This window comes from Haliotis rubra, unplaced genomic scaffold (assembly GCF_003918875.1).
Source record: "Haliotis rubra isolate DU_JTF1 unplaced genomic scaffold, ASM391887v1 Scf218, whole genome shotgun sequence".
Lineage (NCBI taxonomy): Eukaryota > Metazoa > Mollusca > Gastropoda > Lepetellida > Haliotidae > Haliotis > Haliotis rubra.
The window spans coordinates 1,353,981-1,414,928 of NW_025766203.1; the positions used below are offsets into that span (position 1 = coordinate 1,353,981).

The 60,948-nt window shown below is 40.3% G+C and overlaps 4 protein-coding genes and 1 long non-coding RNA gene across 5 annotated transcripts in view; 2 read left to right on the forward strand and 3 right to left on the reverse strand.

The window, feature by feature from the left end:
• The window catches only part of LOC124277116 (acyl-coenzyme A thioesterase 1-like), a 15,003-nt gene extending 11,329 nt beyond the window's left edge, over positions 1-3,674 (reverse strand). Inside the window, exon 1 of the mRNA XM_046712775.1 lies at positions 3,464-3,674. Within this exon, the coding sequence (XP_046568731.1) occupies positions 3,464-3,674 (211 nt within the window). The remainder of the gene's footprint in view (positions 1-3,463) is intronic.
• Positions 3,675-6,546: 2,872 nt separating this feature from the next.
• Positions 6,547-12,953, forward strand: LOC124277117 (acyl-coenzyme A thioesterase 1-like). The gene is given in 9 exon segments (XM_046712776.1): positions 6,547-6,667; positions 7,774-7,971; positions 7,974-8,036; positions 9,344-9,492; positions 9,494-9,511; positions 9,812-9,925; positions 11,376-11,507; positions 11,509-11,584; positions 12,784-12,953. Coding segments are annotated over 9 exon segments (1,041 nt in total).
• A 15,788-nt stretch (positions 12,954-28,741) lies between these two features.
• On the reverse strand, positions 28,742-29,299 carry LOC124277119 (protein unc-93 homolog A-like). Its single transcript, XM_046712777.1, has one exon. The coding sequence runs from the start codon at positions 29,297-29,299 to the stop codon at positions 28,742-28,744; it is 558 nt and encodes a 185-aa protein (XP_046568733.1).
• An 8,073-nt stretch (positions 29,300-37,372) lies between these two features.
• LOC124277104 (protein unc-93 homolog A-like) lies at positions 37,373-39,287 on the forward strand. The gene has a single exon (XM_046712762.1). The coding sequence runs from the start codon at positions 37,587-37,589 to the stop codon at positions 39,126-39,128; it is 1,542 nt and encodes a 513-aa protein (XP_046568718.1). The 5' UTR covers positions 37,373-37,586; the 3' UTR covers positions 39,129-39,287.
• Positions 39,288-45,812: 6,525 nt separating this feature from the next.
• Positions 45,813-60,693, reverse strand: LOC124277080. Its single transcript, XR_006898742.1, has 3 exons — positions 60,470-60,693; positions 52,805-52,877; positions 45,813-46,123 (listed from the first exon to the last, which is right to left on the reverse strand). It is a non-coding gene; the product is annotated as an uncharacterized LOC124277080 (long non-coding RNA).
• Positions 60,694-60,948: the final 255 nt, after the last annotated feature.

The following is a 60,948-nucleotide window of genomic DNA, read 5'->3' on the forward strand; positions in this document are numbered from 1 at the left end:
GAGAGTTTAGAGTACACATTTGTCCCACCGGCACAGAATCCTGGGAAAAACATTGATTGGGTCATAGAAGACGTCGGTTTTTAAGGGTTTCAATATTCCACGTGTACATCCAATGCCAAACATGGCCACCAGTCACAAAATTTCTACTATGTCTACACAAACGCAAGGAAACTAACCTTCCAAGGAAATTGCTGCAGTTACTAGAGTCCGAGAAGGTATAAAAATTGACGGCGAAGAGCTGAGAAGGCACTACAAAAGGAAATACAAATCCGGGAAGAACGAGCAGAACTACGGAAAAAAGAGTTCAAACCTCTGCATGACAGTTTCGCATAAGCCTCAGCATATATATAAAAAAAAACGAGGGCAATCCAAACTGCTTGTGGAAATAAACTCTCTGCAATACGGATACAAACAAAGTAGGGGCAATATCCGGCTGATACGGCATTCTCATGATGGGTGAGCTGGCTAAGACACCATGCAAGTAATCCAGCAGGCATGAGGTGTGGGGATCGAGCCCACCTGTAGACCGGGTGTAAAACCTTGGAGAAGGCTAGAATCGTACAAATAGAAACTCCACCGCTAGAAGTACAAGTCCACAGACTGTTTCCATAGCCAACAGGAAACATTCTAGTCTTCTCCCAATTGTATAGTATTCTAGATAGATCCCTCGACAATTTGCCTAGTGCACGGATGCACGATCGTGGGCTTGGTTTTGCAAAGGGCGAATGGCATCCTATACCAGTCTAGAACCATGTAACATGTTATTTTGGGATTACACTTTCTCAGTAAAGTACAGATTCTAGTACTTTATTTGGGTTGAGCCCCATCCGGGATTCGAACCCACACCCTCAGAGTCAGGCACCTAATCGCCAGCACTCAAAGTCAGACGCCTAAACCGCTCAGCCACCACGGCTACACAAGGTCCGCAGTCAAGACTACCAGTTTTCCGACTTCTATTTTGTCCTACATTTGACCACTTTCTAAAATGGCATTGTATTTTTCACAGTCTAGAACCATTTTCGTATTGCAATTGCTTTTTGTGGAATTTATGGTACAGAAAGTATGGTGCATGCGCGCCTGAATACACCAAATGCATGGCACTACTATAATTATGTCTAAAGAAACGTAGCTGCACTTCTCCCAATTTTTCTGCCCGGGGTATTTTTCTCTACTACTCCATGTCGAAGGGGTGCCTAGGTTAAGGCGTTTCTGTCTTCTCTTCAACCAGTGTGCTGGTTGATGTGTGGGATTTTGCTAGAAGTTTGCTTGGATTTGCTTGAAGTTTGCTTGGATTTTTCCAGTTCTGTACAGAATTTTTCCTGGGTTTCCTGGAAGATGATGTGGAAACATGTGGGAAAAAATAGGTTTCCTTGTATAGACATGTCAGAAAATGGGATTTCATATAGACATGTGGAAGTATGGTGTATATATACCATGCCACCAAAAGGAGATCAGACCAGATCCAAAAATCTGCACCCTTCGTAGAGTGTTCCTGGCAACTGAGGTAAGAAAGTGCTTTTGCATCGGGTCCAAAAGGCTCTATGAACAAAGGCGAGACACAAGCCCAAATTCTGACGCATTGGTTGTTGCTACAGAACCCCGTTGGACACACTGTTGCCTGCCTGGGAAGTAGCTCCAAAGTCGCCCTCCAGCACAACTGCCGCAGAACCATCGACACTCTTGCCTAATCCAATTTCGACCAATCATGACTTCTACGACCGCATGCGTATTTGTGTGAGGAAATAGAAAGCACAGAGGCAATTGCGCAAGAGGTGCAGGAGGAACAAGAAGAGACCCGTCTGGACATCCAGAAGGTGGGCCAGATCCTAGAATCGGCCCAAAAGTGGACCAACCTTTCGCTAGCCACCGAGTTTGTCTGGAATTTCGTGTGGACGACCAGGAAACACTGCACACCGGCCAACACGCAGGCAGACGAGAATACACAAACGGCCAACCAGTTTGCACGGCCAAACCCCAGAGCCCTTCTACATGGAGTAGAAAAACAAATATATGTGTTTTCGTATGTATGTTTGCATGTATGTTTTTCCCCTGGAGGATATGGCTCCAGCTTAGGTGGGTGCTCTCCACCAGTGGCATGTGTGTACTTGTGTTTGGACTACTTTCTTCGTGGATTGGACTATTTTCTGTACAAAATAAGGTAGTACCAATCCTGGTAGTCTTGTGCCATTTTTTTTTTGTATACCTGTCTTGGTGTCGGGTCTAAAAATGGGTTTGTGGTTGCTGAAAATGGGTTGCCCTAGCGAAAATGAGATTCTTACAACTACTTAAGCATACGGGCACAGATGTATTGAAGGAAAGTGAGTGAGTGAGTTTAGTTTTATGCCGCACTTAGCAATATTCCAGCTATATGTCGGCAGTCTGTAAATAATCGAGGCTGGACCAGACAATCCAGTGATCAACAGCATGAGAATCGATCTGCGCAATTTGGAACCAATGACACGTGTCAACCAAGCCAGCGAGCCTGACCACCCGTTCCCGTTAGTCGCCTGTTACGACAAGCATGGATTACTGAAGGTTCATTCTAACATGGACCTTCACGGGTATTATAAAAGGAGAAATATGAATAAAACAATATAATGGATAAGATTTACTACCGCCCGCGGGGGTAATTGCTGGGGAAGGTGCTGGTGCTATCCGCAAGCTTGCCGAAGCCATGAAGGCCTCCGAAGAGACCGCTAAGGCTTGGTTGATGAAACAAGCTCTGTGGCAAATGTAAAAGTCATAGCTGCAATCAACCATGAAATCACTCGATTGATTGACAAAAACGGCTGATGCCATTAAATTGAAATCGGTGACTACCGAATCGTCTGCACCACTAAGTATTAAAAAAGAGAAGAAACTGTATGACCGAGTCGTCGTGAGGTACGCACAACCAAACCGTGTGCTCCAACAAAACGTATAGTATCGATCGGGTGGATATGAAAGATAATAAATCAAATTTGTATTACCTGAAGGATGGACCAGGTCGAGGATTCGTGATTACTTATCAGACCCGCGACACAGTGTTACCGCAAGCAAACTCCAAGTGAATCCGATAAAATCCAAGATACAAGGTTCTTTACCGAAATTGTGAACGATTCATGGGGACATTGAACGATGGTTCTCGTCCGATAGCATTATATTTTACCACCGCTTAGTCCTTAATTAACGAAAATAGCGCCGTCGTAGTAATGTAATGTAGAACCGTTATGATGTATACTACTTCAGTTCATCAATATTGTCATCACCTGGAACTATTTTTACATAGCTGTTGAGCAGAAGTAGCATCCCTGATTTGAAACAAAGAGTTATCAGTAGAGGTCATCGTGAAAGTTTGTGCAATGTCTATCGGAGGTCGATCGTGTAGATGTAAATTAATATACCTGTTCATTCGTGTCTAAAACTTTCTATCATAACGTCTATGAGGGTGCTTTGTGTTAATGACCGAGCCATATTTGCATACCTCTGTACGTTCCACCTAGAGAAGCATGTTGAGAAACGTTGACCTGTCCCTGTTGGTCTGTCAGAAAATGGGCACATGAGTTGAACACTACCTTTCCTTCTTCCACCCGTAACAGTATCGTCACTCGCTGTTGTGGACGAAGACTGTTGACAGTGATGGAGACCTTTTCGTCAACAAGTGCCACACGAGGGTTGACATTAAGACACACCATGCTGGAATATCTCTGGCTTTGACTGGCGATGAGCCCTGATATTGCTTTTAATGTTACACTTTCCCCGCAAAGCAAACATCACACCTGCATAAGGAGCAACGTGACAACACATTGGTTAATAGCATATTAATATTATAGAATATAGTTGAAAGTATGAGAAAATCATGCATATGTACCATGGCAGGCTAAAACAGGAATAATATGTAGTTATAAATTTTATTATTTTACAAAACTTACCTAGGTTTAAACACGTCAAATGTAGTCCCATGTACTTAAATACAAAATCAAACTAGTAAAACTGAAATCACAAAACGTTTATGGGCATTATCATTAATCATTAGAATGCCATATAACTATTTTGCATCTACTCAAACTGTTGTGACGTCGGTGACGTTATCGTTTGATGCATTTAAGACGGAATACGCTTTGCACGTCAACATTTTTCTCTACTCTCTGGTTGAAAATTTACGTTACTTTATAACGTTCCTATAAGGACCTTTCTTTGCTATAGCTGCCGTTTTGACATAACGAGGTAAGACCATTTAAGCATGTAACGTCAAAGCAAGAGAGGAGTAAATCGCGACTCCACTCAAAAAGGAGCTTAACTCAACACATGGACCATTGGAAAACAGAGATGACACCAGTTTGCTGGTCTGCAGAGAGTAACCCTCACTCACACGTTCTGTGCAAGTACCAAACCGTGGTCTATGAAATGTGTCTTGTATACGTGCTGTTGGGAACGATCGTAACGAACCATTTTAACACAATTCTCAACTTACACTTTTTCAAGACACCTAATTAATACACTAACGGTTGCCGCAAATATATCCACGATCGTTTTCTTTGATATTATCAAAGTAAACTAATCAGAACAGAGACTGATTTAAAGCACTGTGAACAGAAACCACAACGGAACTTTCAGGTTGTCTACCTTCTGCCTGCTATTTATCTGTAAAGGTTGGCAGCCAAAGGTGTAATTCTACTTCAGGTAAATAAATATTCAGAAGGCAAAAAACTGACAGTAAAATGGATTTTGTGGAATTAAATGAAGCAGATGTCCTGTCACATATGACACATCATCCAGTTTTAAAATTGCTTCTGCTTTCTAATATGTGCTGATTGTATTGTTTTGGTAGCAGTCATTTGTATAGTGTTTGCTGGACATATCCTTGATGGTAATGATCGCAACCAATTTGCAGCATTGGTCATGTCTGGACGTAAACCTCACTTCCTGAAACAATAATCCCACGAATTTCTCAAGTGTAAACTCACAGTACAAAAGGTTTATACATGCTTCTGAGCACCATAAATTTTCGATGTTATTTCTGCAGATAACAGCTGAACCTCGCCATGCTGTTATAATTCTTGGTCACATTTTATCCTTAGTCAATCGCAATGCCTCATATAGATAGTGAGTGAGTGAGTTAAAATGTCATTATGGCAACATTTCATCCATATTGCGACTGTAACAACAGTAAAGATTAGGAAAACAAAAATCAGAGTATATAAAATCTGTCACCAGAGGATATGAAGTAACATGCAATACTGGTTCCTGACGCATATCGAGCTCCCATTGACCTGGCATGTGCCCCTGAGTTGCTTGAGGTAATGAATGTCCTGCTTGCTGAAGGAAACCGACGAGCTATTGCTGGTTTGCTTGGCGGAGGGCGGTTGTGACCTCCAAAATTGCCGCCACACACCTTTATCCATTATCTAACCTATGGTATAGATGTGCAAATGGAAGCCCCCTCAAGAACAAAAATAACAAGAATAGCACCTGTTGGTAAAATATGAGCCACCTTGATTTACCTCAACACATGTTCCTGTTCACTGGTGCCACTGACGCTTGTCGGGGCAAAATGATATATGTTCTATGTTTGGTCGTTACACGAAGTGTGGTGGTGACAAAAATTCTTGTGAGTCATTTTGGAACATTAATTAAACCGCCATGACTTATTATCACGCAACAGTTGTTAGTGTTGGAAATGGAATTGGCTTAACCTCATCAGATAGCAAGAGGAGACCATAGGTTTCACGTTCCACAAAAAGAGCTACGGTAATGAACACGTTACATGCCCTCTTTTAAGTTCTGTATACTCTAGCAGAGGAATGTCATGTCTACCAGCTGTAACTCTTTTGCATTAGTCACATTCCTTTCAAAATCATCTAGAACCAGCTTTCTATTCCCTCCTGTTGTCAAATTTGCCATGTCAACAAAGGACACCAGGAGATAACTTTGATGTAGTAAGGTTCATTCTTACGCCTACAAGAATTGTCTCCCATATTGAGTACCTTACTACATAACGTAACACCTATTTTGAAATTCTATTATCAGTATTAGGAAGCAAAGATTTTCTAAATAATTTATGGGGATACTATATTATCATGCAACAATTGTTAGTATTGGTAATGGAATTCTCTTTAGCCTCGTCTGATAACACGAGGACACCATAGGTTCAACAAAAGAGCTATGGTAATGAACATGTTACATGCCCACTTTTCCATAAAGCACCACAATACTCTTATCACCATGCTGCAATACAGGTTATTTTCAAGCGCAACATGTAGCTGCCTTGAAAAACGTTTTCCTGACATAGGAAAAGCATACTTGACATTGTCAGCCGTGAGATATACAATATTACTTTAGTCTAGCATCAGGCTTTGTCATCATCCATCTTGCCACATGTATGCAAACTGTGAGATATACAATTTTACCATTTAGTCTAGCACTAGGCTTTGTCATCAGCCATTTTGCCATAATATATGCTAACTGTGTGATATACAATAGTCTTTTATATTTTCAGAATAGATTTAAACAAACATTTGTACAAGTACGTTTAGGTCGTCAGCAACGGTCAAAACCAATTCCAGCATGGCTTGTCTCAACATCAGACCAGTTGAGGCACTGATCGACGAGAGAATTTCTATCACAGTGAATGGTCTTCGTCCACTACAGCGTGTGACAGTGCAAGCACTTGTTGCAGAAGGAAGCAGTGTTTAGCTCCTGTGCACATTTCCAAGCAGACAAAGACGGACAAGTCGATATTACCCAACAAGCTTCTTTGGGAGGAACATACAAAGGTAAATCAGTGTGAACAACATTCTCGATAAAGACTCAAATAACACATCAACAGATTGGTATGATACTTGAACAAACAAAACAAATCACGGCGTATCTTGTGGCATCAAGCAAATCACTATCCGTCAATGAAAGCTTCAGGTATTTGTATACGTATACATGTATATGTCACACCTAATCTGTGCACTGCAAACTGCGTGCGCTGGGAAGGCCGACTGCCCAATATGAGCAACGTGCAATACAGCTTGGGCAAACAATTGTCTGCTCGTTACATGAAATGAACAACAGTTGTGAATGAAAATAATTCTCCGAATGTTTCAAAATGTGAGCAACCAGCTCTGGGTAGGTAATTGTTCTGCCCAGTGTACACAATTGGAATTGGTTCACAAGCGACTTCAGCTGCTGACTTGGTCTTCAAAGGTCGAATAACGTGAACGACCTGCCCAACGCACAGATTGGGTGTATTTTTTTCGTTTAACTTTGCGTGAACACTAATTGTGACAAAATACTGTACAATTAATCCTGAAGTCCATCCAACCAAACATCTTTAATATTTCTTTCCATGAATATGTTTGTCTGAACGGACGTTCCATTTGCATAATCATTTGTTCAGAAGCCACCTGAACCTGTAAAATGGTGAATAATTCTGCTTCATATGTACGACTGATGTTTTCGAAGATGATATGTGCTCACAGATACCAGTGGTAAATCATACACTGACATAGTGGAAACGTATTATGTTGTTCGTTTGGCAAGTCGATGCTTCTGTGTCGGTTCATGGCGTATACAGATCAGTGAAGAGAAAAACAACCGTTATTTGTCACAAAGTATACCTTTTGATTATACTTGAATATTCCGACTTTTATTGTGACATGCTTAAATGTCCTTTCGATGTGCTAAGACCCTGCAGTTGGTCATACTCTCGTTTGTCTGATTCAGACACAGCTACTGTGTAGTACAGTATTGAGTAGCTCCTTCACATTCATTTCTTTCTGAGCTTTATGTATTTACCTTTGTCAGGTGTTGACAACATGGGCCTGTTCTGGAGTATGAAGTCTGTTCCAGGGGTGTCAATGAGCCCTCTTCTTAGACAGGTGGATGTGACAACACCTCTTCTCTTCAAAATCACTGTCATAGATGACCACATCCCATTATCCAACCTCACGCTTCCAAAGACAATTGTGCTGACGACAGGCGAGTTAAAACGCTGGTACAAACACTCGAGGTGAGTAGGATCGTCGTACGTGAAGCTTCCCTAAGAGGAAGTCTCTTCTTGCCCGAAGGTACGCCCTGATATTTCTATAGCTATTTTAAGAAGTCACAAGGTGATGATCTCACTAGAATGTGCAGATGCTAATACAATTACAGACACTGGGACACATAAGTGATAAAGAGACCGCATTCTCACTATGTTTTATCACATCACTTCACATGGTGATTATAATCTGTTCAGGCGTACCCCAGCTTCGTAATATTTGGCTATTACCAGAATATACACGTTCCTTTTCCGTACATTAATCCAATAGTAACGAAACTAGCTTCATCACATAAGCGCGGCTAGTAGTACACGCACCCACACCATTGAAAACGTCTTTAAGAACACTCGCACACTCAAAAGATATCATGTTTCGTATGTTGCTGATGTATTGACACAAACGAGGGAAATTCCACTGCACAATATTGCCACTTAACAAAATGTCCTTTTTTACCTTACTCGGTCTTCATAAAACCCTAACACCGACTATAGTGGAGCTTCTAAGGTCAAGTGTTTATAAGAATGGTGCATTTGCTGATAAAAGCACCAAAATGGGTCATCATATAAAAGAATATGATGGAAATGAAATTATTTTGAGTGCCTCCATATCCTAAAATGTTCTCTATGCATCAGTTTATAAATGTGCAAAGTTTCATGCTTTTATCATTAAATGCACATTTATCTGCTTAGCCGCTCCACTACTAAGCTTTGAGTCGGATTAACTAATCCTGCACATAACGTACTCGATAATACCTCACAAGCTGTGATCTGCAGACACCACTCATGGAGCTGATGACGTTTCACCGGTCTCATTTTTCTCTAATTCAGATGGGAGGGGAGGTAGACTCTTCACGTTTGCTAACCGATTCTCAATCCACAATGAACTCCTCATAATAATCTCCTTTGCTATTTCCAGCCCAATCCGAAATTCCGTATTATATTCACGAAACTCAAGAAAGGTCTGCGAGAAAAGTAGCAGCTTTAGTGCCCATGAGGTAGTGAACCTCTTGCCATGTGTCCTGTCCTTAAATTTCAAAATGGATGATATACACCAGGATGATAATCATTTCATATATTTCTTTCTCAGAAGTCCTCAGATAACATTCACTGATGGATCAGATTAACTTTATGCATGGCAACCACGTTTACCAATTGCCCCATGGATCAAAGAATACTGATTTCCCCTGAAGTTTGTCGTTAGGGCAGTAGTGTACTACTGAAACTTCAGTACTAAGTAACATTACTATTGGACATATCAGTCATACAATTTGACCCTGCCATGTATGAATGTCATACAAAACGATGTAAAATATTTTCATCAATGATTATTCAAAGGTGACGGGCCTTTTCCTGGAGTGATCGACATGTTTGGTGTTGGAGGACTGGTTGAGTTTCGTGCTGCACTGTTGGCTTCTAGAGGTTTTGCTGTCTTTGCGCTAGCCTACTGTGGATACGATGATCTCCCAAACTCATTGTCCGACCTTTGAGATTGATTACTTTGTTGTAAGTTGTTTCACTTTGAGTATGTTTGAGTTTCCTTGGGGGAATGGAGAGATACAGTTCCAAGGTTGTCCAAGCATGAATATGTTTTATATTGAGATATGTTTACTTCCGAATCTAGTATCTGTATTAAATATTGATGACGAATAAGCAGTCGAATGTATACTGCAATGAACAAAACAAAGTGTTCTAGTGTGAGATGTGCTTTACAAATTTGTGTCACAAATGAGTCATTTAAGATATATACCAAATATGTCATCCTTACACTGCAGAAATCTAAATAACTATGCTTGTTTTGGTTAGAATGCTGTTGACTGGATGGCTTCCCATCCCTTTGTACTGGGTCCAGGTATTGGAGTGGTCGGAGTCTCTAAGGGAGCTCAACTAGCCTTCTTGCTTGGCATGACCACTGATAAGGTAAACATGGTTAAACAATCAGTAAACTCTTTTACTGTTGTATATTTTTCTGGGTTGGTTGAAACGGGAACATCATTTTGTTTTATTTATAAACAAACAATAAAGTGTTATTCCAATAGGTTATGTGTCACAATATATCCGTGGGGATGTGCTAGCAATGTGAGTGATTAGTTCATTGCGCCTAACAGGCAGCATGTCTGTATGATCCCCAGGGAGTTGAAAAAGTATAGGATAGTACGATAGTGTCCTATGACAGGGGATAGCAATGTACGTAGCGCCATGAGCAGGCAATGTGCCTGGATATGAGCGCCATATAAGCGGACTATTACTATTACTATTACAATCTGTCAAGTTAAATACGGGTTACGGGCACAGCTACACAAACACATGCAAAGGGAAAAGGAACTTGCTATTGTTACAATAGTAATCATCCATCAATTAACAGTATTTTACATAGCTTGACTAATTGGTTTAAGGGGTTCGTATTCTTCCCACACAACCCATTTATGTGTTGATAATATGAATCATGTAATCAAATTGCCTTTAACTCCTTCAAAAGGTTAAAGGCTCTGGTGAGCATCAACGGCCTTCCATTTATACTACACTACGATGTCAAGAAGTCTGGACAGGTGTATTGGAAAGCAGTGAAGTAAGTTCTGTCACGTAGCAATGTCGTATTCTTGGTCAGAAAAGCTTTTTTCAGCAGAACCTCTTTATGTCCTCACGGAAGACCACAATAACATTCTGCCACACATTTGTTACCTACATGTAACATAGGTGCCCCAGTTTGTATGTGGAATGTCCATTGCATCACATGATGTGGCTTTCCACGTTTGGCACTTTATTACAATTTGCCTAATAAAGAAACTCGTTTTAATATTGGTCAACAGTTGCAATTCATTTGCCGAGTACTATAAAACAAAGGAAAGTGGACCTGAAATAGAAATTGCACGCCTTCAAAACTACCATTCAATTTTGATTTTGTCCTTTTTCATACCCTTGGATAATTCCATTTATATCTTTTTCAAGGGTTGACATCAACAAATTAAAACATACTGATGAAGGTGTTCATCTTAAAGATGGCCTGGTCTGTGACACAAAGTCATTCCGGTTAGTCGGTTTGTTTGTTTCTGGCTTGGCTATGGCAGTATGTTGCACGTTTCTGGAAGTATAATGCTGTGGAAATCAGAGTTGAGTAGAGAACCAAATCCTAAATTTTACGTTGTCAATGATTAACAAATGGTAGCCTTTGATACTAATGAAACTGGAGGAATCAGTGTTTACCAAGAAAACATTTCCTTGGTAAAGTTGCCATTTTTGTTGAAATCACAGACTATTTAACGAACCATGAAACATAACAAAAAACATCAACAAAGTTATCTGTAATTCAAACGCACCGCCGAATTTCAAAAATACGAATGGAAGGTAATTTTACATTTTATGCGTGCAGGCGTGGACGAATAATGCCCAAATATTGTACTTGTGTGGTGACGATGATGAGACATGGTCGACTGACTATGCAAGAAAATTCGTAAAGATGAGTCCTGAAGAAAAGAGGAAAAACATTGAACTTGTCATCTATCCAGGGAGCAGGTCACCTCATCGAACCACCATTCATGCCAGTGTGTAGAGCAATAACTACCACAAATATGCCGGTAAGCAAGTCAATGAAAATATTTTGCAGCGTCACAAAAGCGCGCGTTACCTTCTACGAATCTTTGAAGAAATTCAGGCAAACCACAACAACCTTCAATTTTAGATCCAACACCTTGTTTTCTGAGAAAACGCATCTTTGTATACATAATATTTTAATAGAAAAAAAAAGTTGACACATTAAAAATGGTTGAGTTAATATGTAAGGTCGCATCGGCATTGTATATGCCATACAGCGGCGAGAATGGTTTACTTATATACACAGATGAATCACGAATAACATCTCAGTCATACGCCTATTCTCATGACCCGTGAAGGTCCGGGTTAGAATATTGATCTTCAGTAACCCATGCTCGTCGTAAGAGGCGACTAACGGGATCGGTGGTCAGGATCGCTGGACTTGGTTCACACACGTCATCGGTTCCCAATTGCGAAGATCGATGCTTATGCTGTTGATCACTGATTGTCTGGTCCAGACTCGATTATTTACAGACCGCCACCATATAGCTGGCATATTGGTGAGTGCGGCGTAAAGTTAAACTCACTCACTCACTCATTACAATATTAAGTCCGGGTGTTTAAACCAGTAGCTATACGCCATCAGCAACCAACGCTGGGTGTGCAGTGCGTACGCTTTCAACAATGGTTGATGACAGTTGCATCGGTTATGGTAGGAAATATGTGTCAGAAAGGAGGACAGACACTGTATGGTTGAAAATACCATGACACCTTCCAATTTTATTAAATCTCTAATAAAAGTAGAGTCAATCGTACGATTCCGACAAAGTATGTTTTCATAAATCAATATCAAATAGTATTCACAGAAAGACTATCGTACCCTGCTTCACCATCAGAAATACACACACGGGCGAGTCAGTTGGCATCATATTAGTATTACCAGATGTAAAAGCACACGCGAATCTTCTTTCTTTTTTTGTATTTTGTATTTGTTTTGTTGTGTTTTTTGTTTTTGGGGGTTGTTGTTTTTTCGTTGTTGTTTTTTGTGTTTTGTTGTTTGTGTTTTTGGGGGTGTTGTTGTTTTGTTTGTTTTGTTTGTTTGTGTGTGTTTGTTGTTTTGTTTTTATTTGTTGTTGTTGTTGTTTTTTTGGGGGTGTTTCAAATTAGAAGATTTCCATGAAACAGGAATCGACATCATAGATACATTCCTTCTTTTCAAGTTCTCTTTGAAATGTTTTCGTCATCAGGCCTAACGCTGGTGATGGGTGGACAAGTTGAAGCTCATGCTGCAGCCCAAGAGGATGCCTGGAAAAGACTTCTCGACTTTCTTCACAAGCATCTGTCACAGGAGCATCACCCTCTGTCGATTGTAACTGACACAACACTGGATTGTTCCCTGAAAAGACTTTGTTCTTAGCATAAATCCCATATTCAGCACATCCTAAAGACTCTGTTCGAGTAGAGTACGCATGGATTTTCTTAGAAGTAGATCAAGATAGCAGAAACATACGATAAGACATTCAATGTTTGTATTTAAGAAAAAAGAAAAGACTTGTCAAGCATTAATAACAAATATCCGTACTAAACAATTTAATAAAACAATATTTAAACATATTGAACATAAAAATGTGACATTTCCAGTGTCCTGAAAGAGCCCGTCCTGAGGCAGAGACATATTCGAGCCATACCACCACCTGTAAACATGTTACAGGGAATGTGTGTGAAACCAGGGATTTCACTTTTTCCTGTAATAAACTTAAATGCAGTGGCACCCTTAAGCTTCAATATTTGCACTATATAAAAATATCAAACATGATGAAATAACACTGATCAAGCAGTAAGAGATTCCTTAACAATTGTATAAATCGGAATATTGTGTCATGCTGTGTGTCCTTTACTACTTTGGTTGTCAAATCTGATATAAAAATTAGTGACATGCTATTGTTGCTTCTTCATTCTTTCTTTGATACTTCGAAATTAGAATATGTTGACCTATATCGCTCACGGAGTCATTGTTTAATCAGTGAAATGCACAAAACAACAAAAGCAAAATTACGTTAAATGAGTTAATTCCTACTTAATGTTAAATATCAGTCATATCGTGACCAGAAGAAATACGACATCGATAAGGATTACATGTATATTAAGAGCAAAGCAGAACAGCATTACATTGTCTAGCTGATGGCAATGCTGCATCCAGGCGACGTAGCTGCATCCTGGCGATGTCTTAGTTAGTAATATATTTCTCTCAGAATTAAAATACCGAGGACCTTTCTGGTGACTTGTGTGAAATAGAACACAAATTATTAATAAAGTGTTTTAAATACATTTTAAAGAGCAAAGTATGTTTACATTAACTAACGACTTCTAACAAAGAGATACTCATTGGACTAAATCATCTTTCCAACAAGTAAATATATATCGCTGAAGTATCAATCGATTTTAGTACACGTTCAATATGTTAATACATGTACATAAGCTTTCTCGTGGCGCGCTGAACGTATTACCAAGCTGCAAGTCACGTCCTGAGCACCTTATTGGCGATATCAACTGTATCTATGATAAATCGATTCTGACAAGCACTGTCATCAGATCTTCACATATTCACTAAAAGCAAAATTAATATCGTCTTTCCCACGTCTTACATTAACCACAGCTGTATGAATAGTGACAATAATTAGAAATCGTCTAAATCATATGGATGGTAGTTCAAATATACATTGAACGAGACAAGGTGAAGGTCACTTTAGCCATTGCCTGAAAAGAAAATGAAGTTTAACTATTCTTGTTAAACTACTAATGTTGCGGGCTGGGATTTATATGGAATACTGTAAGGACATTCTCGCGATCTCGCATACTCGTGATCTCGTCCTTTGGAAACAAGCTAAAATGCCAAAAGTGCGAGAATGCGAGATCGCGAGAATGTCCTTACAGTATTTCATAGATTTACCCTCTATGTCTAATGAGAATAAAGGCGGGTGTGAGGTCAACTCGTTTATTCCGATAGTAGGAATCTGTAGATTGAAGTAGATATCGGCAGATATCAGTAGACACTCTGTAACACAATTGTATAACCATAAGTACAATTTCATTCAGGGGCTAAGATATAAACATATCATATCATATCACATTACATCACTACGTTACATAACATCCATGGTATGGTGATCTACCTTCAGTTGCTAGCAATCTATAGCCTTTTTTATACGGTATTTGGTTCAGGTGACACGTTTGTATAATCACCTTTAATTGGCAATTCATTCCCCATTGTCTGAAAACGTATTTTATGGAAGTGTAGTCACGTAGCTGGTTAATTTTGAAAGCACCCACTGGTCATAATGTTTGGAGTGCAGAAATCCTGCGGAATTGTGTGAGCACCATTCAGTTTTCAGAGTTCAAGACACCATCGTCATCACCGGGCGACCAAGGCGATGAGATATGCAAAGTGTCCAAACGTGTTGGTTCATTCCCCTAGTGAGCCAAGCTGGATTCTTTCGAACGCGTACAGTGTGTGAAACTAATTCACGCTCTCCTATTCTGTCATAAGGCTGGAATATTGCCAAAAACAGAGATGTTTAACCATTCCTTCTCATTTACCAGTCCGATTGTAATTGATTGAATCATACTTCGATATGTTTGGTGTCTGTGTGTGTCTGTGTGTCTGTTTCAGTAAAAGTCAAAGGGAAGGAAAACAGTTATATGACAATTTTTCTCTCCAAAGTGTTTGCGGGGTTGTATCAATATTTATATATTCATCTGCTAAAACTTCATACGTTCCTCCAAACAAATACAGAGACCAAACTGTTTCTCTACTACATTAAAGATAAAAAGTATTCCCAGAAATTATTGAGTAGGTTGTTTCGGCAAATATCTAAGACATGTATGTAAACTATAGAAGTTTCATTTAAAATGAATATGTTGCGATTTAATTCACTTTACAGTCTAAGTGTCTTTTTCAGTACTTTGTGAGACTTCCTTGGCCAGCAATACACGACTGAATGTGTTTAGGTACACTACCCATCAAAATTGTAGGAAATCGTGTGACCACCGTTACAACAGGCATCGGTGGCTGGGTATAATTTCTAACTCGTACCATCGGGGTTTTACCTGATGCCCTTAATCAATGACAAAGTGTGGAGGATGTGTAGCCGTACTAATTGCAAATAGCATATGTCGAAATAACCCACATGAGCCTAACTGGTCGTTCAGTGGGATGCGTAATAGGATATCCAAAAAGCATGTTTACTCGTAAAATCGGGCAGAACTTAGAAAATAGCAATAACTGCTGAAAACAATAGATCAGATTATAGATGACCCATAGGTCGCTCAGCAAGGTATGACAACAGATCGTTGACTCACCTGGCATGAAATGCACGTGCTGCCTGTAGGTACAAGGTGTCATCTCAAAGATATTCTATGCAATTTCTTGTGTGTTGAATATGTCTCATATTTTGATTAACATCTAACAAGTCTTTCTTCAACAAAGTTTATGTTGAGATATGTGAGTGAGTTTAGTTTTACACCGCACTCAGCAATATTCCAGCTATATGGTGGCGGTCTGTAAATAATCGAGTATGGACCAGACAATCCAGTGATCAACAGCATGAGCATCGATCTGCGCAATTGGGAACCGATGACATGTGTCAACCCAGTCAGTCGCCTCTTACAACAAGCATGGGTTACTGAAGGTTCATTCTAACCCTGACCTTCACGGGTAATGTTGAGATATGTAAAAGAGTATGATACCCATAGAAAGCTTTTAAATCAGCCATCGTATTAAATGTCTCAAAATGTATAGGGGGCATGACCACCCGAAGATCGACAGGACTGGATATTATTTGTAAATTATTATGACATGCCGTTTACTTCCCATAAAGGGTGATCTTATCGTAGCTGATATTTCTATTCCCAGCCCGACCCTCCTACCTGTTTGTTTTTAGTGGTAGTGAGACTCCATGGTAGCTACATCCTTAATAGTTTTAGAATGAAAACATATTATTTTTTACGTCAGCTATCGTTTTTAATGCAGCTAAGTCTAATTTCAAAATCAGCATTTCAAAAGTGTTCTTTGTAATCGCACACTAATTTGCATAAACCCCCTTGTACTGTTCCAAATAAGTCGCTTTGGACTTACAGAAAAACCGCATTGTTCATTTCTCCACTAATCTCTCCTCAGTAAAGTCCTTGTTTTACGTTCCCTATCTCCTACCACTCAGACTGTAGTTAGGCCGAACTTAGTTCAACAGATATTTCACACTTGCACATATCAACTACATAAATTGTAGATACAAATGTGAAAAAAAGAAAGTTTTTATCTATTTCCGACAGTACTTTAGCTTCCAATACTGTGGATTCTTGAAATATACCTATATTTATCAGTTGTTGGAGACAAGAGGAATACCAGTATCAGACTCCACATAAGGTATGTGGCTCATTTCGGGTGCCTCCAACCGTTATATTGCTCCCAAAATGCTGAGAACGCCATAAAACCATTCTCACTCTCTCGCCCATAGATAATGTTATTCTACCACGTCGATCTCAAACAACGTCGCAACACTAAAATAGCAGATCTACCACGGCACCCAAAAACAGACGATATCCTCCCACGCCATCCTAATAACAGACGATATCCTGCCACACCATCCTAATAACAGACGAAACCCGTGAAGGTCCGGGTTAGGATGAACCTTCAGTAAACCATGCTTGTCGTAGAGGCGACTAACGGGATTGGGTGGTCAGGCTCGCTGACTTTGATTGACACATGTCATCGGTTCCAATTGCGCAGATCGTTGCTCATGCTGTTGATCACTGGATTGTCTGATCCATACTCGATTATTTACAAACCGCCGCCATATAGGTGGAATATTTAGTAAAAGTAAACTCACTCACTAATAACAGACGATCTCCTACCACGTCACCCTAATAACAGACGATCTCCTACCACGTCACCCTAATAACAGACGATTTCCTATACCACGTCACCCTAATAACAGACGATATCCTACCACGTCACCCTAATAACAGACGATATGACATCCTACAACGTCACTACAACAACAAACACAAAATACGGCCCACCCTACAGTAAACGATAATGTAATGAAGAGTGGTAAAATCATCGCTAGAGTTGAAGAGAGACAAGACTAGTGCAGTAGTTCAATATACATACACAGAACGGTGTCAATCAAGGCATGGGCACACACCCTACTCGTACAGAAGGAACATTAAGCAGTCACTATCTTTCCTACAGTACTTTTAAAAGTACTGCCTCAACATCTACGAAATCCACGTATCACCCCTGCCGTAAACTTCCCACGCATAAACAAAGAGCAATAAGGTATCAAGAGTTATCTACCTTGTTGTTCTTTACGACGGAACTGCCTTCGTTCGTAAGTTCTGTTTCAGGTAAATCATCACGTGGACAACAGCTTATGGACTGACTGCATTCGAGTGAAACCAACAACACATGTGTGAGGAAAAGCAAAGTATCAAAATAAAAGTAACAGTGTGATGTTGGTGTTTTGAAAAATCAACTTGAGACTGCAATGTCATTCTACAGTTTAGGTTTCTGTTTTATACAATTTTAGTCATTTTTTTGTTACGTATGTAATATCAGAGATGGTCTCGATCTCTGGTAATATCTTTCTATCGCTTATGAACAAAAGTCTATACTGTTTCTACCGAGGCTATGTTTCGTGAATGCATAAACTTCGTTATACAACAGGTTAAGGTTACATCATATTCACTTGGGATTATTAAATGTCGCTAAATAAACTCAGTGACATAAATGGGGCAGTGGGGGTAGCCTAGTCCCAACATGGGTACAATGCGTGAAGACCATTTCTGGTGTCCCCGCCGTGATATTGCTGGAATATTGCTAAAAGCGGCGTAAAACTAAACTCATTCACTCACAATTACACCTAAAGAGAGAATTTGGGTTAAAACCGCCTTAAATATATTTTTTATGTTCACATATATAGTGAAGAATATATATGAGGTCAGTTGTTGGCACGGGTGTCCTGGGTATCTAAGGCGACACAGTTGCTTCCCTTGGCTAAAGCAGAAACCTGTGATTGTTGAGCCGTGCCATTGCTGGAATATTGCTAAAAGCGGCGTAAAACCATACTCACTCACTCACTTTGGTGTGAGTGAGTATACTCCATTCGTTTCACCTGTTGAAAATATATGTAATAATGAACATTTTCCAAGGATGAATTATGTCTGCCAGGGGATGAGCGACCCTTCAAAAACGTTAACCACACCTTCCACGGCGACGCCATGTCTGACACCTATTCCTAAGCCGTCGACATCCACGTCAATTGTAATTGACGGGGACCCTATTCTGTAGTGCAAACAACTTTGTGAGTACTCCATTTCATGGCTTCAATCTTGTGCAGCCTACAGTTGTAGTGGAAACGTACGTTCCAAACTTAACGACATAAAACACTTCAACACATACCCAGCGACACAGATGCTAACATCAACGTCATAACGTCATCCACCCGTGAAGATCCGGGTTAGAATTGATCTTCAGTAACCTATGCTTGTCGTAAGAGGCGACTAACGGGATCGGGTGGTCAGGCTCGCTGACTTGGTTGACACGCGTCATCGTATCCCCCAAATGCGTAGATCGATGCTCATGATCACTGGATTGTCTGGTCCAGACTCGATTTTATACGATTATATACAGACCGCCGCCATACAGCTGGAATATTGCTGAGTGCGGCGTAAAACTAAACTCACTCACTCACCAACTACACTTGTTGAACGTTTAGTGTCGCTGATTAAAGTGAACCAAAGTTATGAAAACATAATTTTATAAATTTTATTTCACCATGGCTCTTTGGCCATACAACATAATTCAATAGGGGCGGTGGGGGTAGTCTAGTGGTTAAAGAGTTCGCTAGTCACGCCAAAGACCCGGGGATTCGATTCCCCACATGGACAAAATGTGTGAATCCCATTTCTGGTACCCCTCGAGGTGATATTGTTTGAATATTGGAATAAAAGCGGCGTAAAATAAACTTACTCACTCACTCACTCCGGGTTTGTCGCAGCATATCCGTGCTCACCGGTTTCAACGAAGTGGTCTCACTTCGGGGTGTCCTTCGATTCCAGGCTGACACGCCGTGACGACAATTAAATACTGTCCAAGGAATCCGTGTAGGTCCGTGTTAGAATGAACCTTCAGTAACCCATGCTTGTCGTAAGAGGCGACTAACGGGATCGGGTGGTCAGGCTCGCTGACGTGGTTGACACATGTCATCGGTTCCCAATTGCGCAGATGGATGCACCTGCTGTTGATCACTGGTTTGTCTGGTCCAGACTCGATTATTTACAGGCCGCTGCCATATAGCTGGAATATTGCAGAGTGCGGCGTAAAACTAAACTCACTCACTTTCCAAAGATTTGCTAAACCCAGCCCAATCAAGGTCATACAGACACGTGTATAGCAATATTGCGTCATGTCAAATTAGCTGTTTGTGAAGTTCTATTAGGGAACCCATGTAGGACAGGACGTCTCCTATTGTCACCAAATGCTCCAAACTGCATGTGGTGTGGCTACTGAGCGCTGGTGTTTAAATCTAGGGAAACAACTATTGCGATAGATATAGCCTATTGCGACTAACTATTGCAATACTGTAGCAATATTTGCCTTTTTTCTCCTTCATGTGTCTCATTTGAAGTCATTTCCCAAATGAATGTATAGTTTATATGAAACAAAAACAAGCTGAAGTAGTTTCAGTTTCTTTTAAAAACTGACAAGAAACTTGAAACCCAGATAAAGTTTGTAACAGGGAGAATAACTCTAAATCAAAGTGAACGAATCTGGTACTTCCTGTATTTTGCTGTGCATTATCAACGGAAGTCAATTATTAAACTATCTATAGTCACACATACTATCAATGCATCAACAGTTTTTCGTTTCTACCATCGATTAATTGCTATCAGAGACTCAACAATTGCAATCCATCGATAGTTCGATGCATCGTTACAACCCTATTTAAATCTCAGTATCAGTTTCAGTTTGTCCTATTGTTTAAATCACAGGATAGCAGTGAGCTGGTTCGTCCCACCACGGGAATAAGAACGGTTGTTTTATGCAAACAGATATGACAAATCTATGCAACAGTGCCTGTAGAAGATCTTTACTGTGTAGACCTTTCTTTGAGTAACTGTATTTTTGAGTGAGCTATATGTTGCCCGCGTCAGTGTCCACTTGAGCCCACGATCCAGGGCCTCCTTTTACAAAGCACTAAGGTGGTCGTAAGTCACTAAGGTAACCTTAGTGCAATGTTAAAGAATGGGAGTTAAGGCTAACCTTAGTAAAGGCAAGGATAATCTACAACGTTATATAGTCTACCTGGTAAAGGTTGCTTCGTGAAAGGAGCCCCTGGACAGGACCAATACGGAAGCCACGATATACAAAAGCTGACAGTTCGTATTGAAGATTACAGAAAAATCTAAAACTGGGGGTTTTCATGTGTAACATGTGTTATATTTAGGTGCCTCTGACTCTGAGGGTGTGGGTTCGAATCCCGGCTTATACTCAGCCCAACAAAAGAATCGATCTGTATTTTACTGAGAATTTGCAATCCGAAATATAACATAGCTTAGATTTTTAACCACTTTCTAAATGGCACTGTGTATTAAGGGTTTTCATTTGTTCAAAGGAAAATGACCAGTTTGCGAAATATCCATCGGATGTTGACACTGAAAGTTACGTTCCGAGGTGGGACTCGGGACAACAAGGGTCCGTCATCTGCCTAGGCTATTGCTGAAACGAGAACAGGACTATCTGTCTCGGACATGAAAACGGTTGCGTCCTTTGATTTAAGACGGTTTTCAGTAGATAATAGTAAGGCATATACAATCTGGAAAGCTGTTTACAGGACACACTGGGATCTCAGATGGAGAGCACCGCCATGCAGAAGTTATCTCCCTTTGGTAAAACGTCACTTATCGTCTCATGTCTCCTGGTATAGTCTCACATAAGACGACCCCCTCCCCCCTCTCTCTCAAAATTCCTGGATCCGCCCATGAGTATGCGTGCGTGCGTGCGTGTGTGTGAGTATGAGAGAAGCGAACACGGCTGAGGCCAAAGTCCTGTGTGGGTTGTCGGGATGATTTAACGAATCTTGGGATTTAAACTCAGTGCCTCATGTCTTGCTAACACTGGATTTTCAATCCCAGTGTCATGTGTAGCTAATACTGGATTTACAATCCAAGTGGCATGTCTAACTAATGCTTCATTTTCAATCCAAGTGGCATGTCTAATTAATGTTGGATTTACAATCCCAGTGGCATGTGTAACTAATGCTGGATTTACAATCCCAGTGTCATGTCTAGCTAATGCTGGATTTACAATCCCAGTGACATGTCTAGCTAATGCTGGATTTACAATCCAAGTGGCATGTATAACTAATATTGGATTTACAATCCCAGTGGCATCTGTAACTAATGCTGGATTTACAATCCCAGTTTCATGTGTTAATGTTGGATTTACAATCCCAGTGTCATGTACAACTAATATTGGATTTACAATCCCAGTGGCATGTGTAACTAATATTGGATTTACAATCCCAGTGGCATGTGTAACTAATGCTGGATTTACAATCCCAGTGTCATGTATAACTAATATTGGATTTACAATCCCAGTGTCATGTCTAGCTAATGCTGGATTTACAATCCCAGTGACATGTCTAGCTAATGCTGGATTTACAATCCAAGTGGCATGTATAACTAATATTGGATTTACAATCCCAGTGGCATCTGTAACTAATGCTGCATTTACAATCCCAGTTTCATGTGTTAATGTTGGATTTACAATCCCAGTGTCATGTACAACTAATATTGGATTTACAATCCCAGTGGCATGTGTAACTAATGCTGCATTTTCAATCCCAGTGGCATGTGTAACTAATATTGGATTTACAATCCCAGTGGCATGTGTAACTAATGCTGGATTTACAATCCCAGTGTCATGTATAACTAATATTGGATTTACAATCCCAGTGTCATGTCTAGCTAATGCTGGATTTACAATCCCAGTGACATGTCTAGCTAATGCTGGATTTACAATCCAAGTGGCATGTATAACTAATATTGGATTTACAATCCCAGTGGCATCTGTAACTAATGCTGGATTTACAATCCCAGTTTCATGTGTTAATGTTGGATTTACAATCCCAGTGTCATGTATAACTAATATTGGATTTACAATCCCAGTGGCATGTGTAACTAATGCTGCATTTTCAATCCCAGTGACATGTCTGACTAATGTTGGATTTACAATCCCAGTGACATGCATATGTCTTACTAATGTTGGATTTGAACCCCAGTGTCATGTCTAGTCATTGTTGGATTTACAATCCCAGTGGCATGTCATGTGAGCAACCTTTCTAGTTGTGTTTTTTTACAACAGGTAAATGGCTCAGACCAATTTTGCATCCTGTTGTGAAACTGTGTTAAACAAATCACAACAGCAGTCTATCTCTGCTTACAATATGGGTATTCGTGTATTAGATGTTATGGCATACCTGAATAATGATCTGCGCTTTTAAACGGCATGTAGTCAGGCGCCCTGTGTGTTTACCACTTGTGGGGATTATGTGGGTTTTGTAAGGTGTTAACCTATTTCAGGACATCTAATCCAGTGACCTTATCTGATGTGTTAACCCTGAGGCAAAATTTTGTTTGAAGATTTGTCGCAGGTTCAGCTCTCTTATTGTCCGAGACAAATATTAGGAGACGGAGTGGTTTAAATAGCTGTTTATTTGCCTGTAATTAGAAACATCAACAATATGAAAGTTGATATATGTCTGCCGTCGTCTGAGGCTGACAGGTGACAATAGAAAGTGAGTTCAAATTGTCCTTACAGACAATAGATAAAATAATGGTTTAAGTAAAATAGGCAACATATTTATAACCACACGTGCTGAGCATGGTAGTAGCACGTTATCATGAAATGAACAGTCACAGATATGGCGCGAGGTCAGTGATCCGTGAAATACAGTGATCTTAGTGATCTTTCCTGATATGAAATATACATTAATTACATACAATGTATGCCTTTCACACACTCTCTTACGTGCTATAACAGTGCAGTGTTTAAGTTAGTAATAGCGATGAGCGGATATTTACATTATACGCGACCAATACGTAGATTTACCAACTTTATGATTACATTGCCTGATTGGTAATTAAGTAACACAGTAGGTATAAGGATTATACTAGCAACTAAAGGTAGATGTAAAATGAACATATAAGGAGAGTGCTTACCTGTAATTAGAAACATCAACAATATGAAAAGTTGATATCTGTCTGCCGTCGTCTGAGGCTGACAGGTGACAATAGAAAGTGAGTTCAAATGGTCCTGACGTCACAGGCAAAAGCTCGTGAATTACCTGTGCGTCAGATACAGGTAGCACGTATAACTCTTATTATTTGATAGTTGAGAGGCAGCCGCAGGACAGAAGAAAGAAGAAATACAGCTGCCATACATTATACCTATTTTGTTTAAAGATAACTGACTTCATTCTTAACGATGCAGCTTCGGTCAGCAATAGGTATACATACAGTTAGTATATCGGTTATCATGAACGAGTTGGGATATGGTACGACTGCGTGAACCAGTCGGTGTCCCTCTCATCGGTGTGTTATGCAGAAAATATGTGTAATGTTTTCCTGCGGTTTTGGACATGTGACGCGTTCGACTGCACGTGGCCATTGTGTACCCAACACACCACACACCTTCATAAAGCTTACCTGCAGATCAAGATAAGAAAGTCCCGGATCGCCAATGTAGGACATGATGCGTCGTTCACTGTCGGCCATGTCAGACTGATAAAACACGCTGTGGGAAACTTAAAGTGTGCAAACCTTTCGTGAAACCAGGAAGTTCGAATAGTTCACGCTTGGTACATATACAATGGAGATTGAAACCAACACGTCTCAAGTAGAGACTGAAGAGCCCCCATCGCCACTGTCTGGGAAGGAAACAAAGAACACGATCGTCCTTGGACTAGGATTCCTGTTTGTGTTCTCGTCATATCTGTCGCTACAAAATCTACAAGGAAGTCTGAACGATGAAGGTGGTTTGGGAGTTCTCTCCCTTAGTTGTCTTTACGGAGCCGCCATTTTGTCGGCCATCTATGCTCCCACGTGTATCACTGTTATTGGGATCAAACGATCTATGATGATTGCTTTTTCAGGACATCTGATTTACGTTGCGTCCAACTTTTACCCTTCATTCGCAACACTTATTCCTTCGTCAATCATTCTTGGAGCAGTCACGGGGCCGTTATGGACATCACTAGGCATGTACCTGACATCATGTGCTTTTCAGCTAGTGAGCGGACGGGTATTGAACTAACCACTTCTCTCTCAAGCAGAACAAACGGGATCTTCTTCGGTATGTTTGAACTTTGTAATATCGTGGGCAACGTACTATCGTCCCTTGTTCTTTATCAAGGTCAGTATAACAGCACCAACATAAACTCCTCTTCCTTCTGTGGACCTAATGATTGTCCACAAGAAGAAACAGTTGATATTATCGCCGACCCCGAGCCAACTGTGGTTTACATACTTCTAGGTGTGTTCCTGGGAAGTGTCGCCATGGGTCTAGGAGTCGTGAGTATATTCCTTCAACCGATACAAAATCAGACGCCAGCCAACAAGAACACCATCAGAAAATCACTGTGGTCCTGGTTCAGACTCATCATTAAGACTGACATCAAGTTCCTGCTTCCATTTTTATTATACACAGCAATAGAGCAGGTTGTGGTCTTCACTGAACTAACAAAGTCATACGTCAGCTGCCCTTTCGGGATACAAAACGTGGGGTACGTGATGACAGGGTACGGGGTTTGTTCTGCAGCAAGCAGTTTCCTGTTCAGCAAAATAGCTAGATATACACGACGATATGTGTTACTGGGCTTCGCTTCTGTTCTCCAGATGGCGCTGATGTTGTGGTTGTATCACTGGGTTCCGTCTCACCATGACATTCATCTCGTCTATGTTATTTCTTCAGTGTGGGGAGTTTCAGAAGGAATATGGAAAACCCAGACCAACTCTGTTTTAGGGGAAATATTTCAAGACAACAAGCAGGCAGCATTTGCAGTATATGAGGGTTTCAAAGCTATAGCATTTACATGTACCTTTGTATACAGTAGTATGTTGTGTGTGTCTGTCAAACTTATAATCGCAATGACCTTCCTAGTTCTGGGAATGACGCTCTATGCTGTGGTTGAAGTCAGATATCTGAGAAAATCGCCTAAAAGGACGTCTGAAGACGACACTGAAGAGGCTGCTAAATTCGAAACTGCGGATTCCTGAAGAATGTAACCATGCGAGCTTTGATACGAGTTCAAATATCTAAAATAGACGGCGCATTGTGCATGACAGTTGAAAATAGAACATTGAGTGAAAAAAAATGACAATAGATACAACTGCGTTCGAAAGTGATTTATAGTGTCAATTCTGTGCCTTTTTATCCACTTTTACATTCATGAAAATTCAGTTTGCAAAATAAGTTTAGGTTTGGTATGGTTGCCTAGGCATTTTAGGCAACGCAATTTACTATGGAGAATTTCATTCTTTTGGCATGCCACAAAAGTATGATCATTGCTCATGAGACTGGAATCCACAATTTGTCCTCATTTTAGCACAGGTTTTCTTGTTGTTCATCGAACGAGACAGATCAATTATGAGACGAACCTAAACTGACGTAGAAAAAGAAGGTGCACACCTGGTGTTTTCAGATTTTTAAAAAGACAACATCGTAAATATTTTTAAAGGTGTTTTGATTGTTAGTTACAGTTTTACTGTTAATAAATATCTACACACGCTACAGCAATGTTCCACTTATTATATTTTGCAAACAAAACAAAACAGCTTGCATGATTGTAAACTTAACCCTTTGTGTTTCAGTGGTTAGGTGGTCCCGGTTAGGTCCCGTAATTCGATCTTTGGGTGGGTGTAATAACAAACTGGTCGGTTTGAAGGGGTATATCTTTAAGGTCCACTGATTCAATGGGCAGTCAATGTTTTTTACAACGGTATGGTTAATGCGAAAATGTTCACCGGAAAATAACTGGACAAGAATCACGCTGTAAAATGTCATTTTTATTTAAGCATTCATTGGGACATTTCTATTGTCTACATAATAAATAATACAATTCAATTAATACAATATAATTCATAAAACATAATATATACATAAAAAGTTTATAGCACTACAATAAGCAACTTTAAATAGCACAACATACAACACATAATCTAACATTATTTATAAATAAAGTTTATAGCACTACAAATGACCATTTCCTTATGAAATAAATTAAACAATACAATTCATATATGGTAAAAGCAGAATATACAGGCAACATTAATATACCAAAACCAAGAATCAGGAGCTCAACAACTTCACAGAATGGAAGGCATTGGCCAGGTGTTGACATAATGTATCGTCTGCTAGGCTGGTGCCCCTCTGCGCATGGAAGTGGGACTGCTGGAAATTCTCGTGCAAAACATAGCACATGTGTGAACTTGGGCCAGCCGGTATGACAGAACGTTTCAGAGTGGTAAGAAGAATAAAGACGCAAGTGAAATCAACAATGGTAGCAGAGCGTGCACACTCCGGCACAGCGATGACTTAACATAACATCACTGCCACAGGCTAATTTGCATATCACGTGACCGGACTTTTCTCTTGTTTGTAATCAAACGCGCATATTCATAATAAGAAGAGACTGGACTCACGAAAGCTTTTCGGCGCTCTCTTCATAATGTTTTACATTGTTACATATATATTCTTCCACAACTGCGACAGTTAGGTCTATGACAGTACATATTTAGATATCAAACTGGCTGCATCGTTTGCTCTCCGTCGGCTTCGATGACAGCACGTGGAGCCGTACATCCTATGTAAACAAAGGATCGCTACGCAAATCGAAATAGTATTACCTGTTTTGGATATTTCCTCAGTGAAACTAAACCATTCTATTAAAGATGTTTAGTTAGATGTGTAGACTCGTCAAAAATAAAAAGAGTAAAGAAATCTGTACATTATATTGAATGGACATTGCAAGATGTGACGAATCGTCACATTTTTCTGGCCTGTGGCAGAGGTACTATGCTGGCTTGCCGCATGGAACTCTGGGTAGGAGAGTGCAGAGCGTGGTTATTGAAAAGAATAATCACTTAATAGATCCTAGACGTAAATATCACCTCTTGTCATTTCATTTATCCAACGGAAAATTCTTCACCGCTCGCATGACATATTTTTTCAACTGCAGACATCTTGTTTATTGTGAAGTGTGAATGATATATATATATATATAATCCAACAAACAAGTGAATTTGGCGTATTTATCGTGATTTGAAGTAAGATATATATTTAATTACTATTACCATTACACCCACCAGCCCATACAGACAAACTGTTACAAAGAAAATTAAATTTACACAGCCATATATCACACTATGTATGTACAATTTAATCAATTTCCATTATTTCAGTGGTTTTATCAGCTTTCAGATATTTCTGTTTGCGAATGAAACGAAACTCAACAAAATAGTATAAAAGTAATCCTATAGATAAAAAACATATAGTTATAATTACCTTTGTGTATACACACATTAAACTACTGTAGCCAATTGCCGCTGTGAAGGCGATAGATTTGAAGCCCTCTGATACAGCGAATACGGAATTCAGGTACCCAGGGAAATGTTCCCCCAGCATGGCATTTATCTGTGTTTTCCACACCCCGTCACCCAGCCCCCAGAAAGCTAGTAAAACATATATAATGATTGTGTCCTTTTCTGTGGGCACCCAGTGGCACATCCAGATGAATATTGCCAGCTGTTCCGCTCCGGCCACGCCACAAAGTATATGTCGCTTCGTGTACTTAGTGACCCTACTGAGCACAAAGCTGGAAAGTGATGTACTGATTCCATAAACCATCATCACGTAACCCACGTTTTCTATTCCGATCGGACAACTTATATAGGATTTAGTCACCTCTACAACGCAAACCTCTTCTGCAATGGCCAGGTAGCAGGTAAATGGGATTAAATATTTCATGTCTGTTTTCTGTAATACTTTGAACCAGGACAAAAGTGATTCTTTCACCGATATATCTCCCCTTTGGAATTGGGACTCGATGGGAGAGAGGAACATGATGACTATTCCGATCCCTGCTGCTACAAAACAAGGAATATGCTCAGCAGGATGTACACAATGTAGAACTCAGGGTCAGCGATTTTATCTTGTGTTTCTGAATCAGGGCAGTCGTTTACTCCACAGAAGGCTGACGAGTTCCCCACCGTTATGTTGTACTCGCTTTGATAGAGGACAAAGGATGACACGAGGTTTCCGATAATGCTTGACAGGTCAAATATAGCCCAGAAAATCCCGTTAAACCTACTGAGCGAGGCGTACATTTGGGTCCCGGTTCGCTGGGAATAGGACACTGCACACACTGTCATATAAATGCCTTGACAAGACCACAAGGGCCCCGTGACAATCCCGATGATGACGGATGACGGAATGAGGGTTGCGAAGGAGGGGTAGAAGTTGGACGCCGTGTAGATGAGGTGACCGATGAAGGAGTACATAATCACTCTCTTGACACCAAGCTGTGTCACTATCAGCGGGGCCAGAATACCCGACAGGATAGAAGCCCCGGATAACACGCCCAGTGATATGACTCCCAAACTTTCTTCATCGTTGAGACTTCCTTGCAAGTTCTGTATAGCCATGTACGATGTAAATACCGACAGAAACGAAATTGATAAAAATACTGCATTCTTTGTCTCTATTCCCGCCACGGTGGATTGCTTGATCTCAACTTTCACAGTGTCGTTACCAGATAGTAAAGGGTGTCCTCTATTTCCGATTTCCTTTAAATGTGAAACTGTATCGTCCGCAACTCCAACAATAAGTGAGGCATTTACTTTTCGAGGTAGTTGTCGATTTTATCCTCTCTGTCAGAATTTAAAATGTCACCATCTCCCTGAGCTGCAGGTGCGACATGGGGAGGTTCATGCTGACTTTCAGCTCCGTTTTCTTCCATGTTGTAGGTTAAGTAGGCGCTCCACGACCCTTCGAAAACATCTTTTGTTACGTATACAGGGAAACACGTGGTTCGTTGTTAGAGTTACGTAGTAAAGAAGTATAGGTCCTGTGGTTAAATTACGATATCGCGTCAAAAATGTTGGTCAAGGCTTCGAGTTCCAGGTAGATAGCCTGTTTTGTGGCATGAGTAACTGGTCATCCACATTGCGTTAGAAACACGTCCCAAACATCTCGTATAATTTTCACGAGGAACATCGCGTTGTCGAACTAACTGCCGGTCACAACTGGGCCGCTTAATTGTAAACGCAAGCAACACGTTACACCATGTATACACCACGGCTATTTTCACGTCGACATTTCACAATATACAGCTGGCGTTCTCACCGAGGGGAAGAGAAAACGATGTACCTGAGCTTTGTGTCAGTCCGCCGCGCCATTTCAATACTGATGAAAGAATATTCCCAAGGTGCATCACGTTGTCGTGACGCAGTTCACAGGCGGAGTGAAACATATGGCTTGCCTGTGACACGAATATGTGGTCGATGTGACAGTGGTAGTTTAATTGTTTCCGTGTGAGCAGGACGATTGATAGATGAACACAAGAAATAATACCTGAATAGTAGGCTCTGCAAATATGTCTCGTCCCTGTTGCACGATCTGCTCAACTGTGTGTCACAGGTTAAAATGTGTTTGTCACTAACACTGCACCATACTTTCCAGCACTCTCACTGATGTTGGTATAACTGCTCTCTATAAAAACTACATGTGTCAGAGGCCAAGCACACACCATGTCAGGCGACAACTATACCATGTTGTTATGATCCACAGGTATGTTGTGAATTTGGAAGGATTGTTTTATTTAATTATGCAAAAGGTATTTATTTCTCAGGTATGAGGTGTATTCAACATAATATTAAATAATGTTATGAGGAAACTGCCAGTGATAAAATGAATTGTTTAAAATACAATGTATTCTCTAGAATATATATTGAGTATTTAATAATTGATCAACATTTATATTGTGTGTGTCGAGACACACCATGTCAGGCAACAACTGTACCATTTGTTGTGATCAGCAGGTCATTCACCCAATAAAATACATCAGCCTGAATGGACTTTGTAGTTCTTACGACAAAATGGCGCCCAACGTAGGGCTGATGTGTTTTTGAAACGACCAATGGATAATGTCATGGGACTCCATGTGGCCACGATACAGCAGCTGCAGCAGGTGGAACATCGATGGAACATCCCAGGCACCGTGTCTCCTCTTGTGTTCACAAGACCTTCGATAAGGTCATGGGGCCCGTATCACATGTGAGATTCTGACATTGCCGGCATCGTGTGCACACTTGCATTATTGCGTTGTTTTTGTGTCAAGAAAATGACTTAATGATGACTTTTGGTGATATAGATGTCAGCATGAAGCTTTTGATTATCGTTCTTTGATGTCAGCATGTGATTCTTGAGTATCACATTATTGGACATTGTGGGATGTCCACAAAAGACTTTTTGATTATCGTTCTTGATGTCAGCATGTGATTCTTGAATATCACATTATTCGACATTGTGGATGTCCGCGCAAGACTTTTGATTATCGTTCCTTGATGTCAGCATGTGATTCTTGAGTATCACATTATTGGACATTGTGGATGTCCGCGCAAGACTTTTTGATTATCGTTCTTGATGTCAGCATGTGATTCTTGAATATCACATTATTGGACATTGTGGGTGTCCGCGCAAGACTGATTGATTATCGTTCTTGATGTCAGCATGTGATTCTTGAGTATCACATTATTGGACATTATGGGTGTCCGCGCAAGACTTTTTGATTATCGTTCCTGATGTCAGCATGTGATTCTTGAATATCACATTATTCGACATCGTGGATGTCCGCGCAAGACTTTTGATTATCGTTCTTGATGTCAGCATGTGATTCTTGAATATCACATTATTGGACATTGTGGGTGTCCGCGCAAGACTTTTGATTATCGTTCTTGATGTCAGCATGTGATTCTTGAATATCACATTATTGGACATTGTGGGTGTCCGCAAGACTTTTGATTATCGTTCTTGATGTCAGCATGTGATTCTTGAATATCACATTATTGGACATTGTGGGTGTCCGCGCAAGACTTTTTGATTATCGTTCTTGATGTCAGCATGTGATTCTTGAATATCACATTATTGGACATCGTGGGTGTCCGCGCAAGACTTTTTGATTATCGTTCTTGATGTCAGCATGTGATTCTTGAGTATCACATTATTGACATTGTGGATGTCCGCGCGAGACGTTTTGAGTATCGTTCTTGATGTCAGCATGTGATTCTTGAGTATCACATTATTGGACATTGTGGGTGTCCGCGCAAGACTTTTTGATTATCGTTCTTGATGTCAGCATGTGATTCTTGAATATCACATTATTGGACATTGTGGGTGTCCGCGCAAGACTTTTGATTATCGTTCTTTGATGTCAGCATGTGATTCTTGAGTATCACATTATTGGACATTGTGGATGTCCGAGCAAGAGTTTTTGATTATCGTTCTTTGATGTCAGCATGTGATTCTTGAATATCACATTATTGGACATTTTGGATGTGCGCACAAGACTTTTTGATTGTCGTTAATTGATGTCAGCATGCGTGTGACTTTGTTACACTACGCAAAGCTTGAAGATTTCTTTTGTGTATTTTGACTGTTATGAACTTTACATGGCCATGTGAAATGGATGTTTGATGGGGTTTTTTGGAATCCTGTGAATTGTTTTTTATGAAAGTTTGCATGATTATTTGGTTAGAATGGTAGAATACTAAACACTGGCTATAATAAATTCAGGCAGGGGCTTACTTTGATTGAATGGGATGTAAAGAATGAATTGCCTGTGACTGGAATGTTTATCTACACCCTTCATTTCACACAGTATTCTTTCATTAACATTGAATTGCACGCACTGGCAAATTTTACACTGGCTAATTGACATTAATGGATGGTTGTTTCTCAGATAGCAGCTTGTCCAAGCAGCTTGAACGTCCTGTACAGTTTTTCACTTATGTTGCCTGAGAATGTCTATATTTGTTGAAATAACGGTGGTAAAAAGGACACTTTGTTTCCATGTGGAGCCTCGCTGATACGTCTGAACGCAACTGGTTGTTCCATGGGGGTTAACGGATTCATGGTTTTATTATAACGTGTCAAAATGATTAATTTGGGTCAGCTATTGTTCCCAATACAAATTCAATTCTAAAGTCCAAATCCTATAAAGCCAGGGCATGTCTAATATAATTGTTAAAGTAATCAGTAATATGCTAAAAGCGTAATCCACCGGTCAGTCACTACTGCAATGTATGTATAGGCAGGAACCCTGTCACTATTTATATTCTGCCATGAACAGCCATAGATCGAATACACCACCGACTCTCAAGCACAAGGTCATTGTCTCTTCATTTGCCCATTATTGTCCATTTCATTATAGGTGTTTGAGCGTGTAGAATTGATGTGCAGCTCTCCTCATGTATGTCTGAATACGCTCATAGGATAAGAATACGCTCATAGGATAACCTGGAGCTCCGCTAACCTCATTTATGTTTGAACCGGCCGCTCACTGCCGTCCTTGCGATGTCTGAGCGGTAGAAAACCAGAGTCTTAATCCTTTAAACGCTTGCACGATTGTAAACTTAACCCTTTGTGTTTCAATAAAGTTCCACATTATTCATTGATCTGTAACGGTGGTTTCGTAGTTTCAGTTTAAGTGTGAGCGAACCGATTTCTGTTTGAACCTGGGAATCAACATGCAGCAATACGCTACAAATGTACCTCTACTGACATGTCATATAATCAATAAGCATTATAAATGAATCTCTAGAGGGGAAACAGGTGTTGCTATGGTCTTGGCATGACTCGTCAAGGTTAATGGACACACATTAATATACATTGCAGTGGTGAGGTGTTTTTCTACTTCAGTCATATACCAGTCAAGCTTGAATGAACATTCTCTTTTGCAATATTCCAGGACAGAATATTTCGCTCATATGACGACGTGCATGCAAGTGTATGTGTGGCTGCTCCTACTAGCCCAGACTTAAGACTGGTGCTAGCCCACTGAGATACCATGCCACAGTTAAGCATGAACACCCCACTCAGACACACTACACTGACTCCGAGCCGACGAGTCCCTGTTATACCCATTAATGCCGAGCGGACCAACAAGTACCGTATTTTAACGTTTTGTGGTATGAACCCGCGACCTTCCGCTCTCCGGGCGGACCCTCTAACCACTACATGACGGAGGCGGTCTACACTCGAAAATGTCACAAATGTTCTAAGGTGTTTCCTCCATTCTCGTAAGTGGCGACTAACGGGATCGAGTGGTCAGGCTCGCTGATTTGGTTGACACATGTCATCGGTTCCCAATTGCGCAGATCGATGCTCCTGTTGGTGATCACTGGATTGCCTGGTCCAGACTCGATTATTTACAGACCGCCGCCATATAGCTGGAATATTGCTGACTGCGGCGCAAAACTAAACTCACTCAATTCCTCCATTCTATCGTACACATTGAACGATCTATAAAACGGACATAAGATGGGACAGAATTCCATAAGTGCCAACACATTACAGTTGGATTCCAGGGTTAGACCTTCATGTATGCTAGTCGTAATAAGTGATCTAGTTGCTTGTGTGTCATCGTACCCCATCATCGGTACTCATAACTGGTTTGTCTGGTCATGTTGTCGACAAATTGCTGAGTGCACAGTAAAATATTTTTAAAAAACACAAAAATCAATCAAAAGTGAGTCCAATATCTGTACATATAAATGTTATTTTTCAGTTGTCCGTGACAATTGAGTACTGGGTATATTTATTCATTTACCATAAGCTGTTCCGTGATAAATTGTTGGCCCTGAACAGTCTACTGCGCAAATTACATTAGCGTGAATGAACACAGTAGGGGAGGTAACTGCATGTGGACTCAATAGGCAGCTTTGCAGATTTTATCGCAGATGATAACGCAGATAGTTTACCAGATTTAGCAAGTAAAGGGCGTGATTTCATAGATGTCCATAACAGGCGATTTCATTATTGTTCACTTCACATTCGTTTAAACATATCTGTATTGGGCAAATCCTTTAAATGTTTATTAATGTGTTTGCTATTGTAAAGGAGACAGGATCCTGTGTTGCCGCCGTGTTTATGTCTTAACGTTTTTCTCGTTAACTCTGAGTCTACTCCGCAGTCAACAGCTGCTGACAGTATTGTTATGTTAATTACTGGTGATAGTTGTATTTTTGTACATTTGTCAACGCGTATATCTCCGCAGGCGTCAGATGAACTATTACTTCAGGTAAACGAGCAGAGCATTGCCTTCACTGTTCTGGAACGTTTTAAATAATAAACGACAATCTGCGTAATACAAGCTAAAGGACAGCAGTGAGGGCCCGGTTCAAACATAAATGAGGAAGAAGAAGAAGAAGAAAGAAGAAGAAGAAAAATTGTTTATTACAGTGTACTTGTCACACCCTGATACAGAGTCCGGCCCTCTTTAGGCCTATGAGACACAATAAGACAAGAATAAAAACCATGATGATGTTAAAATGGCACGTATCTAGTCAACACACATAATGTAACAACCATCCAGTGGCACAAACAACCCCCATGCACACAGTAACGGATCTGTAGATAATACCTTACTGCATAACACCCCCATATGAACAATTTCTTACATTACTTTACATTCAATACCACCCACACACATCCAATTGCCACGACACCAATCTCTCTCCTTCTCATTCAACAGTCAGACTGCTTAAACAAATAAAATACACACACACACACACTTGCAGTCACTGACCCCATCCACTCCCTAACCCTTGCACGTCAGTCTTCTCCCATTTACCCTCTCATCCATAAACAGACAGGCTGCTTAAACAAATAAAATACATAAACAATGGTATTGCAGCACACGCACACACACACACACACACAGAGTATGACTTAAATAGGACAGATCTGGACCTGTTATATATGTAAAAATCTTCTTTTGATCACTTTATATATAGGACGGCAGTGAGTGGCCGGTTCACACGTAAATGAGGAGAGCAGAGCTCTACGTTATCCTATGGACGTATTCTACGAGCTGCACATCAAACACGCTCAAACATCACAAGGACGGCAGTGAGCGGCCGGTTCAGACCTAAATGAGGAGAGCAGAGCTCTACGTTATCCTATGGACGTATTCTACGAGCTGCACATCAAACACGCTCAAACATCACAAGGACGGCAGTGAGCGGCCGGTTCAGACCTAAATGAGGAGAGCAGAGCTCTACGTTATCCTATGGACGTATTCTACGAGCTGCACATCAAACACGCTCAAACATCACAAGGACGGCAGTGAGTGGCCGGTTCACACGTAAATGAGGAGAGCAGAGCTCTACGTTATCCTATGGACGTATTCTACGAGCTGCACATCAAACACACTCAAACATCACAAAGACGGCAGTGAGCGGCCGGTTCAAACATAAATGAAGTGAGCGAAGCTCCAGTTTAACATTTGTATTGAAATGCACAATAATGGGCAAATAAAGAGACAGTGACCTTGCGCTTGAGAGTCGGTGGTGTATTCGATCACGGCTATGCATGGCAGAATATGAATAACAATTCTTTATGAAAGTGACAGCGATACGACGTGCCTGACTACCATTACACAATGCAGTGATGAGGTGGATTACGAATAAGCATATTACTGATATAAATATTGTAATTATGTTATGGGGCGGTGGGGTAGCCTAGTGGCTAAAGCGTTGGCTCGTCACGCCGAAGACCCGGGTTCGAATCCCCACATGGGTACAATGTGTGAAGCCCATTTCTGGTGTCCCCCGCCGTGATGTTGCTGGAATATTGCTAAAAGCGGCGTAAAACCAAACTCAGTCAGCCAGTCAGTCAGTCAGTAATTATGTTATACATGTCTTGGTTTTATAGCAGTTGGCCTTTAGAACTAAATGTGTATTCGGACAACAGCTGACCCGAATTATTCTTTTTTACACGTTAATAAATCCATGAGCTATTGGGACTTGAACTCGTTAACCCACATAAAACAACCATTTGTGTGTAGACTTATTAGCGTGGGCTCCACATGGAAACAAAGTGTCGGTTTTTCCACTGTTATTTCCACAGTTGAGCAGATCGTGCAACGGGGACGAAGCAGCTAGATTTGCAGAGCCTACTATTAAGGTATTATTTCTTGTGTCCATCTATCCACCGTCCGGCCTACACGGAAACAAACCACCACTGTCACATCGACCACATATTCGTGTCACAGGCAAGCCATATGTTTCACTCCACCTGTGAACGGCGTTACTACAACGTGATGCGCCTACGAAATATTCTTTCGTCAGTACTGCATGGCGGATCGACACAAAGCTCACGTACATCGTTTTCTCTTCGCTTCGGTGAGAACGCCAGCTGTATATTGTGAAATGTCAACGTGGAATTAGCCGTGTTGTATACATGGTGTAACGTGTTACTTGCGTAAGCGGCCCAGCTCACGTACATCGTTTTCTCTTCGCCTCGGTGAATACGCCAGCTGTGTATTGTGAAATGTCGAAAGAAAATAGCCGTGGTGTGTAAATGGTGTAACGTGTTGCTTGCGTAAGCGGCCCAGTTGTGACCGGCAGTTTGTTCGACAACGCGATGCTCCTCATGAAAATTATACGATGTGTTTGGAACGTGTTTCTTACACAATGTGGTCGACCAGTTAGTCATGTCACAAAACAGGCTATCTACCTGGACCTCGACTTGACCGACATTTTTGACGCGATATCGTGCCAATGTAACCACAAGACCTATACCTCTCAACTACATAACTCTTACAACAAACCACGTGTTTCCCTGTATCGGTAACAAGAGAAGGGTCGTATAGCGCCTACATAACCTACAACATGGAAGAAAACGGAGCTGAAAGTCAGCATAAAGATCCCCATGTCGCACCTGCAGCTCAGGGAGATGGTGACATTTCAATTTCTGACAGAGAGGATAAAGTCGACAATCCCCCACGACAAGGTAAATGCATCACTTATTGTTGGAGATGCGGAAGACACAGTTTCACATTTAAAGGAAATCGAAAATGGAGGAGACACCCTATTATCTGGAAGCGACACTGTGAAAGTTGAGATCAAGCAATCCGCCATCGCGGGAAAAGAGACAAAGAATGCAGTATTTTTATCGATTTCGTTTCTGTCGGTATTTACATCGTACATGGCTATACAGAACTTGCAAGGAAGTCTCAACGATGAAGAAAGTTTGGGAGTCATATCACTTGGCGTGTTGTACGGGGCTTCCATCCTGTCGGGTATTCTGGCCCCGCTGATAGTGACACAGCTTGGTGTCAAGAGAGTGATTATGTACTCCTTCATCGGTCACCTCATCTACACGGCGTCCAACTTCTACCCCTCCTTCGCAACCCTCATTCCGTCATCCGTCATCATCGGGATTGTCACGGGGCCCTTGTGGTCTTGTCAAGGCATTTACATGACAGTGTGTGCAGTGTCCTATTCCCAGCGAACCGGGACCCAAATGTACGCCTCGCTCAGTAGGTTTAACGGGATTTTCTGGGCTATATTTGACCTGTCAAACATTATCGGAAACCTCGTGTCGTCGTTTGTCCTCTATCAAAGCGAGTACAACATAACGGTGGGAAATTCGTCAGCCTTCTGTGGAGTAAACGACTGCCCTGATTCAGAAACACAAGATAAAATCGCTGACCCTGAATTCTACATTGTGTACATCCTGCTGAGCATATTCCTTGTTTTTGTAGCAGCAGGGATCGGAATAGTCATCATGTTCCTCTCTCCCATCGAGTCCCAGTTCAAAAAGGGAGATATATCGGTGAAAGAATCACTTTTGTCCTGGTTCAAAGTATTACAGAAAACAGACATGAAATATTTAATCCCATTTACCTGCTACCTGGCCATTGCCGAGGAGGTATGCTTTGTAGAGGTGACTAAATCCTATATAAGTTGTCCGATCGGAATAGAAAACGTGGGTTACGTGATGATGGTTTATGGAATCAGTACATCACTTTCCAGCTTTGTGCTCAGTAGGGTCACTAAGTACACGAAGCGGCATATACTTTGTGGCGTGGCCGGAGCGGAACAGCTGGCAATATTCATCTGGATGTGCCATTGGGTGCCCACAGAAAAGGACACAATCATTATATATGTTTTACTAGCTTTCTGGGGGCTGGGTGACGGGGTGTGGAAAACACAGATAAATGCCATGCTGGGGGAACATTTCCCTGGGTACCTGAATTCCGTATTCGCTGTGTCAGAGGGCTTCAAATCTATCGCCTTCACAGCGGCAATTGGCTACAGTAGTTTAATGTGTGTATACACAAAGGTAATTATAACTATATGTTTTTTAACTATAGGATTACTTTTATACTATTTTGTAGAGGTTCGTTTCATTCGCAAACAGAAATATCTGAAAGCTGATAAAACCACTGAAATAATGGAAATTGATTAAATTGTACATTTGTGATAAATGACGGTTACTTTAATTTTCATTGTAAGTTTGTCTGAATGGGCTGGTGGGTTTAATGGTAATTGTATTTTAGTTCACGTGTTTCTACAGTTGTCTGTGACATTTCATTTTTGGTATATGTGTTTTAAAGATCCACCTTAAGTTGTTTGTTGTTTTTTCTAACAAAACCTCAAAATATATAAGCATGTGTCAGAAAATGTGTCACAATTATGAGATGAAAACCCAATCTGACTGTCCATCGCGTTTTCAGAAGACTGCGCTCATCAACTGTGGAAAGACATTTTGTCAAATTCAGTACGTACGTGTACCATCATCTATAGTGGTGAATAACACGATTAAAAATATATAGCAAGAACTTTAATTAAAACCAATATCGTCATATTGTTTTAAACATACCTGTCTTGATTTAATATCTTTCTGAGTTAGTGAGTTTAGTTTTACGCCGCATTTAGCAATATTCCAGCAATATCATGGCAGGGAACACCAGGATTGGGCTTCACACATTGTAACCCTGTGGGAAATCGAACCCGGTCTTCGGCGTGACGAGCAAACGCTTTAACCAACAGGCTACCCCGCCGCCCCAAACATCTTTGGGAAAATAATGTAATTGTAATAATTACATTATATGTGTAATAATGTAATTTGACGAACACACAGTTTTATAAGCAGTAGTGATGCATCGCGTCAAATGTGTTCCGTTCCGCACGTAAATACGTGCATTGACTGATACAGTCAGCGAAACACAGGATAAATTTGAAAAGATGTGAGAAAACATTATAACATTTTGGACGTCGCCATAACTGTTATTGGCAGTAACGTTATCTGAATAGCTTATGTTACATCACAATGTATGTCGTACTAGTGAGTGACAATCAACTGTATGTGAGTGGAATGAGAATGATCCTCGTGGCGTAAGGTGAGGTGGGGTGAAATGGGGTTTAAGGTCGCACTTAAGAATATTTCGCTCATATGACGACGCCCATGCGTGGGTATGTGTGGCTGCTTGTACTAACCCAGACTTAAGCTGGTTTTATAAAAACACAACAAAATGCTAACTCACTGAGATACCATGCCGCAGTTAAATACAGGAATACCCACTCAGACACATTATACTGACTCCAACTATATAAAAGGAAAGGGATGTAACCGACCAGTCCTTGTTGTACCCATTAATGCCGAGCGCCAGGCAGGGACCAAAATCAAGTACCATATTTTAATAATCTTTTGGTATGACGCGGTCGGGGATCGAACCCGCGACCTTCCGCTCTCCGGGCGGATGATGTACGCTTGTAAGAATAGTTTTAGAGGTTGTAAAATGCATTCGAAATCACCACTACACCACGGAGGCGGTTCGTGGTGATTTGTAGGGACACACCGCTCTATGGCCAACGTGGCTGGAATCGAATATACGGTCATATGAAGTTTTATAACTTTGCAACAATCGATTCAGCGTGTCTGCCCTCGATGTATACACTGACATCCCTCACCGTGACACCTGTTTCTAAGCGTCGCGGAGCGACAAAAATAGGTCATTAATGCCGAGCGCAAACACACGAAGCCTCAGAGTTTTAAATATTTGACGACTCATGTTGATAAGCTTCAGAGTTTTAAATATTTGTCGACTCATGTTGATAAACTTGATGGAAAAACCCACCCAGGTAATACACCTAAATACAGATGAATTTATTCTGTTCATTGCTATTATCTCTGTTGTGTCAGAAGAAGCGTTGAACCCACAATGTGAAGCTAATGTACGTTGAGTGTCCTCTGTCGTGACCTTTTCGTCATATATTACAGGACTTTAATTTAGGAATATTCTTATTCCTTAAAATAAGCTCATTTCTGAGACTACGTTGGTGGTCGGTTAATATACTAAACTAAATTATGACATAAACCAGATGAAAATGTACCTTTCTTTGATTCTTTGATTCATTAATTGATTAAATCCGGGCACCCTGCAGAAACAAGATAGAGCCTTGAGATTTTGTCGTTAACTCACACACGTAAACACAGGCACTTAATCTCCGCTTTGTCAGGTCAAGCTAACATTGCAGATGCACCTGCCCGCTTCTATAGCATTTGTGACGGTTTCTGACATCGAAGCAATCCGTTTTTCCTTCAAATACGACGTCACGATAACAAACATTGATGTCCCACGTATACGCATGCGTCAAGATTCGACAGGACAGACGTTAAAGTCACCTGTTGGAGTTTTTAGGTGTTTCAATTCGTGACCTGGCCTTTCTCGCAACATAGCAAAAGGGAGATAATGAAACGGACAAATGAAAACATGACGGGGAAGCCAATTGTTTTACGGAGAGTTAGCGAGGTCGGTGATTCAAGCAAGACTGGCGGTTCTGTACTGAGAGATGAAAATCCATCTGATTCCGTCCCTAACGGTGACACAGAGGATACAGAAGAACCTCCTCACTCGCCTGTGTGGGGGAAGGAGACTCGCAATGTCGTAGTCCTGGCAGTGTCGTTCCTGTGCTTGTTCTCGTCGTACATGTCTATAAATAACCTGCAAGGAAGTCTCAACGACGAGGGGGGACTCGGTGTGTTCTCACTCAGCTGTTTATTCGCGGCATCAATTGTATCCTGTATCCTGAGTCCTATGATTATAACAATTCTCGGACCGAAACCAGTGCTAATAACTTCCTTCACCACGCATCTCATCTACACCGCCGCCAACTTCTACCCCAGTTTCGCTACACTGTTTCCAAGCACCCTTCTAGTTGGAGCATTAGCAGGGCCATTCTGGGCATCGCAAGGTATTTACATGACAACTTGCGCCTTCTCCTTCTCTCAAAGGACTGGGATACATGTTTATGCTACGCTCAGCAGACTGAACGGTGTATATTATACCATTTTGAATTTGAGCAATATTATTGGAAACCTTATATCATCGGCAGTGTTGTATCAAGGCCAATACAACGTTACCGTGGTCAACGAAACGATGTATTGTGGAAGCAATGACTGCCCGCGGGATGAAGATGAGGACCTCATTGCTGATCCAGAACACACGACTATCTACATACTATTCAGTATATTTCTTGGACTAGAAATAATTGGATTATGTACACTTGTAATATGTTTATCGCCAATTCCAAAGCACACAGCAGTGTCCAAAGCTTCCATCAAGGAATCTCTCTCTTCATGGTTCTTTGTCCTGATAAAAACCGACTTAAAATACCTCGTCCCACTACAATGCTACTTTGCAATCGCCGAGGAATTCTGCTTCACAGAGTTCACAAAGTCGTTCGTCAGTTGTCCAATCGGAATTCAGAACGTTGGGTACGTAATGGCTGCTTTCGGTGGCGGTTCTTCCGTCATCAGTCTGCTCTTCAGTCGATTAGCTCCATATACCAAACGTTACGTCATTTTCACGATTGCCGCCATTATACAAATGACGTTGATCGTTTGCATGTACAATTGGGTCCCAACACAAAACGACCATCTTTACATTTACCTTGTGGCAACGTTTTGGGGTGTTTGTGAGGGTTTATGGAAAACTCAGAATTCAGCTATGCTCGGTGAACACTTTCCCAACAAAGCCAGGGCAGTATTTTCAGTGAAAGAATGTTTTAAATCAATAACGTTCACAATCACATTTATCTACAGTAGTCTGATATGTGTGTACATCAAGCTTATCATAGCCATGATCTTTCTTTCTATATCCATGTTGTTGTACTATTTTGTAGAAAATAGATTCATACAAAACCAGAAACGTAAAACAAAATGGACAAAAGCGGAAACAAATCACGAAACAACTCTATGAACCAAGGTTAAGTTGTCTGAAGACACGTTCAAGACTACAACTGCTGTGGGCGGGATCATACACCACTCCTGTTGGGAAGATGAGGAGTACGGATGAGGATGAGGAGTACGGATCAATAAAGAACATATATTCGTCGCTCGAACGAGTCCAATATTTTAATGTACTGTACCGTTCCATATTGGTGTTAATTCGATTTCAACGTGAATCACACAATAAAATTTTATATTTATTCAAACATATCCTTTATATACAACTTAGTCAAGGTTGGGAAATCGGATCTTTCAGCAGAGCATACTCGCTGCCTGTGATGTCTTATATTTTATGTCGGTGATGATTCTATTCGATATGTATCACTGAATAAAATATTTATAACAACAACGAGGGAAGGTTTCCTCTTTATTCCAGGTAACCTGCCGGATACGTTGTATGCTCCCCAGAGTTGTATGCTCCCCAGGGAGTTGAGATTGACAATACGATGTGCCGTTGAGATTGACATCCAGTGAACGAGGGAAAAACAAAGCGCCTTTGAGCAGCTGAGCTGAGCTGGATATCGGCGCTATACAAATGTTAGTATGTATGTATGTATGTATTAAGAAACCTCTCCTGGAAGACCGCCTCCGTGGTGTAGTGGTTCCGGAGAGCGGAAGGTCGCGGGTTCGATCACCGGCCGCGTCATACCAAAAGACGTTAAAATATGGTACTTACTCGTCCCTGCCTGGCGCTCGGCATTAATGGTCGTTATGGAGTCAGTATAATGTGTCTGAGTGGGGTATTCATGCTTTACTGAGGGGCGGTATCTCAGTGAACTAGTACAAGCAGCCACACATACGTTGGCATATGAGCGAAATATTCGTAAGTACGACGTTAAACCACATTTCATCTCACCTCTCTGGAAACATCCTGGATACCTTCCAGGAATCGTTTGGATTAAATTTTGTTTGATTATGTGTGAAACACGTAACTATATCCTACAATTACCAATATAAATTATCAAGGAAACAATCCGGAAGTTTTACAGAAGATATCCTGATTTCTTCAAGGTTTGGCATATCATACAACTGAGCACCGCCTCCGTGGTGTAGTGGTTAGAGCGTCCGCCCGGAGAGCGGAAGGTCGCGGGTTCGATCCCCGACCGCGTCATACCAAAAGACGTTAAAATATGGTACTTGTTGGTCCCTGTCTGGCGCTCGGCATTACTGGGTACAACAAGGACTGGTCGGCTCGGAGTCGGTATAATGTGTCTGAGTGGGGTATTCATGCTTCACTGCGGCATGGTATCTCAGTGGGCTAGCACTATAAAACCAGCTTCAGTCTGGGCTAGTACAAGCAGCCGCACATACACATACACACGCATGCACGTCGTCATATGAGCGAAATATTCTCAAGCACGATGTTAAACCCAATTTCACCTCACCTCACCATACAACTGAGCGATCTTACTTTCCAAAATTCTTAGGTAATTGTTTGTTTGTTGGTTGGTTAGGATTCCACTCAGCAATATTCCAGCTGTATAGCTGCGGTCTATAAATAATTAAGTCTGGACCAGATAATTCAGTGATCAACATCATGAGAATCTATCTACGCAATTCGGATATGATGACATATCATCATATGTCAACCAAGTCAGCGAGCCTGACCACTGATCCTGTTTGTCGCCTCTTACGACAAAGCTTGGGTTGCTGAAGACCAATTCTAAACTGGTTCTTCAATGGCCCTCAGATAAATGAGATCATCATCCATATGGTAGTCTTTGAGAGTTTTTTCCAGACAATGTAATGAACAAATACAAGTTCCACTGCGGTGCTTTACAGTATTATGGCGGTGCGTGGTCCTGTGCATAGGGCTAAGGTCACAAATCATTTGAAGTTAAACAATATGGGTGCAAAGAGTCCTTGGATGGGTGACTGTGTTTGGCAGCTTTACTCCTGAGTTTCTAGGACTTCAGTCCTGCCCCACAATGAATCACATGTGGTCTCACCTTAGGCAAGTGAGTTTGTTCAAAACTTCCTCTGTTCACCCAGCAGAAAATGGGTACCTGGTGGGATAAGTCACTATAACCTTCTAGCGCCTCACAGGCAACTTGGGTTATCCAGAGTAATAATGAACTGTCTGTGCTATGAGCATGCTGTCGGTGTAGATTTAGCACAATATAAATGGACTAATCATTATTATTATCTGAAAGTTTCATGTTCAAATGCACAGTGTGCATGGAGATAACTTTGCACAATCACAAGACACCTATCCACAATACACCCATTTGACTTTTGGTCCTGGTGAGATCATAAAATATAACAAAGGTTCATCACTGATTTTGGAATAGTACCTGTAATTGATTAATCTGGCCATACGATTTTACACCAAACAAAATAGGACTGTATCATATGGGTGCAGAATGGCATTAATATATGACTTAATGAACTTCTTCCTAAAGACATCACAGCTGATATATTTTGATGAAATAGAAATTCAAACTTTTTGTTTTGAAGAAATATAATCCCATGCAGGTGAATAACAGAAATGCCACAAAATAAATAATACTTTAAGAATATTGTTTTTCCCACTGGCAAATGAATAAAACTGTTAAGTGTGCAGGGGCGGTGGAGTAGCCTAGTGGTTAAAGCGATGGCTCGTCACACCGAAGAACCAGGTTCTAATACCCACATGGGTACAATGTATGAAGCCCATTTCTGGTGTCCCCACCGTGATGTTGCTGGAATATTGCTAAAAGCGGCATAAAACCAAACTCAGTCAGGCAGTTAAGTGTGCAGTATTAGTTACACAACACTGTGGCTGTTGACATTTCTGATGTATTACCAATGTTGTGGTGCATCGGATGATCTAACTCTCAACAACTATGCTAAATTAAGTAAAACAAAGAAATTTCTTCCAAAGATAAAAAATAACTTTATTGATTGTATAAATATACCCAATACTTCCAAATTATATATTACAGATCATATTACAGAGGCATTTTGAGTGAATTACTCACAGATACAGAGAGTAATTAATGCGGGTGAAACTGATGCCATTAAGGAGTTGTTGCCATCAGTTCAAGAATTTGTCTTGTAAGGATGAGAACCTTATGTGACAGCCCATTTCACAATGTCTCAAGCCTTCTGTGGTCTCCTGCGCTCTGTTCTCTTTGTTCCTTTTCAAGTAGCAAAGTCAGTGCTAATGTCATTCTGAAATCCTGAAACACCTGAAACAAATTACGCAAACTAACACATGATGCAAGACTGGTGATTCACAAACACAACAGTTACCAGGCAATACCTGGTGAAGACAAAATAAAATAGTGTTGAGGTGCATGCCTATCCACAACAAGCTTGGACCTTTCTTCAGGGTCTGCTGGGGCGGTGGGGGAGCCTAGTGGTTAAAGCGTTTGCTCGTCACGCCGAAGATCCGGGTTCGATTCCCCACATGGGCAAAATGTGTGAAACCCATTTCTGGTGTCCCCTGCCGTGAATATTGTTGGAATATTGCTAAAAGCGGCGTAAAACTAAACTTAGTCAGTCAGTCAGTCCAGGGTCTGCTTGTAAATAATAATGTAATGAATATATATATATTTTCATGAAACTCATTTGGACTTTGGACTTAAAATGTGGGTGAATGCAGACTTGGTCTCATTGCTACATGGCTGGAATATTGCTGATGTGATGTAAAGCGCAACTCAACTCAACTCAACCCTTCTCCAGGTGTGACCTGTTTCTATTCACTTTTTCAAGTTCATCATTGCATCCAAACATCATGTAGATTGTATAACAGTTCAAGACCAGGTAGAGTGAGTTGAGTTTTATGCCGCACTCAGCAATATTCCAGATATATGGCGGCGGTCTGTAAATAATCGGATCTGGACCAAATAATCCAGGGATCAACAGCATGAACATCAATCTACGCAATTGGGATGCGATGACATGTGTCAACCCAGTCAGCGAGCCTGACCACCCGATCCCATTAGTCGCCTCTTGCAACAAGCATGGATTACTAAAGGTTCATTCTAACCCAGACCTTCACGGGTATCAGGTACAGAAGGTATAAGAATATTAACAAGCAATATATATGTGTTCATATACTATATCGTTTTTGTGACTCGTCATTAAACAGTTGAATCTTAGAAAATATCCATAGCTTTGATATTGTTGAAACACTTTCCATGTTCTTTTTTAATGAAGAGTTCGTTTCTCCAACACACTGCTTGTTTCAAATCTTTGATGGGCAATTAGAAGTGGGATGCATAGGAAAAGCAAGATTTAAGGACGTAAACTTCATTATTGTGAATAACACAACATTCCGAGTGTATGCTTGCTCCTTCATCACGTTATTCACAGTAAAGAAGTTGACATCCATAAATATTGTTTTTCCTACACTGCTTTTTGCTTTGCATTCATTAGTGCATCCGCACTAAATTAGTTGCCTCACTGACAATGAAACCTGCCAACTGTGATGAAAACTGTTGTGACTGCACAACATATGTATGGCATCCTGACACGCCAAAGGTCCATAACTTTTGATAAATGAACAAGCAAGGTCCTATGCACCCATATCCTTGACACTACAGGCTGTTTTCTCAAATACTAAGATAATGATAATGTATCACCTTCACAATGTTAAAACTTCATTGCTCAAACACTTGTGGGTTTAATGATTTTCAAAAACATTAAATAACACAACCTGCCTGAAACCGAATGTTACTCAAGCTACTAGGGGTGAAATGGTACACTCTTACCACCATGTCGAAAACTTGTGATTCGTATTGTGTTTCCACCAGTACAAGACCTTTGGTTCTGATCCATTTCAGTACAGTATAATATATGAGAATTTACTTCCAGGAAAATAGTGGCCGTCAAGCAAAGAAATGCATAGATTTTGACAAAATGATTCAATTTCTACAAAAAGGTTTAAACAGATAAATAAAATGATGGTAAAAACCGAAAATACCGAATTTTTGGATTGCATTACGGTATACCAAACCTAAAGCAAAATACTGCAGTTCTATTAATACTGTGGTATACCATTTCACCCCTACAAGCTACATGTACAAACTGACCAAAACCAAACCAAAACTCACTTGGATGCAGTTAGACACTGTGGTTATATTATCATCATTATTATTCCTTAAGTTAACATGCACAAACTATTTTGCAATTCAGCAAAAGTACATGTATATACAATAATACAAATAGAATAGTGTCTTCAAGTAATTGCAGAACTCAACTCCCTGGGGACCATACAATTTGTTGTTTACAACTCAGCAATATTCCAGCTATATATGGTTTTGCTGTGTAAATAATCAGGTCTGGACCAGACAATCCAGTGATCAACAGCATGAGCATCAATCTGCGCAACTGAGATATGATGACATGTGTCAACCAAGTCAGCGAGCCTGACCACTCTATCCCGTTAGTCACCTCTTACAACAATCATGGGTTACTGAAGACCAGTTCTAACCCGGATCTTCACAGGTCCTGTGGTCTTAAGGACATATGCAAAATAAAATTCTAACCACCATGGGGTTGTCATCATTTGTGGAAACAAACTGTTGAAATTTCAACTTCAATAATCTAGTGGTCTTTGCAGATGATGTTTACAGTGCAGAGAATTGTACATTGATTGAATTATGTTGCAAGGCCAAAGAGCCATGGTGAAATAAAGAGCTTTAAAGAGCGCTCCAAGGGACATAACTCTATGGGGTTCGCTTGCAATAATGTTCGGCCAGTAGGGGGCGTGAGAGTCAATTTAATGCAACGTTGCATTAATTCATTCAACTTTTTAATTCAATATTGTAATCTAAATACGTAATTTCTTTGGGAATAAATTATATGGTAGCTTCCCTGAGGGCCGATAGTTAGTATTATTGAGAGAAATGCATGATTTATTTTTTGAGAAGTGTGGTGTGATATAGTGCCTTTAAAGAATGCAATCTGCACCAAAAAATCCAGATATCGACAATTTATGCTACTGACATATCATTGTCACCCTGATCAAAGTGATTACTCGGGACCAATTCTAAATCCACAGTTTAGCCTTAAATAGTATTCACAGCTATTTTGTGTGTATGAAATTGTACTGACCGACAGTAAATTAGTGGCCTAGTGGTTAAAACGGTCACTCGGTTGCTTTGTTTTGTGTCCCCAACAGCCAGCGTTCGAAATTAACGTTGGTCCTTAGGCCCGAAACCGACTGAAAACCACTCGGACCCACGGCTTTTGTTTTCTGCAGGTCCTTATGGCCGACAGATATTTCATCCTTAATAACTAAGAGTATTATTTTTCATAAAACATCATTCAGTAGTTTGGGTTTTTTTCTGTTAAAATGTCCATGTATGCAGACTTGGTCTCGTCACTCCATGGCTGAGATAATGCTGATGCAGCATAAAACTCAACTCAACTCAACTGTTTTATTCATAGCTATTACCTCGATCAGCAGCTGGTGTCTGTAAGTGAAACAACTATCATTTTCAAGGAAGCAATTTAGATTGCTGAGATATGATATTTTGTTGATGATTTTATTGTAACTGACTGACTGAGTTTGGTTTTACGCCGCTTTTAGCAATATTCCAGCAATATCACGACGGGGGACACCAGAAATGGGCTTCACACATTGTGCCCATGTGGGGAATCGAACCCGGGTCTTCGGCGTGACAAGCCAACGCTTTAACCACTAGGCTACCCCAACGCCCCGATTTTATTGTAAATGAAGACTAGTCAGTTACTGGAGTTAAATTAAACTCTTTAACTCAGTTTGTTATATAATACATGCAAATATACTCACTAAATAGTCCACCCAGATGTGAATGGGTACCTCGTTAGGATGAGAAAACCACAATAACTCGGTGTGCCTAGTGGCTGCAAGAGTTGTATACTCCCAGGGAGTTGAGATTGATAATACGATGTGACGTTGAGATTGATATCCAATGATCGAGGGAATACCAGTGCCTTGAGCATGCACTAGTTGCCTGGATATGTGTGCTATAATATCCCATAATAATAAATATAATAATAATAAAATAGCAAATATATTTCCCAGCATGGTAGTGGCGATGGCCATGTTTAAAACAGCAAGCCACAGTTTGTTGTGTCATTATATCTTTATGGATGATCAACTTCTTTAATGTATAATAGCGATGTTTCGGTACAGTTGAGTTATGTGGTCCAGTGTATCGAGCTCAGGCCGCAAATCAGTTGATGTTAAGCAATGTTGGGCGCGGAAAGTCCTTGGATGGGTGACTGTGTTTGGCAGCTTGACTCCTGAGAGTTTCTAGGACTTCAGTCCTACCCCACAACAAAGCACATGTGACACATGTGGTCTCACCTTAGGCAAGTGCGTTTGTTCAAAATTGCCTCTGTTCACCCAGCAGAAAATGGGTACCTGGAGGGATAAGTCATGTGACTATAGCCTTCTAGCGCCTCAAAGGTAGCTTTGGTTATCCGGGGTAATAATAATCAGATTGTCTGCGCTTTGAGCAACCACAACAGATGGAGTGGGTGAGTGAGTGGGTTTTACGACGCTTTTAGCAATATTCCAGCAATATCACCATAAATGTGCTTCACACATTGTGCCCATGTGGGGATTCGAACCCGGGTTGTCAGTGTAACGAGCTAACGCTTTAACCCTTAGGCTACCCCACTGCCCCTCAACAGATGGAAAATAGCGCATAACAAATGCACTTATTATATAAATAAAGGGATCTCCCCGTACAGAACCTGGCCCAATTGGAAGCTGCTTTACATGAGGAATGGCGTAGACTGTCCCTTCAGAGGATCAGGAGGCTGACAGGGGGTATGAGGAGGAGAGTGCTGGCTGTCATACAGTCACATGGAGGTTACACTCGGTATTGACCTTGAATCATGTAAGACACGCAAAATGACATTTTGAATGTTCACATTCACCAATAAATTCAACATTAAATATTCCAGGGCCATACTTATGTACAGACATGGTTTTGTATGAAAATCTGTGTGTTTTAAAATGAGCAATTACCATCATAAAATGAACATGGATTCCAATCATTTGTCATTTATATTGGTCAGAAAACTCATGTGTTTTCATCGGGGTCACCTGGGGAAATTTTATGTACATGTTGAAAACAAATCATTGCAAAAATACAGGGGTGCTTAATGAAGTTCTTTGTGTATATATACATAAAAATAAATAGATATGCATATGTATGTGAGGTGAGGTGAGGTGAAATTGGGTTTAATGTCGTGCTTGAGAATATTTCGCTCATATGACGACGTGCATGTGTGTGTATGTGTATGTGCGGCTGCTTGTACTAGCCCAGACTTAAGCTGGTTTTATAGTGCTAGCCCACTGAGATACCATGCCGCAGTGAAGCATGAATACCCCACTCAGACACATTATACTGACTCCGAGCCGATCAGTCCTTGTTGTACCCATTAATGCCGAGCGCCAGGCAGGGACCAACAAGTACCATATTTTAACGTCTTTTGGTATGACGCGGGCGGACGCTCTAACCACTACACAACTACACAACGGAGGTGGTCATATGTATGTGAAGGTACATCACATTCATATTCATTCATATTTATATTCATTAAACAACGTCAAAAGGATATCATAATATAATATAAATATTTTAATGTAGTTTACCTAAATATTTATAACATAAAAGCATATTTTTAATGTGCATATATCCATGCTTATGCATCCTCAAAGCGCACAAAATAAAAATGCAATTAAGGCACAGAGCTACAGTTGAAAGGCAATCTTGATCATGAGTGTTTTTAGATTGGATTTAAAGGTTTAAAAATCACAACAGTCTCTAAGACTCTGCGTGAGGCTGTTCCGGGCCATTGATCCTGCATGGACAAAGGACCTGTTTCCATACATCACTGTCTTCACTTTGGGAACAACAAGCAAGTTATCAAATACATTCAAGGATTGTTGTATGAATTACATTGACTATATATACATATGTATCTTGAGTTGTTCGGAGAGGGCTACTGAGCAGTTCTTTTGGACTGGAACTGGCACTACATCTGGTTTTTAAGATGGTGATGATGATGATGATGATGATGATGATGATGATGATGATGATGATGATGATGATGATGATGATGATGATGATATAATATGCATGAGGATTATGGCAAGACTAATCCGCCCGTATCCCCCTTCAATTTTAACGATGAGGAAAAAGATATCTATATATCCAGGTAATATGATTTGTCAAGAAGCCATAAAGTAAGGTTTAGGGTTAGGGTAGGGCTCCAGATAATTTTTCAACATCAGGAGTACGTACTCCTTATTTTTTCAATATAGGAGTACTGGAAAAACTTAAGAGTACATTTAGAGTACTGAATGGAATTTAATAGAGTATCAGTAATCTTGTGTTTTTTGTTTCATATATGCACCACAATATTGCTAGTCCTGTGTAAACAGGTCAATAAACAATAAAACAATACTTTTTCAGATAAATACGTCTGTAAATGATTCTAAGACCGTACACCATTGCCATGCTGTGTATCTGCTACGTTTTCTAAATTATTTCCTACGATATCATGCATATTTTCTTATCCGTACATACGCCGATATGGCCCTTATCTGGAGCCCTGGGTTAGGGTTAGGGTAAGGGTTAGGGTTAGATTCAGGTTAGGGTCTTGCAAAATGAAATTTAAGGGTTATAACCATACCCAGTGGATTATACTGGGGTGTGAACTGATTATATCAACTGCATCTAAACACAAATATAAGAAATAATAGAAACAAACACATATATATGATAAAGAGAATATACTCACTCTCTCATTCTCAAAGACAGAAATAGAAAAATGAAAAGAGGACGAGCTCACATTAATGTGACTTAAATGGTCCATAAACTAACCGTTCTAGTTAAAATCACATTAAATACTTAACTAACCTGGCAGGACTTCTGATTGAGCCAGTCGTCAATCTAGGCTTGTGTGCAGAGCTGGCCAATCAGGTGAAGCTGTCTGAAACAAAGGTGAGGTGAGGTGAGGTGAAATGGGGTTTAACATCGCTCTTTAAGACTATTTCACTCATATGATTATAATAGGATATTTATATAGCACATATCCAGGCAACTAGTGCATGCTCAAGGCACTGGTATTTTTTCCCTCGGTCATTGGATGTCAATCTCAACAGCACATTGTATTATCAATCTCAACTCCCTGGGGAGTATACATTTCTTGCAGCCACTAGGCACACCAAGTTATTGTGGCTTTCTCATCCTAACAAGGTACCCATTCACAGCTGGGTGGACTGGGACACATAGTCACAAGTTTACTGCACGTTGCTGTACCCACCGCTAGGTGTTTGCACGTATTTATGTGGCCATACATTATACTGACTCCAAAACGACCATTAATGCCGAGCGCCAGGCAGGGACCAACAAGTACCATATTTTAACGTCTTTCGGTATGACGCGGTCGGGGATCAAACCCGCGACCTTCCACTCTCTGGGCGGATGCTCTAACCACTACACCCCGGAGGCGGTCTCTTAAACAAAGGAGAGACCCAATCTTGCAATCGTACCCCATACCTCCCGAAATGCCTTGATTAATTCCAAAGTTGACTTTGAGACAACTCAGCCAGAAGCTAAGTAAAAAAGCTGTATGAAATTGTTATATTCAGTACATCACAGTAAAACTAAAAGGTTAATGGATACAAAAAGTATACACAATGATACATTTAAACCGTCAGTCCTTTAACACAACACTTTAATGGTTCATGCATTACTTCATTACTTCGTTCATTGGGGCAGTGGGGTAACCTCGAGGTTAAAGCATTGGCTTGTCACGCTGAAGACCCGGGTTCGATTCCCCACATGGGCACAATGCGTGAAGCCCATTTTTTGTGTTCCCCGCCGTGATGTTGTGGAATGTTGCTAATAGCGGCGTAAAACCATACTCACTCACTTACTCATTACTTCATTGCATTTTAAATACTCAGATATGTAAAAATAACAGGCATACAACACTTCCACATATACACAGTAACTAATGACTGACACAAGTTTGAGAAACCACTCAACTCATTGTTATGTCAATACAAGATCCTCCCTCTTCAGTGAGTGAGTGAGTTAATATTTAACGTCACATCGGCAATATCTCACCCATATCGCGACGAAAACAATTTACATAATACAAAAATGAAAACATTGTGAAGAGTTAAACCTGTCGAAGATGGACAGTAAAAATACTACAGTATCACAGATATGAACATAAAAAACTAGCATGTAAAACTAAAACAGTGTAATTAAAGAAGACAATACAATATAACACACGGGCTATAGATCACCAGCATCTGAAGGTAGATCACCATACTAGGAACCATGGGGTCCTCCCTCTTCAAATATGCTGAAGTGCAAATGAAAATTAACTGTTGACTGCAGCACCTCACTAAGGGACAGACACAATAAACACACAAAAAATGACTGGAAGGAAAGCATAAACACTCCAAACAAAAATACCAATCCAGAGATGCCAACCCTAATTTAGCCCAATTAGTATTTGGCCAAAAACTGATGCAAAAATTAGTATTAACTTTTCCAAAGTATTTTCATGTCTAACACAAAATATATAGATAGTCTAAGAACTTGTTATTAACATTGTACTCACGTAAATCAGTAGTAACTATCCATGTATAGCTTGATACTGAATAAAATGGGGTTGAAATTTATTGTGTATGGTACGTATGCTATTTGATAATTTGATTTAATGTATTTTATGAAAACTTTATATATTTTTACTGCTATCGTAGTCTTGTATTTTGTGTTGTTTTTTCACAACGAATAAAATCGTATGGGTTGGCATCTCTGCCAATCATGACAGAGGTAATTGGGACAAAATGGCAATTGAGTGAGTTGAGGTTTACACCGATTTTAGCAATATTCTAGCAATATCCTGGTGGGAGACACTAGAAATGGACTTCATACGTCGTACTCATGTATGGAATCGAACCCAGGTCTTCTTCACCCAATTGCTAGCACACAAAGTCAGCCAAATGAGTGACTTTGCCCCCATTTTGCCTCACTTACCTCCTGTTCCTTGTCAGATAATTCCTCCTTTTGAGCAAACAACAAACACGATTGCAGAAGTTTCTTATATAGTGAGCGAGTGAGTGTGGGTGGGGCAGGGTGTGTGTGTGTGTGTGTGTGTGTGTGTGTGTGTGTAGGTGTAGTTTTACACTGCACTCAGCAAGATTCCAGCAATATGGCGACAGTCTGTAAATGATCGACTCTGGACCAGACAATCCAATGATCAACTTACTCACAAAAACAGCATACACAATATAAACAGTAACACAACTTTAAATGCCTACATAAAGAATAACTTAAAAAGTAAGTACTAATATATTATTTTAATAAATCTTTAATAGTTTAATGCATAATGACATTTAAAAATATGACCATTCAGATTATTAATGTGTTAAAAAAAACTTATTTTTTCAGCAAATCCATAATAGGGCACACTTTTAGCATTAACAACTTGTACTGGTGAAACCTAAAACTGCAAAATGCAACCTCATATTTATATCAACTTACACACAGTGTACATTGATACTTTTCTGTTAAAAATACAGACTTCAGCTGAAAAATGATGAGAAACTGGCTCGGGGCAGTGACTCAGATGATTACACAGACATTTATTGTATGACTGTTACTCTTCATGTCATCAAATTTTATTGAGATGAAATAATCTTATCAGACCCAGCATATTTTGTAATAATAATGTTCTAAATCATCATTTCTTAAACTCAAGGATTACATACAATTTCATAATGAGCAGCAAGTGCAACCTGTTATGGATTGTGCAATATTACCTAAAGTTGCACCTGGTGCAAGTAAGTTTCATTTCCTTAACTCAAGGCCTGCATAATCTCATTAGATGTGAAAAGGAGGCTCACAAAAAACAGTAAGTAACTATCATATGCATGATAAAAAGTGAGAATCTATTGATTTCAACATTTCAGAGTATGTTCTTACCTCTTTATCAGGTGAATAAAAAACTAGGAAGCAGCTAGCTATGTCAAACAAATCAGCACCAATTAACTAAGCAGCCACCATTGTTATCTTATCATTGTTGTTTTACATGTACTTATATAGCTATCTGCTACCTAGTTTTTCATTCGGTGTCGCCCCGAGAATGCGAAATTTCAATATTCCCTATTCCCGGTAAAGCAAAAACCAAAGTTGTGCTAGAAGTGTCGCGAAAGCGAATTGTTATGACATCAGATTACCGTACTTCAGATTAGCGCGCGGCCCCAATACTCGATCTGTGAGCCTCAGCTCCCCGGTTGTTCGAGCAGATCTACACACTGAATGCTGAGTATCAAGGCCACATGTTCCAGTTCATCTACTGTTTGCTGTCCTGGACTACACTGATCACGTCGCTGACCTGATCCACCTTTAGTGAGCCACCTTCAGTGAGCCACCTCCACATGATCCATCAATGTGAAACTCACTCACTCACTCACTCCATCAATGTGACTTATCGGTGAACAGTCTGTGGCTCAAACATTTATTGTTATTTATTTATCAAATTTCAACCATGACTACGGTATCAGACGACGACTCACATTTCTTTGTTTTTCTTGTGTATTGAGAGTCCCGGGAATGCTAAATTCAGTGTTCAGCGACACCCAAATTGAGGAGGTTTAGTCCAGATTTCGCTTTCCCAGTCCATACCCTTTCAATCACCTATTATGTGTATCACTTCTAAATGCCATTCAAAGACTGCATGTTAGAAATACGCATCAAGCCATCTTTCTAATGCTGAGTGACAATCACCAGAACCTCATCTTGGCAACTACTGACTGACTGACTGACTGAGTTTGGTTTTACGCCGCTTTTAGCAATATTCCAGCAACATCAGGGCGGGGGACACCAGAAATGGGCTTCACACATTGTACCCATGTGGGGATTCGAACCAAGGTCTTCGGTGTGACGAGCCAACGCTTTAACCATTAGGCTACCCCACCTCCCCTCTTGGCAACTAAAACTCCCCAGGTGTAACTATGTTTTCATGACTGATCATTCGCTGTCATCATTAATGCAGAGATTAAAAGCAAACAAGCAAACCTGGAAAATACATACACCCAAATCAACAGGTTCACATTTCTTGCTAGTTTGTTGTTTAACACTGCACTCAGCAATATTCCAGCAATATGGCAGCAGTCTGTTAAGGATACAGTCTGGACCAGATAATCCAGTGATCAACATCATGAGCATAAATAAGTTTGGTCAACCAAGTCAGTGAGCCCAAACACCCGATCCCACTAGTTGCTCTTCTGACAAACATGAGGAATCATTATTTTCAAAGAATGAGGACTTATGTGTGCATTGACAACAGTTTTACACGGTGCAACCAAAATATATCTGAAATAAGTGTAAGGAAGAGATGAACTTCCTTCACTTGAAGGAGTGATGACATAACCTAGGGATGGCCCACCATGCCAAAGGACCAGATTCCATTTGATGGCTATAACGTGTGAAGGTATTTATAACAGATTCTGAACTTGGTGCCCAGGCACTACATATTGACCAAGTTTATTTTGTTCAATTGAAAGATAGCCTTTTCTAAAAATTAGAACCTAAGACTGCTTCCAATCCAACAATAAAAGATTTACAACCTTTTATTATATACGAACGTTTACAATATAATATCTAAAGATGAGATGTGTACATGAATACATATGTTACGCATTTACTGATAAATTAGGTATCAGACAACATACAACTGGTATTAACATGCAATTTCATTCAGGAGAAAAAACACTGGATATCAAAAAATCATAACTAACTCATAAATTACAGGCCAATGTAGAGCACACTAAAAGTATGCGATACAGGAATGTCAATAATTAATTTCAAAACTAATGTCACATGTTTTCATTTCAAAACTTGTCACATATATATTGTCGGTCATAGTCATATTAATTTCCAGGTTGCATAAAATATAACAGCGTGAAGTGAGTGAGTGAGTGAGTGAGTGAGTGAGTGAGTGAGTGAGTGAGTGAGTGAGTGAGTGAGTGAGTCCAAGTCAGTGTGCAAGGAATAACGCCACCGGCCCGCTTCAGCCCGTGAGTGAAGTACTGAAATCCAGTCAGGCCAGTAAAGTCTCCACAGTCACTAGCCCGACTGGCTAGTGGCAAGTATTTCCATGGGGTCATTTTGTAAATATATCTCTCCCTGACTTGTTAAGTTATAACACACTCATGCAAGATTATGGCCTGATAAAAATTTACATCATATTAGCAGCTTAAAGATGACTTATTTGAGCATACAAAAAAATATTCCAGAAATTCAGACATGTCTTTTCTTATTTGTTTTTGTTGGCATTTTACCTTTTTGTTGTCTCTTGATTAGTTTCTACATTCAAATTTCGGGCTAGTGAATTATTTTGTGGGCTAGTAACTTTCAGGCATAGCAAGCCTGACTGGCTAGCCAAATTTGGAAACTATTTCGCACACTGCCTCCACTATGTTTTAACTTGATATTCAGGGTTCAGACAAGTATGGGGGAAATTTGTGATGTGTTATTATTTTGTTATATTTTATTATATATGTACTTCTGTACTATTATGATAGGGGTCTTGGGTCCAGTGAGGGTTCCGGTGAACCCCCCTTTTCTAACTGGCGTGCTGGTCTGCTTGTGGGGAATTAGTTCAGCAAAGTGTCCGAAGTCACAAGAAGCTAATTACAATTTTATTAACAAGAAACAGAATAACATGATATGAATAACATGGGTTGGCCACAAAGAGTCGGTACAACCCTATGGGCTGAGGGCTAGAGCTGTGTTGGGAGTCTAAACCCTACTGACTAACAATTGGAATTGGTGACTATTTATCTAAAATTTAAACAATAATAAGATTACGATTCGTTGAATGATACAAAATGGGTGTGCCCTCTAATAACCAATGAAATACAGCATATACAGAATGGGGTGTGTTCTACAAGTACCACTGTAATGACCAAACAGAGGGGATTACTTAATCCTGCAAATCCTACTTCAACTGGCACTAATCTTGTTGGCACATTTACTGGATGCTTACAGAGGGCTAGATCTTAACGAGCCTAATTTGATGTGCTTACTCTGAGCCATGGCTTAATGACCCTAATTTGAAGTGTTTGCACAATGTTATTTTAATATAGGCGATGACATGTTTACTTTATCAAAGCAGTTTATTAAACCATCTCAACATAGCTTTTGTCTTACAGAAAGGTTTGTCTAACAGTTGAGTCCTTAATACCTTAGGCTAGGATTTATATGGAACATCTGTGAAATTGTGTAGTCGTAACTTATACCTTTTTCAATAGTATGTCTGTGAGATGAGTGTTACTACTTTTGACTGGAGTCATTCTCTAAGCTATTACTGATCCATGATGAAACTAATATTCTATATTTATATTTTCCTAATATCTGAATCCTAATATATCGCTTGTAGTGGTTATAATCAATTATGAATTTTCGAATGAATTATTATTCCATGATAGTACACTGCTAACCCGTGAAGATCAGGTCAGAATTGGTCTTAACCGCCCCATGCTTGTTGTAGGAGGAGACTAATGGGATCGGATGGTCAGGCTCGCTGACACATGTCATCGTATCACAATTGCATAGATCGATGCTCATCGATGATCGATGTTAATCACTGTATTATCTGGTCCAGATTCTGTTATTTACAGACCGCTGCTATATATCAGGAATATTGCTGGCAAAAACAAACAAAGTGTACACTGCTGAACTTTGCCTCTTTATATTTACACAAAGGAGTGAGTGAGTTTAGTTTTAAACCACTTCTAGCAATATTCCAACAATATAAAGTCAGGGGACACAAATGACTATGAACATGATGAGGTGGGTATGAAAATAGATATGATTTTACTATTAACATGATTAAGTGGTGTTGCCCTTGCTCCAATGCTGACACCAATGTTTCAATGATATAAAGCCAATGTTAGATAAGCAGAAAGACTTCCGCCCATATCCCCACCTAAATTTCATTCTAGTAAAACCATATCACCTAAATTTATAATCATCTGATAAGGGTGGGTTTTAACATGTTTCTTTAATTGTATCTGAACATATTGAAAGACTTCAACAAATGCAACTCAAAGAATTTTTTCCTCATCATTAAAATTTAGGGGGGGGAGACGGGCGGAAGTCTTACCAGATATGCAAGGCTTAACCCCATTGCATATCACTCACTTGATATCAAAATGATTGTGAATCTGTCGTTCAGCAGTCTGGTTTCCATGGTGTGCTGCGTTTCACTGGCAGAAGCAATGACTGCCTATAGTCTGTCTCACAGTCTCTGAACAACATTATTTTCCCTACTGCCTAATCCCCCTTGCAATAGTGGAGCGCTAGATAAAGCAAGTCTACATTTCATCAGGAATGTCACATCTCACTAAGGCTCCGTTTCAATTTATATGGGTTTATTTGTTACTATCAAAACTACATATATCAGGGACTAAGCGCAAGTGTATAACTGCTCAGTGTGGCGGCCGACACAACTTTACACAACAAACACTGAAACATAAATGGCAGCCACCCACTAACCTTTCTGACTGTTCATGTTGTCTCTATCTGATGGCATCTGTCACTTGACACTGCATGGTATCGATGAAAAGTCATTATTTGTGTTAGTCGCGTCAAGTGAATGTCTCAGGAACTATAGACGCGTATGTTTATGCCATCATATACTCGTGTAGTAAAAAATAACACTCTACACATATGAATGTTGTTTGTTCCAAAAGCTAAAGGCAGGGTTTTGCACGCCACTGTTATAAGGGAGATAACTCCAGTGAATAATGGTACTGGGAAAAGTTGAGTACAGGGGCCCAAATTGGTAAAAAAATGGGACATGTTTCAACCACATAATGTGACGATATGGAAGCGTATTAGTGCCATCGTCACAGTCTATTTTTTAACACCTATATAGACAATACTTATATCTTCATAGACGATGCTTAAATGTATGTATATATAAATTTACTCAGGAAAAAGTATCATTTTGTATCAAATTACCGACTTTGCAA

Coding starts and splice junctions, on each gene's coding strand:
- LOC124277104 (XM_046712762.1), top strand. CDS start 37,587: ATGTCGCACCTGCAGCTCAGGGAGATGGTGACATTTCAATTTCTGACA.
- LOC124277119 (XM_046712777.1), bottom strand. CDS start 29,299: ATGGCTATACAGAACTTGCAAGGAAGTCTCAACGATGAAGAAAGTTTG.